Source organism: Solanum dulcamara, chromosome 1 (assembly GCF_947179165.1).
Source record: "Solanum dulcamara chromosome 1, daSolDulc1.2, whole genome shotgun sequence".
Lineage (NCBI taxonomy): Eukaryota > Viridiplantae > Streptophyta > Magnoliopsida > Solanales > Solanaceae > Solanum > Solanum dulcamara.
In genome coordinates, this window is record NC_077237.1 from 78,587,738 (window position 1) to 78,659,826 (window position 72,089).

The 72,089-nt window shown below is 32.8% G+C and overlaps 4 protein-coding genes across 5 annotated transcripts; 1 reads left to right on the plus strand and 3 right to left on the minus strand.

The window, feature by feature from the left end:
- Positions 1–15,604: 15,604 nt before the first annotated feature.
- On the plus strand, positions 15,605–17,822 carry LOC129872672 (AAA-ATPase At5g57480). The gene has a single exon (XM_055947624.1). The coding sequence runs from the start codon at positions 15,844–15,846 to the stop codon at positions 17,452–17,454; it is 1,611 nt and encodes a 536-aa protein (XP_055803599.1). The 5' UTR covers positions 15,605–15,843; the 3' UTR covers positions 17,455–17,822.
- A 10,001-nt stretch (positions 17,823–27,823) lies between these two features.
- On the minus strand, positions 27,824–31,263 carry LOC129872757 (probable cinnamyl alcohol dehydrogenase 1). 2 transcript variants are annotated; one of them, XM_055947741.1, is made up of 7 exons: positions 31,194–31,263; positions 29,681–29,779; positions 29,340–29,453; positions 28,963–29,193; positions 28,525–28,810; positions 28,298–28,448; positions 27,824–28,218 (listed from the first exon to the last, which is right to left on the minus strand). In XM_055947741.1, the coding sequence occupies exons 2-7, from the start codon at positions 29,767–29,769 to the stop codon at positions 28,022–28,024; spliced, it is 1,068 nt and encodes a 355-aa protein (XP_055803716.1). In that variant the 5' UTR covers positions 29,770–29,779; positions 31,194–31,263; the 3' UTR covers positions 27,824–28,021. The 2 variants fall into 2 exon arrangements, with proteins under 2 accessions (XP_055803716.1, XP_055803648.1); XM_055947673.1 differs by having other exon boundaries at positions 31,156–31,257.
- Positions 31,264–45,854: 14,591 nt separating this feature from the next.
- LOC129872950 (heavy metal-associated isoprenylated plant protein 30-like) lies at positions 45,855–47,327 on the minus strand. The gene is made up of 3 exons (XM_055947945.1): positions 47,234–47,327; positions 46,662–46,737; positions 45,855–46,216 (listed from the first exon to the last, which is right to left on the minus strand). Exons 1-3 carry the CDS (start codon positions 47,261–47,263, stop codon positions 45,894–45,896), a joined length of 429 nt encoding a protein of 142 aa, XP_055803920.1. The 5' UTR covers positions 47,264–47,327; the 3' UTR covers positions 45,855–45,893.
- Positions 47,328–53,726: 6,399 nt separating this feature from the next.
- Positions 53,727–58,341, minus strand: LOC129872866 (soluble inorganic pyrophosphatase PPA1). The gene is made up of 9 exons (XM_055947839.1): positions 58,170–58,341; positions 56,683–56,826; positions 56,558–56,586; positions 54,992–55,057; positions 54,692–54,799; positions 54,516–54,581; positions 54,316–54,436; positions 54,143–54,224; positions 53,727–54,023 (listed from the first exon to the last, which is right to left on the minus strand). Exons 2-9 carry the CDS (start codon positions 56,804–56,806, stop codon positions 53,981–53,983), a joined length of 639 nt encoding a protein of 212 aa, XP_055803814.1. The 5' UTR covers positions 56,807–56,826; positions 58,170–58,341; the 3' UTR covers positions 53,727–53,980.
- Between the last annotated feature and the right edge of the window lie 13,748 nt (positions 58,342–72,089).

Here is a 72,089-nt window from a genome sequence, read left to right on the forward strand (position 1 = left end):
AGAGTGGATTAAGTGATTAGACAAGACATGATGTAACTTCATATTTTAGAGAACATGACTCTACATAGGAAAGAGTGGAGATCGCGTATAAGGGTAGAAAATTAGTAGGGGTAGAGTGTTGTCTTGCCTTTTCGACGGCTTAGGCTTGTTAGTTCTGTCATAGTATTAGTTGTGTTCTTGAAGTTCTGCCATATGTTGTTTATTGTGTTTCGATTATCACATTATTTTATTGTTATTGTTGTATACCGGTATATGTACCCGCACATTGCGCAGTAAATATTAAAGAAGTTATTTGTGATATATAGGTCCTCAATATAAATTAAATAAAAGTGAAATAGCCTTTGAATATGATTTGACCAGCATCTACATTTATAAAAGCTTGTTGTTTACAATTTACTGTGGTTTATATGGCGTTACAAATAATTGATAATTATTTAGTTTTTGAAAATAATCCCTAATGAAAATTAATAATAATTGGTAATTATTTTTTTTTTTATAAATAATTCCTAATTAATGTTAATTTTCATATTCATATACTTTGCAATAAATGTTTGACCTAAAGTATAGTCAAACATATTCAAATGGATATAACTATACTCATATATTTTAATTTAAATTCAAATTCTGAGTTTATTTAAATATATGTTATTTTCGGATGGACAAACTAAAAAATCACATATAATAAAATTTAAGAATTTACATCAAACATATTAACACATCAACCAAGCTATATCAAAGACGCCGTATGAAATTTTGGAGATACAAATCAAACATTAAACGTGTACTTTATCTCTCCTATTTTATGGTGCTTTCATGTTGTACTTTTGATCTCTCCCATTATATACATATATAAAATAAATGATATAACATACATTCTATTTAAATTCGAAAATGGTTACGGACCAAGCAAGAATTGAAAATTAAGTAAAATTTCAATATGTCCTTAATACTTGTGCATACACTTCAAGCATGAAAAAAGTCCATCACGTTGTGCATTTGATTAATCAGCAATGTAAAATTTGAAAAATGACTGATGCTCGAAATCTCTTTCCATAGCATATATCAAATGGATCAAAAATTTGGCCTTTGATGAATTTCATACCTACACATCTTTCTACTGCTTCTTTGTTGTGTACAGGGGTGTTCATGGTTCGGTTTGGATCGGTTATTGATTAAAACCATAACCAAACCAATTTAATCGATTATTAAATGTCTAAAACCATAACCAAACCAAGTAAAATAATAAACACGGGTTTTGTTGTTGTCGGTTTGGTTCGATTTGGTTCGATTATTCGGTTTATGACTAGCCGAGACAATTCAAATATTCTCTCTTTACATTCTTCAAATTCTTACGAAGCTCTTTTTTCCTCACGGCCCATAGAGGTTTGAAACAGAAAAGGAAAGAACTTAAACATTCGAAACAAAAAAGAAAACAACTTAAAATCAATTTAAAATTTGAAAAATTTCTTACAACCCTTCTCAAAATTTGACAATCTTGTACTTGGGGTTGAGGAGTTGATGTTGCTCTTGAGCCTTCACTGTTAGTCTATGACTCTGAGTCCGTGACTTTGTGAGAAACCAACGTGAGTGGAACAGAAATGTAAAAGGAAAACAAATACTAGGATTTTAAAGTTTTAACTTTTACCTTATGTTGCTGACTGCTGCTTAAGTGTTTAGTGCTTATTAGGAATTTAGGATTTAGAATTGAGCTTGAGAGTTGGGCTAATGAACTTGGATTGTTGGACTTGGACTGTTGTTTAGTGCTTATTAGAATTTATAATTGGGCTTGAGAGTTGGCCTTGGATTGTTGGGCCTTAAAAATAAGTAGATTAATATTAAATTAATAATTAAAAGGTATAAAAATTTCTTTAATTATTTATGAAAAACTAATATTATACATATAAATAATTATAAATTTTATATATATAATTATCGGTTTGGTTCGGTTATTTATTCGATTATTTTTTCCTATAACTATAACCAAACCAAATATTATCGGTTATTCAAATTTAAAACTAAACCAAACCAAACCAAACCAAATGTCGATTTTTTTATTCGGTTTGGTTAAATTTTCGGTTTGGTTTTGATTTTAACCAAAACTGTGAACAGCCCTAGTTGGGTAAAAGAATTGTAGGAGTTGTATGCTTGTTTTCTTTGGTGAAAATCTTAAAGATGCTGAAACGTGAAAAGAAGTGATGAAGATTAGTTTATGAGTTTTTAGTATTCTCGGTAAATGTGTTTATTTATATATTTTGGAAGTGGTATTTTTTTGTTAATGTTAAATTTTTAAACCGTAATCGAACAGTTATAATTAATTTTATTGCCTACTATTTTTAAAACCGTAATTGAATTTTAAAAATTTTAAAAGTTGGGATAGCAATACATGAGACAAAATGGGTCACTGTAACGATCTAGCCCGTCGTTATTTAAAAATATTTGTGCGCGGTAAAGGTATACGAATCTCATTCATTATAAAGTTAGGATAAATATCTTGGTATGTGAGTGCATTAGTTGTGAATTAATGTCGTAATATGCTCTTATCTCAAGGTTGAGTTGAAAGTGTCTTTCCGATTTAGTTTTGAATTTGAGTTCAAATTAGTGTCAACCTCAAATGACAATATCTCTCAGCCTATAATGAATTAGGTAGGTCTTGATCTATCAAATTAAAGGTCTATGAGTCTTCTTTTCATTGCCACCAAAATTACCTCATTTGGAGTTTGGAGTAAAAAGTTATGCCCATTTTACTAAGCATTGTCTGTGCTGGGCCGTCAGAGCGGGATTTAAGCCTCTATGGTGGGATCCGACGGGCCAAAACTTAAAAGTGACGTATTTTTATTATCTTCTTCTTTCCCTAAGTGCCAAAATAGATGAGGGTTACCCTAGAAACCCCTAAAAGGCTGCTTTAGGCTTGGAGAGAAGGGAGAAAGGGAATTCTAACGCGAGGAAGGCTACAACCTATGAATTTAATGCCCGTTTCCATAGTTTCTCCTTCTAGAAGTCAAGAATCATGTTATGATCCTTCTACAACCGCTTGGCGCCTAGGTAGGCTAGGTTTTCTCAATTGAGTAATTATAAATTCATTTTCATTGCGTAATACAATGTATATTGACGGGAGATTTCATGCCTAAGACTTAGGGCACGGAGTCTGAATGGTTAAATGATTGCCAATTGTTGTTTAGAGTGGGGAATGTATGTTGTGGGTCATGGTTATTATGTGATTAGTGGAAAAAAACCAATTTTTGAATGTTAATCTTGCTGAAACTATTAGAAGGTCAATGATTCTTGTGAGATTAAGTATAGAAAATAGCTAGGTCATACCTGAATTCTGAGACTTGGGAATTATGGGCTATTGATGCATATAAGGATAGGCTTATATAATAATTATGTGTGGTTATGCTGATTATTCCATGTGAATTACTTGAGTAATGCGAGTGTAACGACTCGACTAGTCGTTAGTTAAAATTAGAAGAAAAAACAAGAATTTTATTCCACTGGGTCCCACCATCCCGCCAAAGCAGGATAGTCCCGCCTCAGCAGCGCCGCCAGAGTGGGAGGTCGTGGGACAGAACTTAAGTCACGAATTTCTTATTTTCTCCACTTCTTCCAAGTGAAAGTTAGAGGCGAGGATTTTTGCAAAACCCTCCAAAAAGGCTGTTTTTGACCTGTAGAGAAGAGATGAGGGAATCTCAGCATTCGAAAGACTTAAACCAGTGGAATTCAATCCGGTCTTGCCCGTAGAACAGCTAGAACCAATAAATTCAGCAGCATTATCTTTCTACGGTTGCTATGCGCCCAGGTAGGCTATGCTTCTCTTTTCTGAGTAGTAAATCTATACCTATTGTGTAGTATAGAAAGAAACTTAATGAGAAATTGTATAATTAAGTTGTGGTCATCACGGGTAGAAATTCGATTGTGTTAGAGTCTAATTTAAATGTGACCTGGTAAAAAGAAGTTGTAATGATTTGGAAAATGTGTTGGGTGTGATATTGTTGCATAGAGATGGTTATTTATAATGGACATAGTATTGTGTACAGGGATATAAAACTAAGTAGGGATTGATGATAAACCTTAAGGGTTTGGTAGTATGGGTGTTGGTTTGGTTCCCGGAGTTGTCTTAATATGTGTAATTGTGTTACTTATGACATGCCTAAATGTGTACCGATAAGGAAAACAAGTTAGTTCTTGTATAAATGATTAATTAATGGCTTGTTTGTGATGAACCTGTTCTGTTGATATAATGTGATATATTGTTTGTATTTTATAGTTAGTTTGTATAACTAGATCGGGTGTCACGTTCCAACATATATATGGATCGAGAATTATGTTCCAACACATATTTAGATCGGATGTCACGTTCCGACATGAATTTTGGATTGAGTGTCATATTTCGACATAAATATGTCTGGATTGGGTCCCCTGAGAGGGCTAAGTATGTGTATGTGTGAATGGTTCCATGAGAGGACATGACGATATCTGTAATTCCATGTAATATAAGGTTAGTGGCAATTGTGCCGTGGATTAAGGACTTATAAACGAACTCTTGAGTTGAGGTGTTGGTTGTAAAGAAGAGTGAGCTTGAACAATTTATTGGTGGGTAAGAGTATGGGTTGTACTAGGTCTTAATGTGACATATGTGTTATAAACGCATTCTATCCTTATAGGCTTAGAGGTTGAGGTTCTTGTTGATCGAGAGTCTTATCATTGAGACCTAAATGAGTAGGTGAGGTAGTAGTAGTGGTTACCTAAAATCGGGTTGAGTAGAAAGTGTGGGTATGAGAGGGCTAGGCCCTATGTCGTGAGATAGTTGGTCTAACACCAGTGATGGTTAGGTGAAATAATTGAGTGGCTAAGGTATCTAGGTGAAAATTGTTAGTTGATTGAGCAATTGTAAGGTAGGGATCATAACCCACAGGTCTTAAATTGTAACTAGGGTGGTAGTGGAGCTCTGAAGTTTGGAGTGGTGAACATCTTAGGTGGGAGTAAGGAGTGTACTTATTTGGTTGGGGAGGATAAAGTGATAAAGTTAATTATTATGATATCTCTTATTTTTCTGTTCATATATTATGCGGTGGGTATCAGATTGAATGATGATGTCTACCAATACGTGTTGGTTGTATTGATATTACTCTTGCTATGCCACTTGACATTGTCTGATTGCAAGGTCAGTTATGTCTCTTAGGTGAAGACGAAAACGATTCTCCAGCAGCTTCTATTTTTTCTTCCTCTTGATGAAAGTCGGGTCATTGGTCTTTTAGTTTATTTCTACTCTTAACAACTCTTGTACCTGCTTTAGACTAGTATCCATAGATTTTTTTTATATGTTATTCTTATACAAGTGTATTACTTCAGATTTTTATAAACTTTTGGCTTAATTACTTAGGTTGTTGATTTAAATTTTACAATGTTTTTATATAAGGGGTTAAGGGTTCTCCTACTTAGGTCATAGAGTAGGTGCCCACACAGTTCGGTGGATTAGATCGTGACAGCGAGTCATGAAATAAAGGGATAAATGTGAATGACTTAGAGTTGATAGATCTCATGCCATGAACCTATTCAATAGCCTGGTATGTAAGTTATGGTTTAGACTATATCATAAAGAGACTCTTAACAATAATTGAGTAATATTGTGATGTTTACCATGCATTTAATGGATATGGTTGAGTGAATGATATGCTGTTGTGATTGATCTATAATCCAAGACCGTGAAATTCATAATCTTGAATTTGTTCTACCAAAAGTGATGCCTTAAATATAGAAAGCTTGATGAGATAATGTTAATGAAAGGAAGATAGAATGAAGCTAATGAAATGACTAATTATGAACAATTGCATGCACTGAATCTATTACTTGATTGTGCAAGTATGTGAAATATTCGTTGTGGACATGTGATTGTCATTGTGATTGCGATATTGGATCGAGTGTCGCGCACCGACACATATATCGCTTGAGTATAGGTTCCATGAGAGAACCACTGTGTGACTATCATTTGTGAATTGATCTTGACTATATGGTTGATGATAGAGAAACTGATCCAAACATAATTGAACACGCCCATCCTGTGTAATAGTTGATATGAAAGGACCGAAGGTCCAAGTATAGCTATGTTGCCTGTTGTAATTGAGATTTACCTTATGAAACTATATATTGCTCCTTAAATGATAAATTGATAATGTGTTCCTGTGTATTCTTGTTCGGATTATGTTATGGGTGCTAGATGCCTCCGCATAGTAGTTATGAGGTTGTCGGTAAACAAATAGAAAGTAGTCAATGCGTTGTGAAGTGAGATTAATGACTTAATAGTTAGGCATTGTTGATGTCCTGTGGGCATATGAGTTAAAATGGAGATTGAGAGGTTATTCAGAGTTTCTATCTCCGGAAAGGCCGCCTTGGCGGGAGAAATCCCGCTGTGGCGAGGCCGCTAGAGTGAGATAAGTCCCGCCATGGCGGGCCAGTACGGACCAAAGAGGAGCTTAGGTCCCTTAAATGTTTACTTCTTCCATGTGAGATGTTAATTATCCTAGCTCCATGTGTTGGTGTGAAAACTAAATATAGTAGACAGATTAGACAAAGTTAGTAGTGACCCATAGTTTGAAAACTCTTCTGTGTGATAGAAGGGCTAGGCCTTGATCTATATTAGATTTGGCAGCAAACCAATTAGAAGGGATGAAAGTTAGGCATGAACTACTTTAATGAGGTTAATGGAAATGATAATAATTTGTGCATAAAGGTTTGGAGAGTATATTTTCTTAAGAGCATGTCTTCTTTTTGTTAATTTCTTTCTATTATGCGGTGGGTATCGGCTTGACCGATGATGCCTACCAGTACGTATTGTTTGTACTAATACTACTCTTGCTATGCCAGTTGACATAGTCCGGTTGCAGGGTCAATGATATTTCATAGGTGAAGACGAAGATGATTCTCCAATAGCTTCTACTCTTCCTTCCTTATGGTGGGAGTTGTGTCATTACCTTATTTATACTTTGTATCTTTAGAAGCTCTTGTACATGTTTAGACTAATATCATTGGAAGTGTTAGATTGTTCCTTGTAATAAACCATCAGAGTTTTAAGTTGATATAAAATGATTTTCATAGCTTTTTTTGGCCTATTATTGGTAATTGTTAAACTCCCGCATGATATTTGTAAGGGTTCTCCTATCTAGGTGTTCGAGTAGGTGCCCGCACGGTCCGATGAATTGGATCGTGACAGTCATGCATTTAGAAAACGTGGAGCTAGTCATTTACTGGATAATGGGAATGTAAAGATTTTATTTGTTGCATATTTTTTGAATTTAAATTTAAATTTTAAAAATTTCATGTAACCAATTTGAATTGTAAAATATAATTATTTTTTATTTTAATTATTATTCGTTTTAATTAGAAGTAATACAATTTGTGTAGAATTGTGGTTTTAATGATTTCTTGAGATAATTCTTATTTAAAATAAAATTTAAACAAACTAAAAAAATGATAATTTATTAATTAGGAACATGCATCTTTTAAAGAAAATTAAATTTGTATGGCATAATACATAAATTGGCCCCTAAACTGGCTTTAAATTTTAAATATGACCTTCAACAAGTAAGCCCTTTATATATCCATTTCTTAAACAACAAATCAAGCGAATCCAACCTGGCATAGCGCGTGATCGGGACACAATTCAGGCGCGTCAGGTGTAATTTTCGAGGCTCACAACAGTAAAAAAAAAAGCAAAAATGATAATTCTACCCTTAATGATTACCTTATATATATATATATATATATATATATATATATATTTCTTAGATGGTTATTTTGTTCTTTTTCGGGAGGGGATGGGATTGGGGCATGGGTGGGTGGTGCAAAACACCAAAAAAAAAAATCAAAACTTTTTTTTTCAAAACAAAATTAATTTTGACGGTGAAGGGGGTGAGGGGGATGGAAATGGGGATGGGGTGGTCCAATTTTTTTTTTTTAAAATCAAACTTTTATTTCAAGACAAAATTAATTTTTTGGGAGGGGTCGGGGTGATGCAATAAAAAATATTCAATTTTTTTTTCAAAATAATTTTTTTTTGGCGGGGGGGGGGGGGGGGGCAGAGTGGGTGAGCTGAGATGGGCTAGTGGTGAGGGGGGTGGGGGCATTGTTTCCTTTATTTTCTTTGTTTTTTTTTAATTATAAAATATGTGTAAATGTTGTAATTACGTGGCGGCCACTGAGTGGCTAAAAGATCCATGTAAGAGCGTTTGTACATCACGCACTAAGGTTGTTGGTTTCGCGTGTTTTTTTTATTTAAGAAATGGATAGGTAAAGTGTCTTAAGTTAGAGGTCATATTTAAAATTTGAAGGTTTAAGAGCCAATTTATGTATTATGCCAATTTGTATATATATTGTTTGTTATGAATATCTTTTTAATCCGTTTAAAAGTTCTGGTAATTAAAAGTATTTCATTACTGTAAAAATTATAACAATTATAGATAAATTAATTAATTTAATCACCATGAATAAACACTGACATTATAAGAGACAAACACTAAACTTATAATTGCTATTAAAAAAGGGTAAAAACCTGACTTACTGTTTTAAAACTTCCCTATTTACTTGGATACACATTTTTTTTTTTCAAAACAAAGATTAATTCATTTTTGAAACGTAAAATTTTGCCACTTTTTTGTTTGTTATAATTGATAAACTTCATATTTATTATTTAATTTGTTTGGCAATCAGTTTTAAAATATTTACTTGGATACTTATTAATTAACGTAAATTTTAAATGAAGTAGATTAGTTAGTGTGTAATTTTTTTAAAGAATTAATTTAAATTTTAAACTTTTCAATTTGTTTAAAAGTAGGTGTAATAGGAAGTTTTAAAACTCCCTATTTACTTGGACACGTTTTTCTTTTCAAATTAAAGATTAATTCAGCTTTTTTTTAGAGTTACTTGGATACACGTGTTTCTTTTCAAAATAAACATTAATTCAGGTTTTTTTTAGTGTTTGCAATTTTATTTTTATTTTTAGATTTTTAGATATTAAATTAATTTTAATAATTCAAAAATTCTCTTTTTTGTGGTGCTAACATGTAAGCGTTTTTTACCTCTCCTATTATATATATATAGATTTCTTATAGACCTTACAAGTTACAATGTTTTTTGTATTAACCGTTATACTATATTCATTTTTCTTCTTCTTATTATTCTATTTGATTTGATGCACTTGAATCGAGGGTGTTTTGAAAACAGTCTCTTTACCTTCATGAAGTAGTGGCAATGTATGCATATATTTTACCCTCTTCAGACCCCAATTAGTGAGATATCACTAAGTATGTTATTGTTGTAATTAATGATCTTAAAATATTGATCAAAATACACTATACAATTTTAAGAAAAAAAAGTAGATAGAACATAAGCCAAACAACCATTTCTAAACTACAAAGGGAAAACTATCTAAGCATATTAGTGGAAAGATTTTAGTAATAATTTTTTAATTCTACAATAAGAATTTAGGCTAAAAACGAAAAAGACTGCTAGCGGAGGTTAATCAGACCAACAGAAAAAAGAGAGAGTGGTCCTTTTTTTTGAGAAGCACAAAGTTCTTTATTTAAGAATGGATTGCTATAAGTTAATAAAATTATAATTGATTTTAAAGTATTAAATAATTAAAATTTTAATATAATTTAAATAAAAAAGATTTAAGAAATAAAATGTTGGTCAATTTTAAAATGCTAAATATTAAAAGTTCTTACATCTCATAAATAAATAAGAATATAATAGATATAAATTATAATTAATTTTAAATTCATAAATATTAGAGTAATAATTAAAATAATAATTATTTAATAAAAAAGTAAAAAAATAATAATTCTATCTATTGTAGAGTCTTTTAATAAAGAATAAAAGATTCAATAACATTTCTAAAAACCTTGGTAGTTTTAAAGTAATACATATAGATGAATATTCCTATAAATTAGATATTTATGGTATTTTGTATATTACTACAAAATATTACATTCCTTTGTTCTAATTTATAGGATACACTTTTATTTGTAGCTAGTTCCAAGAAAATGACATATTTTTCATGAGCAATTTTCATAAAGTACACTAGAATAGGAGCTAATTACTCAATGCATCGATAGTTTCAATAGTTATGTATCTTGTCTGAGTTACCTTTATATACATTGTATCTGACGAATGTATCTCGCCTCTCTCCTCTCTGACTCGCCTCTTCTCCTCTCTCGTCCCTCCACTTCTTTTTATCTGTATTTTACAATGTATCTGTATTTTCATAATGTATCTGAGTTTCACAATTTTATGTATTTATGTATTCAATATCAATTTCATATATTTATGTATATCGAATTAATTTTATTCAGTGTATTCAATATGAATATCTTCAATATATCCGACATCAAATATCTAGTGTAGATATATGTGATGTAAATAAGCATACACTAATATATTTATTCGTATATTCATATATAAATACATACGTTTGAAATTAAAATATACACTTTATTTATCTCTGTGTGATTTTCTTTAGAAAAAACTCTCATGTTGTTATCACTTTAGCACTAGCTCGGCCCACACCCAACAAAACTAATAGCTAATCCCCTTTCTTGTAACCCTAAATGTGTTTCTTATGGGATTTTTGTGACTATGTGACAATTTTAAATATATACAATCAATTAATAAGTTTACAACAAATATAATCATTTTTTTTTTTTGGTAAGTAAATGATTTTATTTAGCAAAGAGCGTTACAATTAGAAAATAGCAGACTTGGATATACAGCCTCAAAGTCTTACTCAAACACCTGCCTCACGTAATTCATCCCTATCTAACGATATCTATCATATTCAGGGGTATACATTAAGTTCTTATAGTCGACTCGCTAGCCTAGGATGCCGGGTTCCGTTGCCATGGACCTCTTGTATGACTTGTCGAACAATACTTTCCTGTGGTTTTTGTTTCTTTTGGAAGATTCTGCAGTTTCTCTTTTTCCATAGATAATATAGAGCTCCAGCAAGTGTCATTCTGTACACTTAATTCGTGCTACTCTTTCTTTTCTTATGCCTCAATGCCCATCTAATTTCCTCCTGCCAGTTCATACTCTGTCTGTGTATTCCTTACCATATTATTAATTTTGTTCATACATTTGCAGTATACGAACATTGGAAGAAAAGGTGGTCTATGTTTTCATCAACCAACTGACATAGTGGACATATTACTTCATCAGTTGAGCCCCATTTTGCCAATCTATCTTTGGTCAGCAGCCTCCTGTTTAAAGCAACATACAGTATAAACAACCACTTAGGTGTCCCATAGTTTGACCATACCAACTTTCTCGATTCCACTCAAGCCATATCTCCCCTCATCTTCTTATAGACTTCTTTCATAGAGTATTTATTTATATTCAGTATATCTTGTTCACAGTAGTCAGCTTCTAGAAAGTATTTATAGGCCTTCAATATCCTCTGCACCATCCAAGATGCTTGTTTAGCATGCACACCCTATATAGAATTATGCCTCCCATAATAGCTATGTATTCATATCACCCACAATTTGTTTTTTTTTCTTGCACAAGTTCCATAGTAGTTTCCCAAGGGTAGCTTTATTCCAAGTATATATATCTAGTACATTCAGTCCTCCATTAGACTTGGGACAGCAAAGTGTATATCCCAGGCAATCAGTGCTTTTTTTGATGTATCAACATTTCCTGTCCATAAAAACCTTTTGCAGATAGTTTCAATAGTTTTGTATGATCTTCTTAGGCAAAGCAAATACTTGGGACCAAAATATTTGTATAGCAAATACGACACTTTTGACAAGCTGTGTTCTGCCAGCATATGAGAGGAACCTAGTAGTCCAGCTTGTAATTCTCCCCAATATTTTACAATGAGTGGTTTGCATTGCACCAATGACAATCTTTTAGTACTTAGGGGAACTCCTAGCTTTGCATTAGCAAATTTCAGTTCCTGCAATATATGATCCTGTACATTTATCTTCACCCTTCCAAAGTATATGCTACTCTTATCTACATTTGCCACCAATCCAGATGCTTGGGAGAACATCTGAAAGCATTCATAAAGACATTTAGCAGACTTAACATCCCTTCTGCCAAATAGTAATAGGTCATCAGCGAAGCTTAGTTGAATTATTTTTTGTTTTTTTGCATTTGGGGTGGTAGTGAAAGGTTGGATTGGTATGTAACGTTTTCAGGATTCTTGTGAGGTATTCCATGGCCAGAACAAATAGAAATGGTGATAGGGGATCCTCCTGCCTGGCCCCTTTTTTTGCCTGAAAAGGCTTAGAGGTTTTCCCATTGATCATAATTGAATAAGTGACAGTGGGAACTCACTGCATTATCCAGATGACTACCACTGCTGGGAATTTGAGCTCCCATAAGATGCTTTCTAGAAAACTCCATTCCAGGGAATCATATGCCTTCTTCATATCTATCTTTACCATATATCTTGCTGAAATGCCTTTCCTTCCATATCCCATTACTAACTCATGATTCAATATAATATTATTACCAATGGCTCTTCCTGGGACAAAAGCTGATTGATTGTCATCCACAATTGAGTTCATCACCTTCTGCAATCTTCTAGTTAGTACTTTTGATATGATTTTATACATTGTCGTGCAACAAGATATTGGCCTATACTCCCCAATTCTAGTAGGGTGATCTACTTTGGGTGTTAGAGTAACAGATGTGCAATTAATAGGAGTGTACATTTTTCCTGTCTCAAAGAATTTCTGCACTGCATTTGTGATCTCATCTCCCACAACTGTCCAAGTCTTTTTGAAAAAATAGGCATTGAATCAATCATATCCAAGAGCCTTCATATCACTAATGTCCCTAAGGGATAGTGTAATCTCCTCTTTAGTTACTTCAGCTACTAACTGTATTTGTTGATCTCTATTTAGAGTCTGGCCATTTCTCATTATTTCTGCATTTACACTTGGCATACTGGATGCTGGTTTTCCCAATAAATCTTCATAGAATGTCTTAACTTCCCCTTCTATATCTTCATGTGAATATAGAATGATGCCTGCTGCAGTGGCTGCATTTATATTTATAGTCATGTTTTATTTATATAAAAAATAGCCAAAATCATAGAAAATATGCAATGACTATACAATATAGCTTGCTAAAAGTCATAGAAAGTATACATTGACTATACATATAGATTACTTATACATGAGCTATACACTGAATATAGTTTGACTATATATAAAATATATACTGACTATATAGCGAATGACCATTTTTTTTTTGCTGAATAGCCATCTACTGTAATTATCCCTAAAAAAATAGTATAATTACTCAACGCAAAAAAGAGTGGAAAGAGAGAGCGAGATATTATGTAGTTATTTTAAAGTATATGTAGTTATTTTAAAATATAGTGAGATATATACATGATAAGAATGTTTGTCTAATTAGTTAGTGTTTTTTGTTTGATGAATATTTAATGATACTATCAACATTTTACTCATATTGGATTTCACTTATTTCGTAAAAAGTCTACAAAGATGTACTTTTTTATTTAAAAATCCATTTACTTTAGGGATAATTTTTAAACATTATAAAGTCTTTTCATATTTTAAACTTCATTTAGTTAAATTATATCACATAAATTAGAAAAATGAGCATTAAATTATTTTTAAAAACCCAACAATGAATTTTTCAAAATGCTAATATACCTTTGTAGAGGGGAGCCAAGGATTTGAAGACTCTGAGTGCACTAATATTAGCTTAGTTTAGGCATTAGCGAACTTTCAATGATGATTAACAGATTGATCGTTAATGGCCTAAACAATACTGAAAATAGTAAATACAAATATATAGATCAAATACTAGCTCTAAACTAATACTTGAACTTTACTTTGTTATGATATAAGTTTAAGTCTTTAAGGTAATATCTAGATTTTAACTTCCTTAATCCAATCGAGTGTGATATAGCTCAATGGTTAATATTGAATTGTTGTATTGGATGGTCATGAATTCAAATTCTCTTCTTAGTAATTTTTAATGTTATAAATAAGCTCTTTAAATTCAAAACGTATAATAAAAACATTAGTAAAATGAAAATCAGGATCGATCGCCAATCGCATGAATGATGCTTTGACTTTTACTAACGGTCTAAATGCACTTCTTTACTCTTTATGAATGTATCGTTAATTATATTCGAGTTCCTACTAATTTTTTAAAAATATATACATATATATGCAAAGTGAAGAAGCTGATTCTAGTTTTCCATTATGACATGGAAGAAAGGTGGAAAAAAGGTGAGAAGTTACATTTTGAAAAAGAAAAAAAAGGATTATTTTGCTCACAAAAGTCCAACTCTACAACCCACCTATAATATTAGGTCCCATCTTTGATCTATTCAGAACCAACTCATACTAACCCATCCAAAACACCTTTTTGTTTTATTTTTTCAGACTCATCCACCACCCTCTATTCCCCCCCTTCTGTCTGTCAGTCACTGAGGGACCCCTTAATTTCTATTATCCTTAGTTTTAATTTTAAGTTTTTTTATTCCAAAAAGAATGTATAATATTTTTTTATATTCTCTCCGTCTTAAAAAATAATCCCTTTTCTTTTTTGGTAATAATTTAATTTCAACTTTTCACGTATCATATTTAAGGCCACAAGATTAAATGATATTTTGATATATTTGACATAACTTTAATTTAGAACCATAGGATAGAAAAATCTTTTTTATTTTCTTAAACTCTGAGGAAGTACTATTTAATAACTTTTTTTAGTTATAATATTATCATATTAATTTATATGATATAATTTAACTTGATGTAATATTTAAGAAGTAAATTTTTTTTCAAAAAAATTGTGATATAAAATAAGTCATGAATATTTGTGTGATAATTCTTTTTGGGACTAATTAAAAAAATGAGTCATATAAAATCTTAAAATTCAAAAATATTTCTTTATTTTTTAAATAAAAAATGAACAATATACTCTTCAATTTATTTAGCTTAAATATATAGGTCTCCTTAAAAATAGGTACATATATGCTTTACTATTTAACAAATGGTGAATATTTATCTTTTTCATTAATAAATTAAATTACTTAATCTCTTTTTCATTCAGATTTGATCCAAATCTATTTTATGATTGAGTAAAAGAGAGATTTAGTTTTATTTCATTTGATCGAGTTGGGTCGGATCTAAAGGAATAAAACAAATGAATGAGGTAATTTTTGAAGTAACATAACATTTTTGAAATTAAAATAAATTAGTTTTAATTAAATAAATATAGATCTATTATTAAAAATAATAAATATTCCTTATTTATTACATGTCAAAGTACATATGTAAAAAGTATTTTTTTTTTAACGAAGGAATATTCATTCTAAATAGTAAAATTTAGAGATATATTTACCTTTTTTCCATTTTTAAATTCAATATTCAATTAAAGTAAAAACTTAAATTTGGAAAAAGAAGAGAGAGAGGGGAGAGTACCTTATTTTTTTTTTTTTTGATTTTTCATAAAATGTGGATTAAATTTCTGATTAAAGATTAAGGGCCAGTCAATTCCACGTCGGTGTAGAGAGTATCTGATTACTTGTAGACAGTATTTATTTTTTCCTGATTGCCAGCCAACTCTCTTCCCAATTCCCATTTCAAAACAAAAAAGCTTACACCTTTTCAGACCTCCTTTTTGCCTCTTTCTTTAATTCTTTCAACAAAAAAAAATAAAATACAGAAACTCTCCATTAACCTTTTTCCCTATAAGTTAAAGCAAATTGAAGTAAACCACAGAAGAGAGTAGAAGAAACTTCAATCTCTTCTTCTCTATAACTTTTTCAAAACTCTATAGTGAAGAAGTTGCACACTAAAAAAGATGAGGGAGGTATGGACAACGTTGGCATCAATGATGGGTGTATGGGCATTCAGTCAAAGCCTCCTTCAAGTAGTTTTCCCACCGGAAATTCGTTTCGCCATGCTCAAAATCATACATCGCATCTGTAACTGGTTCTCCGCTTATTGTTACTATGATATCACGGAGATCGATGGAGTTAACACCAACGAGCTTTACAACGCTGTTCAGCTTTACCTGAGTAGTTACGCTTCTGTTACGGGAAATCGTTTGAGTTTAACCCGTGGATTGAATTCTAGCAGCATAACTTTTGGGTTGTCGAATAACGATTCTCTCATAGATGCATTTAATGGCGTTAAAGTTCATTGGGAACATGTTGTTACTCCGAGAAATTCACAGACATTTTCATGGCGGCCATTACCGGAGGAGAAAAGGGGTTTTCTACTCCGGGCTAAGAAGAAAGATAAATCAGTTGTGTTGGGTGCTTATCTGGATTTTGTTATGGAAAAAGCAAATGAAATCAGGAGGAAGAATCAGGATCGATTGCTGTATACAAATTCACGTGGAGGTTCACTTGATTCGAGAGGACATCCTTGGGAGTCGGTACCGTTTAAGCATCCGAGTACTTTTGAGACACTTGCTATGGATCCTCAGAAAAAGGCTGAAATTATGGCAGATCTTTTGGATTTTGCGAATGGGGAATCTTTTTATCAGAGAACTGGTAGGGCTTGGAAAAGGGGTTATCTTCTTTATGGACCACCAGGTACAGGCAAGTCAAGTATGATTGCTGCAATGGCTAATTTTCTTGGTTATGATATTTATGATCTTGAATTAACAGAAGTGCATACAAATTCTGAGTTGAGGAAGTTATTGATGAAAACAAGTTCTAAATCGATTATAGTTATTGAAGATATTGATTGTTCAATCAATTTGACTAATCGAAAAAGTAATAATAATACTTGTAGTAATAGTAGCAGGGATAATAACATGAGTTGCAGCAACTACAATGTTTCACTTCCAGGAAGTGGGGTTGGTTGTGGTGGTGGTGGTGGTGGTTCGAATAGTGAAGATGGTGGTGGAAATACTATAACTCTATCCGGTTTGTTAAATTTTACTGATGGTTTATGGTCGTGTTGTGGTAGTGAGAGGATATTCGTTTTCACAACGAATCACATTGAGAAGCTTGATCCAGCGTTGTTAAGGTCTGGACGAATGGACATGCACATCCACATGAGCTATTCGTCATTCGCTGCACTCAAGATTCTGTTGAAGAATTACTTGGGATACAACGAAGACGATGTAGAGAAGCAACTATTAGATCAATTGGAGCAAATGATTGAGCGAGCTGAAATGACACCGGCGGATATAAGTGAAGTGTTGATCAAGAACAGGAGGAATAAAGACAAAGCAGTTTGGGAATTGCTTGAAGCATTGAAGAAAAGGGCTGAGAGGAATGCTAATAACAACAATAATGGAATTAAATCAAGGGAAAACAACACTGTGGAAGATGAGGAGCAAGAGAAAAGGGCATTATTAGTAGAGAGTCCTAATAAAGAAGGTGGTGATGAATTGCAAGAAAAATGTGACAAGGAAAAAGGAGGTCATGATGTCAATGATGATGAAAAGGTACTTTAGTAATAATAATAATACTATAAGGTTAAAAAAAATATGAAAATTTTGATTCTTTAAATCTTTGTGGAGAGGGAAAAGATCAAAGAGACAAGGAAATTTGCTGTTTGAAGAGTACATAATTTACAATTCATGACATGGAAATTTTTGTCAAAGAAGGTAGGGACTTGAGGGTTGGGAAATGAAATGACTGTAAGACAATGGCATTGTTACTATTTTTCTATCTTACTACTGCTTTTGATATTTTGGAACTTGCAAAAATAAATGGGAACCAAAACTAAGTATGATTTGTTGATTTACATGTGGGGTGTTTAGTTATGTTAGTTCATCTTTGTCCCTCTGGAAATGGTTATATAGCATTATGAGTTTTCCTATTTTTGTCCACATGCAACTATTTTCTTGAATAATATTAAGTGGTAATAATGTGATAATGATCCTTCTGTGTGGATGCCATAATTTCTCAAATTTTGTTAGCTGGCTGGGATGTGAACCTCTTGAAGCACATGGGGCTTATGTACTTTTTGATTGAGGAATTTGGGAACTTAAGTTGCCAAACCTTTTACTATAAGTTTCATGTCAATCATTTTGAAAAGGACATGTTTCTTTTGAATTTTGCCAATGAAAGTTACTCTCTCTCAATCCAAAACAGTGATTTTTTAAGTAGGTGTAATGGAGTTATATTTGAAATATATACATATTTTTAGAAATTGAAGTTGTGTTTGAATATAGATTTTATTTGAGAAAAAAGTTTGAAGGGTTGTGAGTAAAAAAATTTCAACTGAGAAACTCGTCTTAAAAAATTGACTTAAAAATCATTCTAATATGTAACCAAACATTGTTTCCAAAAATACTTTTTGAGAAAAAGGAAAAAAAAAAGATTTATGTTCAAATGGGTCCTTAGTTTTTCTTTCGTGATATTTAATAAGTAAGCCAAAAATATTAATTTATTTTTTTAAAATATTTAATCTAGACAAACACCATGCGATGAGGGGTTGGAGGATAATAGGTGGTTAGGGTGACGGCAGAGTGTTGGAGGATAGAAGGAGGATGAGAGGAAACAATGAGTGTGGAAATGAGGAACTTTTTTTTTTATTTTTAAATAATATAATTTTCAAGAAAAAATTATCAATCAAATATGAAAAAATTAGAAATATTGTGCAAATTGTTGTCCTTCAAGCCAAACACAACCTAATTAGTCTAACTTACAATTTTAATTTTGTTTTAAATGATTCACATATTTAGGATTTATATATAATAATACAATAATAACAATTCTATAATACAAAAACTATTAAACATGTATTTGGAAAGCATTTTCCTATTGAAATGAGTACTCTTTTTTCAATCAAATCAAAAGCCTATTTAGGCCAAGGTTCTAAAAAAATAAGTGTTTTTTTAATTAAAAAAAGCTTATTTAATAAAAGCAAGATTTGTTTATTAAATTTTTCTTATTTGATACGTAGAAGTTCGTTTGGTAGAGTGTATAAGAATATTATTGAATATGGTATATTAGCAATATTTACATAAGTAATGCTGATATTAATTATACTTGTATTAGTTATAGTGAAATTATTTCTTACGTAGTGTTTGGTTTGATGTATTAAAAATAATATGCATCGCATAATTTCTAAAAAATTACTTTCTACAAAAAAAACCTCAACAAATATAGTTGAAAGGACGTGGGAAATGTTTTGAGGGATAATTAAGGTTTAATCATGATAATACATGTATTAAAACCCTTTGTATTGCTAATACCATGAATTTTCATTTATTAGTTATACACACCTTAATATCAAATAGAGTGCATAACTAATGTTTACATTAATTATACATTAATTACACAAAGCTAACGCATGCATTGTTTTTTCCAATGCAGTCTACCTAACAACCCCTTTTAAGTGTTACAGAATTTAGAATGAAATTCTTAAATCTTTCCTTACATGAATTACGTAAAGAAATATAATTACTTATTTGAAATTGATTATATACTACTAATATTTAGAACTTTAGAATTAATAAAATGTTTTTTTTTTGGCGAGATTTATGTTTTTGGGGTGGGTTAGTGTTTATGTTGAGTAAGTCAAAAAATGGGTGGGTAAATTTATTTAATTGGTGTCAGAGTTTAAAATTGGATCAGTATAACGCCCCCGTGAAATTTAAATAATTTTTTTTTAAAAAAAATTGGTGTTTACTATTAGTCAAAGGGTATAGTGAGCCAAAAATATAACTAAGGGATATTTTTAGCAAAATAGGTGAATGAAGAGTATCTTTAGATTTTTTGTGATAGTCTGGAGAGATTTTTTTCCCTTTTCCGTATTAAGAAATAGTCATTTAGTTATTTTTCTAATTTTTAAAATTTTAAAATCAACGAACTTTTTGGCGTAATAGATCCTTCATTATTTTAACTATGAAATATAACATATTGACAAAAGAAATAGCTAAAAAATTGAAACTAATATTTATGTTGATATGGTATTATGAGTATATATTTATAAATTGAACACAAGTCTTATATATTGTATATCAAATTTTCGAGCACTTAATTTCAATTTTCATTATGTTAAAGAGTATTTTTTAAAAATAAACTTTCAGTTTATGAAATAGATTCCTTTTGTTATTGTTTAACTTAGAATGATTAGGAGCTCTTTTTCTATTTTGCGTTGATGGAATGTCTCCTCCTATTTTTAGTTTCATATCAACATGTATTCGAGGTGGAAGAAACTGTTTGAGATATAATGTTCCACAAATATTATTGTTTTTTTTTCACTCATCAATATATTTGTTATTTTTGAAATTTATTAGACATTCTTCAACTAATATATAAATCTAAATAAACCACTATTAAGTGATTATTCAATTTTCTAATGTTAATAGAGGCGGATTCAGAATTTTGAATCTCTGGATGCTACTTTAAACAGTAATCTATGACAAAAACTCTAGCGAAACAAGATAATACTTAATATTTATCAGCAAATTTGCATACAAAATTCAGACTTGTTTTTTTTTGACAACCCTTTAAAAAGAGAGCCCTGGTCACTAAACTCCCGCTATGCTAAAACCATCTAGCCAAAGAATTTTCTTGGACTTGTTTTGTTGGTTTAGTTAAGATTTTACTTACAAGAGGTTTAAAGTTCTAATCTACTTATTCACAATTCTTTTTACAATAATTTTTACACCTCACAACAAAGCTTGAACTTGCATCCTTATGGTATTAAACCTGAGCTTTAATAACTAGCACCACAAGACTTATTATTTCTAAGAGTGCTGCATTTAATATTTAGATTTTCCTTATAAATATGTATATAAATATACATGTACATACAAATTTTCAACCAAGATCACTGAATGGTGTGGCACCCTCTTAGATCTACATAGATCCTCCCCTGCTAATGTATGTGAAGAAAGATATATATGAACCGTATGAATGAGACTTCGTGTCAATTACAAGCGAATTTGTAGGCATTTTATTTCTTCTAAATTTTACTTCTATCGATACTATTTATGTTGTTAAGGTACTTATTACATGTTTGTACATATAATGTGTTCAACTTAATACCAGTGCAGAGGTGTGAGAAGTTTGCCATGGATGGTTTCAAAAGAGGTAGGGGTAGGCCGAAGAAATATTGAGAAGAGGTGATTAGACAGGATATGACACAGTTACAGTTTATCGAGAACATAACCTTAGATAGGAGGGTGTGGAGGATCCATATTAGGGTAGAAGGCTAGTACATAGTCTCGTTATTCTTCCATATTAGTAGGCGCATTAGCACACTATAATTTCTCTGTGTCGCTTTCGTTATTTGCGTTATTCGTTATTTACTTTCCCATAATGCTTTGAACTTGTTAGCCTTATCTGACTTCTTTGACCTCTTTTTATGCTTATTTTGAGCCGAGGGTCTCTCGAAAACAGCCGTCTTACCTTGGTAGGAGTAAGGTCTGCGTACACTTTGCCCTCCCCAGACCCCATGTTGTGGAATTTCACTGGGTTGTTGTTGTTGTATATAAACTATTATAAGAAAACAAAAGTTAGTTTCTAATCATAATTTAGAAGAGTTATTTATTAATTTAAATATATTTATGATTTATAATGATAGTAAATAAATCACAGTGTCAAAATATATTAATTTTCGCGACATTATATTTCACATGAATAAACATATGTTGAACTTTAAAGAAAAGTATCAATGGTGTAATAAAACAGACAATAATATATTTAGATATAATATTTACTGATATCATTTAACTAGTTATAATATTTATTTTAATACCAATTGCTACCTTTTTTAGTAATTTATTCTTATAATAATTTTATTGATTAAGATGAGACACACTACATACACTAAACTAGTTTTATAAAACATAAAGAGATCATCTAATTAACATGCAAGTTTCATGTTTTTCTATACTCTCCATGCTTTAATTTATGCGGTATTTTCTTTTCCATTTTTGGAGAGTCACTTTAATTACTTTTTGAAGATAAATTAAATTAGATCAATTTAATATGTTCAAAATGAAATTTAAATATTTTAAAATTATATAAAAAATACTATAAATTGTATTTCTCTTCATACCGATATGACAATAAAATTTATTTAAATTATTAATCAAAATTACATAATTTAAATTTAAAAGATGAAAAGGATCACATAAAATACAAGCAGTAGTAGAATAAGAAAGTAAATCAGAATCCAGAAGAGTATCTTTTGATTTCAATGCATTAATGGGTTTTCTAGTTCTAAAGTTGACATGATTTTGCCTAAATAAAAAGATTTGGGCAGTCAATTTAAAATAATACATTAAGATACAACTATATAAGTTAAGGTAAAAATCTTGTGGAACTTATTAAAGTGCTGCTTAAAGATTTTGTTTAAGCGAAAATAATGGTAATCACTTTTGAAAATATATTAGTGTTTACAAAACCACGACTTTTTCCTAGTAAATTTGGTCCATACCTTGTTTGGAACTAAAAATAATAATTAATCTTTAACTAATGTACCACAATTATTATTATTTTTCATTTTGAAGTGAGTTGAGAGTTTTCTAATTAATATTTTTGTTCAATCTTATTTTTATTTTAGCGGGAGCTTAAGTGCACCGGGCTGCCTTTTTTTTTCTTTTTATTGTCTAGTTATTTTCGAAATTCAGTCTTGTGTTACATTTCACAAAACCTGAAATATTATCGCCTGTGACTATTTGGATTAACTAATTAAAAATAGTTGATAAGCATCGTTTGTTGAAAAATATATATAGGTATTGAAATTGATAATAAATAAATAGTGTGTTTGGTTCAAACAAATGTTGATAAGAATATTTCATGTTAAAATGATTGAAATATTCTGTAAGTTGTTTATAGGAAAATAAATTTAAAAGTATTTTGATGAAAAAAAATATATGAATAACCTAAATAGAATAGAGAGAAAATTTAAAGTGACATTTTTAGGAAGAATGATATTAGAGATAAAATTATAAAATATTTCATCTAATCAAAAGTACTCATAAATGGTAAAATTATCAACTTATGATTTTTAACTGATTTTAACTTATAAATATTTGACTTGTAGAAACTTTTTGGGTTACCAAACACAAATAAATCAAAAAATTCATTTTAACTAATTTTACAAACTTATAAACTTAGCAAATGCCCTCTTGATCATCTTTTATTTTTAATTTCTAGGTATACTGCATTATTTGTCTAAATACATGTAGGTTATTTGCATTTTTTCTCAAATTTTGTGATGTTCTTTAATTCTTATTTTTTTTGCAGACTTGAGATTCTCAAAAACTTATGTCCTACTAACTATAGACATAAGTTCAATTGCGGATAAAAATTAAAAATCAACACATTTAAAAAGTAAAAATTAAAAATCAACTCATTTAAAAGGAAAATATGCAATTTTAATTTGTGAATACTACGTGTTGCTTCAATAATGTATTTCAGTATTTTCAATCATTTAATAGCAGTGATAGTAACAGAGACAAGACTTTCAACAACAAAAAAAAAGTTCTATCATCTATTATATATACATAATTTTTTTCTAATTAGTTTTTTCATAAATCTAAATGTGATTAATTTTGGGATGTTCTTTTATTATAATTTCTTTCCTGTACCTAACTCCATATTTGCGGTTGAGTTAGTCTTCGTTGGGAAAAAGGACATAATTTCAGGTAAAATTAATGCGGTCTGATTTGGATTATAATTATTAAATAAATAAAACTAAGAGAAGAATAATTGGATGATGACAGTACGATTTAAAACTTGTAGGGGCCTAATGGATGTCCACTTTAGTGTAATTATTTTAATCAAATATTTTTTGTATTTGAATTTTTGTGCCACATGTTGGAGTCAGGTTTGGATTTTTCCTAGAATAAGTTGAGTTATATTGGCAAATATGATTTCGTTTTCATGCATATCTACAAAAATAAATAATAATGACTTCAATTATGACTAAAAATGTATCCCATGTTGTCTCCTTGTGCCAATTAGAGATAAGTTCAATCATCTTTTGGTTTACCAAATTGCGCTGTCAAGTCGAAGTCACCTTACAATAACTGATATATGTATACTTTTATAATGTAACTAGTGAAGGTTAGCAAGGTGCCCAATCAATATATATATATATTTTTTATATTATTTATGTCATATTATTTGTAAAGTTCATTGACGTTGAAAAAATATATGATAATTTTTAATGAGGTTTTATAGAGATGTTTGAAAGTAAAAGTGTATTTATAATTTATATTACGGTGGTCAAGAACATGTATGATGGAACTAGGATTAAGTGAGGACAATTAGTGAAGACTCAAAGCACTTCACAATAGTCGTGATGAGGTTGCACTAGGATCAACTCTTAGTCTGATTTATTTGCCTTAATGATGAATGAACTGAGACGATATATCCAAGGAGAGATGTCAAGGTGTATGTTGTTTGCTGATGACATAATTTTGATTGACGAGATTCGTGGTGGAGTTAACGATAGGGTGGAGATGTAGAGACATACCCTAGATTTAAATGATTCAAGTTGAGCAAGATCATGACAGATGTAAAGATATGACACATAGACCTAACTCAACCCCAAAAGCTATCTCATGAGGGGAGGATTGTCCAAGTTCATATAAGTAATCCAATTTTCCATCCCTCTATCGATGTGGGAATTCTTAACACTCCTCCGCACGCCTAGACTTCAATTGGAGCATGGACACTATAATATGGGGTCCCAACATCGGTGAACAAAGAATTGGGATGGGTCTGGCTCTGATATCATGTAAAGATATGACATCTAGACTTAACTCAACCCCAAAAGCTAGCTCATGAGGGGAGAATTGTCAAGTCCATATAAGGAATCCAATTTCCCATCCCTTTAGCGATGTGGAAATTCTTAACAACAGAGTACTTGGAGTGCAAGACCAGTAATGTAACTCACGAGGCAAATTTGAAAGTGAGGATTAATAAACAAGTCATCTCGAAGAAAAGAAGTTTCAAGTATCTTGGATATATAATCCAAGAAAATAGAAAGATCAACGATGATATTTCATACAATATTAAAGTAGGATGAATGAAATGGAGGCTCGCATCCGACGTTTTGTGTGATAAAAATTTGTCATCAAGATTTAAAAGTAGATTCCATAAAGTGATTGTCAAACCAGTTATGTTGTATATGTTAAGAATGAAGATATTTGGGACAATGAGAGTGACCCCAGTGTGGATAAGATGGGGGAGGCGAGACTCAGATCGATGGTTCAGACATGTGAAAAAGAGATACACTAATGCCCAGTGAGGAATTGCGAAAGATTGAAAATGATGGATATGGAGAGCGGTAGAAGAAGACCAAAGAAATATTGGAGAGAAGTGATTAGATAGGACATGACATCATCTACCGAAGAAGTATTGGGGCGAGGGATTAGATAGGACATGACGTACTTATAACTTATCAAGAACATGATGTTGACACCCAATTTTGGCCCTCCACAACACAAGTTAACTATCGAGCTTCTTCAATTTCAAACAATTTTAAAATAATTAGGTTTTATAAAATACAATTATTTTCAAGTATATTTGTCATTTTTATAATTTTTAAATAATTTATACGGTCTTATATAATTATTCATATAATTATAATTATTTATATAATTGACTTTTAGGAATATTCAAAATTGATCTTAAAAAGGTTTGAATTTTTATTAATTATTTCGTAAATTAGTAGCTTTTATTTTCGAATTGATTAGTTTATAATTAGGTTAATTATTTTATTTTTGTTAGAATTAAGAACTTGTTATTTAATTAGTGTTAATTCGTCCTATTTAAATGTTAGCCGAATCCCCTATTTAAATTCAACCTGACTAAATTCTTAATTCAATGAAAATGGTTAATTTCTTAATTCAATTGACTATAATTAAAATTTATATGGTCATTAGTTAAATTGCAATCCTAACCAATTGTTTCTGCCCAAAACCCAACCCAATTACCTACACCTATATTACAAAATCCATTTTAACCCACTAACTTTAAAGAGAAATTTACATAAATGTACTACATTAAGAAAATATTACATTTATAGTAATATTTTTTTTTTCATTGAACACTTATAATACAATTTTAATACATATTAGCAAGAATAATTTATAAAACTCATATAATACAATTTTAATACATATTAGCAAGAATAATTTATAAAACTCATATAATATAAATTTTATTCATGAATAATATATTTATCACATACTTTAATACACTTATAATACATTGTGTCAATTTATTATCAAACAAGTATAATATATATTTAAAACACTTATAATACATTTATATTGCATGCATAATTCACTTTTAATACATTACAGATATATCATAATATTGCCACATATTATTATAAATAATAATAAATAAATAAAATCGCTAAAATCAATAATTATTTATTAAAAAAAAATTCCTAGTAATTTTTCCTCATACTAACCTACCCAATCATACAACTACAACAAGCCAACACATGGCAATTCCATGTCACCCCCACGGACCCCACCTATAATTTCTACAACCTACAGCAATACTACATACAATACACTTTCACTAACTAAATGACCCAAGTTCTTAATATTCATACAATTAATTCCCAACATCGCGTACACCACCAGTACAAAACCCCTATACATATACCACCGATACAGTACATACGCCTCGTCTTCTCCCTCAAATATGATTAATCGTATATTTTTAAAAGACTTAATCACTTTCAATTTATTTCGAACTGTTTAAGTTAAGGTTTTTTTTTTGCCTTAAAAACTCAAAAAATGTTCTTTTACTTAATTATTTTCTCAAAATTAGTTAAATATTTTTTAAATCGTCGGACAACTGGATGTTAACAACCACTTTGAATGCTAACATCTTCTCAAAGTGAAAATTTGAACCCCTTACCCTTTTCTCTAAATTTTTAAGGTTAAATCTGTTTAAGTTTTCTTAATTTCTTTTAAAAATTAAGTGGCTTTTCTCCTTCATTTGTTTCAGCAGGGCTGTTTCATTGCTGTATTTCCTTTCCATACTTATTTTCATTATGCTTTACTTGAGCCAATAATCTATTAAAAACAATATCTCTATCTTCACAAAATATAATATGAATAGGTTGTATACACATCACTCTCTCCAAACCTCAAATATGAAATAATACTTAATATAAGTTTTTCTTTTTCTAATAGCTCCAATGTTGAAAGAATCTTTTTGGACTTTCATCTTTCATGTAGGACTACTTTCTTTAGGCCAAGTACTATATTCCAATCAGCGTCCCCCAAGTACTATATTCCAATCAGCGCCCCCCCCCCCCCCCAAAAAAAAAATGATTATGAATTTGATAAAGTTAGTAGTAATATATTTTAAATCCGAGTATTATATTTTGAAAGCTATTTATGCGTAGTGTCGATTTGTTTTTTGTTTTTTTTGGGTTGCATGTCTTGATATGATTTACCTTCATATTTTGCATAAAGTGAATTTTCAGTAGGTGAGGAATAAAATGATGTCTAATTGTTTAATATTGGGCAATTTACAAGCATATACAACACTCAATAATTATAAAGCGTACACAAATCTTATCCTGACTTTGTCGTGTAGAGATGATGTTTAAGATAGTAACAAGTTTGAAAAAAATGCAAGAATCAAAAGCTATATTAAAAATCTTGAAGAAAGAAAAGTACTAACAACAACACTCGTAATAGATTCAAGTATATAAGATATACTAGCATAATAATAATAATAATAATACCGGTAAGGAAATAAATAGGTGCTTCAGACTAGAACCTTCCTCTACCACCGGATGCCAAGTTAGCATCATTCATGCAATTATATTCTTGTTAGAGAGAAGATAAAAATGATTGGAATCATAAAGCCAACAACTGCAAGCATGACTTAGGATGGACATTAAAAATTGGATGAGTTATAGCAATACATAAAGAGACAGAATATGATAGGCACAACCCAACAACATCGATAACAGCATATCCAGTGTAATCTCAAATGCCACATGAATGTTCATGTGAGATTTTGTGACGCTTAATTAAATCAGTGCAAGAGAACATACTCTTCCTCCAGCGTTTACTTGAGACTGTTCCCTACATCAATTACAAAGCGATATTTGACGTCCTTCTTTATTAACCTTTCGAGTGCCTCATTGGCATATTGAATGGGGACTATCTCAATATCTGGATAAATTTTGTGGGAATCACAGAAATCCAGCATTTCTTGTGTCTGCTTTGTTCCACCAGTTAGACTCCCAACGATGCTCTTAATACCTGCCAGAAACGAGAGTCATTTTAGCCGAGTACAACATATAGAACACAAGCTTCAAATTGTGAGCAGATAAAATAATACCGAGGACTAAGTTTCCTGGAATAAATTTCACTTCGCTTGGGAAGCCAACCAGAACAAGAACACCAGCAGTCTTTAACAGCGATAAGTATGTGTCAAATGGAATATCTCCAGAAGCGGTGTTGATAATGAAGTCAAATGAATTACTCAGCGCCTGTAACAATGTAAAAGATCAATCACAACATCAGGTTATAGTATTTTCTATGATATCTTGATGACTGACATCATACCGTCATCTGCTGTTCATCCGATGAGATTACAAACTTGTCCGCTCCAAGAAGCTTTAACGCCTCTTCTCTCTTAGATATACTTGTACTGAATACTGTTACATTCAATCCAAAAGCCTTTCCAAACTTCACTGCTAAGTGACCTAGACCACCTAATCCAACCACACCTAGAGATTTTCCAGGTTGGTTCATGTTATGTCTTATCATCGGAGTATAAACAGTAATTCCAGCACATAGTAAAGGTGCTGCAGATGCAAGCGGGTAAGTTTCAGGTATTCTAAAGCAGTACCTGTACATATAAGCAACATATTTCAATCAGTATACTATATACTACCTATTTTTAAAGACCATTTGGTCCACATAGGGTATAGATCAGGGGACGTTGGAATGAGCTAGTGGGGTGAGAATAACACATAATTTGTCAGAGTTGGATATATTAACCTTTCATTAACGACAATGTAACTGGAGTATCCCCCTTTCGTAACTGTACCATCCATGTCTATACCATCAAAAGTGTATATCGCTCCTTTTGAGCAATGAACCTCTAATCTTTCAATACAATATTCACATTCCTTGCATGAATTAACATATGTTCCAACTCCAACATTGTTGCCAACTTTGAAGTGCTTAACATCGGCACCAACCTCTCTCACAGTTCCCGTAATTTCATGCCTGACAGTCATGAAAAGATTAAATGAGGCAATATAAAATATAAGGACAATAACTACTCAATGCCAATCTATGTGGAAATTTCACAATATGTAAATGAGAGAATATTTATCCTGGCATCAAATAATATCTGAAATCAAGCTTCGCACCCTGGCACTAGAGGATATTTTGAAGTTCCAAGTTTATTCCTGGTCCAGACAACGTCAGCGAAACAAATTCCACAAAATGCAATGTCTAGCAGAATGTCATCACTGCCGACTGCCCTGTGGTAAGTAAAATAAAATTTTAGCAGAAGATAACTAGCTGCAACTTAAAATAACTCGAGAAGTAGAATCAAATCAATGGTTCAACCATTTAAAGTTAGTCAATGATCATGTAATCCAAAGTGGAGAAATAGAACAGTCCTTGTCAGATGATGAAAACGCCACCAAAAGAAAAGAAAATGAAGCATCACAAAAGTGCATTCAATACTTGCACACTGTAAATGTACCTCCGGCTGAATTCATAAGGTGAAAGAACTCCTGACGGATCTCTCGCTGCCCAACCAAGGCAATTCTCGTTTGCACTTGCAGAAGCCATTATAATTATTCTGCATTAAGAATGCAATACAGAAGTAAGAATAATGTAATAGCAGAAAAGCTTAGCATTGTGTATTTGTGAAGTTTGTTACTCCTTTACCACAAGCTATATAACTTTACAGCTTTGTTGATAAACTTGAATGTCATTATAGCTTTTCTAGGACTGTCTGAGTATGTTAGGAAGAAATGGAATCATATATTCATCCATCAAGAACTCTCATGTACAAAAGATGAAAATATTATCGAAGATGAGAATTGTTGAGATGGACGCATGGGCATGTTGTTGTTGTTGATATCTAAGACATAGTGAGAGTTGCTTCGGTGGAGGACAAGATGGGGTAAGCAAGGCTGAAATGGTTCGAGCATGTGATGAGGAGATGCACATATGCTCCAGTGCAAAGGCATGAGAGGTTGGCTGTGGATGGTCTTAGGAAAGTTAGAGGTAGACTAAAGAAGTATTAAAGATAGGTGATTAGACAGGACATGGTGCAATTTCAACTTACCGAGGTCCGTCCTTAGGTAGGAGGTTGTAGAGGACATGGATTAGGGTAGAAGATTAGTAGGTAGGAGTGCATTATCTTGCCATTCATCCATACTAGTAGTTGTATTATTATTATAGTTTTTTGTCGTTGCTTTTGTACCTATCTATTGTTTCTTGAACTTTGACTATCATATTATTGTCAGTACTATTTGTTATTACATAACTTCTTTTTCTGACTGCTCTGGACGATTTTTCTTGAATTAAGGTTCTATCAGAAACAATGTTTCTCTATGTTTGAGATAGAAATAAGGTGCACGTACACTATTCTACCCTCCCAAATGGCCAGACCCCACTTCGTGGGACTACACTTGCACAGTGTAATACCCTCCCAAACGGCCAAACTTCTTTTTCTGACTGCTTTGGACTTTTTTCTTGATTTGAGGTTCTATCAGAAACAATTTAGCAATCTATGAGATAGAAATAATGTCTATGTACGCTCTATTCTACCCTCCCCTCCCAAACAGCCAGATCCCACTCCGTGCTACTACACTAATCCAGATTTGCGCCACTTTGGGGTAAAGCTGCTCACTAACAAAGATCCAAATCATTATTCAGAAGTAAATTTGACCAACTTACAGAGCTAAAACTCAGATTTAGGTTAATTTATTTTTCCAAAAAATATACAAAATTTACCTTCTAAATGCAAAAACCTTATAAGATTTGTTCTAATTGACTATGAAACTTTTAAAAATACAGAAAAAAAATTAAAAATTTGAGACATACAACAGATCGTTAAATTATTCTTCAATAAAAAGAGAATTTTGGTACAGTTGATTCCAAATACAGATTGTAAGTAATCATCAAGATATTAACAGTGTGACATTCATAATTAAAAATAGAATAAACCTGGAAGGGAAGACGAACAGGGAAGAGATAGAACTAACCAACAGCTCCCAATAAAAGTTACCGCAAATGGAAAATGAAAAAGTTAATCATCATACAATATAGTCAGGGACTTCTAATATAATAGGATACATGTTTGAATGAATTTATTTTAAATAATTATAAGTTGAAAACTGTAGTTAAAAAAAATAAGTAGGTTCAGCTTAATTTTTTTTTGATTTATAAGCTGTTTTCAATTTATAAGCTGCTTAAAATAAGTTAATTCAAACAAACTCAATTATGTATTGAAGCTTATTTTAAGCACAAAATGACTTTAAATTGGTCAGCTAAACATTCAAAAAAGTTGAATACAGATAAGCCAAATCAAACGGGCTCTAAATAAATTATCTTTTTTCTCAATAATTATTTATCCTAAAATTTAGGATTTTGAAATTAATTAAAATTATATTTATTAAATTTTTATTTATTTATAACATATAAAACTCTTAAAATTTACTTTACTTTTCAAATCAAACTATATGAACTTTGATTAACATTTTAAAGTGTATTTTTTCATCATAATTTGTAGTGGTTTTTGAATAGTTTTTGAATGTCCAAATTTTATTTTTAAAATATCGGATTTATGTAATTTAATTAGCATTGACTCTAAAAACCGTAACGTCACAACTAAAAAGGAATAGGGGATAGTATTTTGAAGGCAAATTATTTTTGGAGGACTTCAATCATTTCACTACAGCTAGAGGCGACAAATGATTGGATTGAATCGGAATTGAATAGATTGGATCGGATTTGGATGGATTGAATATGGATTGAGCCAAAATGGACTAGATTACAATCCACCCATATAAAATATGGGTAAATATGAATTTGGTCAAATATAGTTTGGATAAAATAGTTCTAATCCACTTTAATCTCCTAAAACCAAAAAACATTAAATCAAAGCAAAATTGTTAATGCTCTAACCCTACAACCCTCAAACTATCCCTAAATTGTTATTTTTTAAACAATTAATTTTTCATACAAAAACGAAATTTAATTTTTCTTCTACCCATCACCCCCACCCCTATCCCATCCCACACCCACCAACCCATCAACCAATTTTTTTTCCCACCCCAGCCTCCCTCTGACCACTTACGCCCACCTACTCAACATTTTTTTTTTAGAATTAAAATAATTTCTTAAAAAATCAATTGACCCTCTCTCCACTCTATCCCCATTGGACCCTCTACCCCACCCCACCCCAATTTTTTAAAAAATTTTAAAAAGTTAATTTTTTTGCCCCCCCGCATACCCCTACCCCCACCCCCATCCCCACCCCAATTTTTTTAAAAAAAATTGATTTTTTTGGCCCCCACCTGGACCCTCTACCCTCATGATAGAATTATTATTTTTCAGTCTAGAATTTGTTGACTTAACTTTTTCTATAAAAATTACTTGCTTAGATATCTTATGAGTTGTTTGATTTGATAACAATTTATGATGAAATTGATTAATGATTATGGAGAAATTAATTATGCTGGAATTAATTTGGATGAGATTCACTACTAAAAATTTGCTAACAACAACGGACGAAAAAGCAACGGACTGCGTCGCTCATACACGTCCATAGTTTTTAAATTTTATTTTTCTTTTTTTATAAAAAATGACGGACAATGACTCTATGTCCGTCGCTTTTTGGGCAGATTTTTACGCCAAATATATATGTAATTAATAAATAATTATTTAATATAAGTAGTGATGTCGTCCGTTGCTTTTAATAAAAAATAATTATTTATAAATTAATTATTTATGACGCCGTCCGTCGCTTTTAATTAATTTTAATTTATAAATATATATTTTTAAAAAGCGACGGACAGCGTCGGTGTATCCGTCGCTTCAAGTCAAAATGTTTGGTCAAATATTTTAATTTTGCGACGTACAGGGTCGCCTAGTCTAGTCGCTTTTAAAAATATATTTGACCAATATTTTGACTAAAATAGTAACGGACTAAGCGACATAGTTCATCGCTTTTATTAAAATATTTGATATCTAGTGACGGGAAAAGACTCACTTTTCCCCTTTCTTTTTCTGTCTTCTTCTCTCTTGAAAATTCCACCCACCACGACTCAACCTCCCCCGCCTGTCGCGTTGCTCTTCGTTGTCCCTCTCCGAGGTGCTATCGTTGTCGCCTACCTCACTGCCAACCCCTAGCCTTTTCACATCAAATTAAGGCTAGGATCTAGTATATTTATGTTAGTTTTCTTAATTTGAGTAATTTTTGATTTGTTTGGTAGTTTATTGTATTTAGTTTGTTGAATTTATATTATTAACATGTTAGTTTGCATATTTAATTGTGGATGAAGTACTAATTTTAATTTTAGGGTTTAAATTTGAATTGGGATTTTTTTGAATTAGATGTTAATTGGATATTTTTGAGTTGGAATTGAAGTGATTGTGAAGTTAGAAGTTAGAACTAGTTGAATTTTTGAACTTAGATACTTGAATTGTGATGTTTTTGAATTAGATGTGAATTGGGTATTTTTGAGTTGGAATTGAAGTGATTGTGAAGTTAGAAGTTAGAACTAAGAAGTAATTAGAAGTTAGAACTAGTTGAATTTTTGAATTTGGATACTTGAATGTTTGAAAGTTGAACTTAGAAAAATATTAAATTTTATGATTTTTGAAGTTTAGAACAAATTAGAAATTAGATATTCAATGTCATGAACTTATTAGGATCTTTGAAGTTGAACTTAGAATTTTTTTTGGTTTGTATAAATTTTGAACTTTAGACTTTAATTAGCACTAATTAAAACCTAGAACCAAACATGTTGTCATGAACTTGAACTTTAGATACTTGAATTTTAGGATTTTGAGATTCAAGACTATATCCGAACTTTATACTTCAACTTAGAAAAGTTCAACTTGAATGTCATAAGCTTAGACTTTAGAACTAATTAATTAGAACTTTATGTTATCATGAACTTGAACTTTAGATACTTGAATATTTGGATTTTAGAACTTTAATTCATATATACTTGAAACTTGGAATTTTTTACTTTAACTTAAAAATATCCGACTTGAATATCATGAATTAGAACTTAATTAGAACTTGTAATTACAACTTAATTATAACTTGACTTAATTATAACTTAAACTTAATTATAACTTGATTAGAACTTGAACTTAATTAATTTTATCATTAATTATAACTTGAACTTAATTATAACTTGAATTAATTAGAACTTAAACTTAGGTTGTGAACTTAATTATAACTTGAATTAATTAGAACTTGAACTTAATTATTACTTGAATTAATTATAACTTGAATTAATTAGAACTTGAACTTAATTATAGGTTGAATTAATTAAAACTTGAATTAATTATAACTTGGATTAATTAGAACTTGTATTTCAGAGAACCAGTTCAGATTTATGCCGGGACGCTTAACTACAGAAGTCATCCATCTTATGAGGAGACTGGTGGAGCAGTATAGGGAGAGGAAGAGGGACTTGCATATGATATTCATCGATTTAGAAAAGGCTTACGATAAAGTTCCACGAGAGATATTATGGAGATGTTTAGAGGCTAAAGGTGTACCTGTGGCGTGCATTAGGGTGGTCAAGAACATTTATGAGGGAGCCAAAACTAGGGTAAGGACAGTAGGAGGAGACTCAGAACACTTTCAAGTTGTGATGGGGTTGCATCAAGGATCAACCCTTAGTCTATTTTTATTTTCCTTAGTGATGGATGGATTGACGCGACAAATTCAAGGTGAGGTACCATGGTGTATGCTTTTTGCGGAAGACATAGTCCTGATCAATGAGACCCGTAGTGGAGTTAACGCTAGGCTGGAGGATTGGAGATATACCTTGGAGTTTAAAGGGTTTATGCTGCGTAGGACCAAGGCAGAGTACTTAGAGTGCAAGTTTAGTGAGACACCTCAGGAGGTTGGCGCGAAAGTTAGGCTTGGTGACCAGGCCATCCAAAAGAAAAGTAGTTTCAAGTACTTTGGGTCTATCATGCAAGGCAGCGGGGAGATTGACGAGGATGTCACACATCGTATTGGGGCAGGGTGGATGAAATGGAGGTTCGCTTCCAGTGTATTATGTGACAAGAAGGTGCCATCAAAACTTAAGGGCAAGTTCTACAAAATGATGATTAGACCGGATATGTTATATGGGGCAAAGTGTTAGCCAGTTAAGGTCTCTCACGTTCAAAAGATGAAAGTAGTCGAGATGAGAATATTGAGATGGATGTGTGGGCATACCAGGAGTGACAAAATTAGAAATGAGGCTATTTGGGATAAGATAGGAGTGGCCTCGGTGGAAGACAAGATGCGGGAAATGCGATTGAGATGGTTTGGGCATGTGAAGAGGAGAGACACAGATGCCCCAGTGCGGAGGTGTAAGAGGTTGGCCATAGATGATTTTAGAAGAGGTAGGGGTAGGCCGAAGAAATATTGGGGAGAGGTGATTAGACAGGACATGGCGCAGTTACAGCATAACGAGGACATGACCTTAGATAGGAGGGTGTGGTGGACCCATATTAAGGTAGAAGGCTAGTACATAATCTCGTTATTCTCCCGTATTAGTAGGCGCATTAGCGCACTATAATTTCTTGTGCTCTAACTTCTGTTATTATCTCTTTATTACTTTCTATACTTTGATTACTCTATTTTATTTGTGTCGCTTTCGTTATTTGCGTTATTCATTATTTGTTTTCCCATATTGCTTTGAACGTTTTAGCTTTATCTGACCTCTTTTTATGCTTCTTTTGAGTCGAGGGTCTTTCAAAAACAGTCGTCCTATCTTGGTAGGAGTAAGGTTTGCGTACACTTTACCCTCCCCAGACTCCACATTGTGGGATTTCACTGGGTTGTTCTTATTGTTGTTGTTGTCTTTATTAGAACTTGAACTTAGGTTGTGAACTTAATTATAATTTGAATTAATTAGAACTTGAACATAGGTTGTGAACTTTAGAAATCTCGATGTATTATAGTTTTGATGAACTAATTAAGCATACATAATTTTGTTGATGGATCATCGTTTGTGGATGTATAACATGCATTATAAATTTGGTGGTGGTTTGAAACCTGAATTTATTGATGGTGTAAGAAGCTTTATTACTCGTGCAATGACACTTGATATTTTTAAGAGAAATGAATTGGTTAGGTGTCCATGTCGTGAATGTATATGTTTGAATTTTTTTAAGCTAGATACAATTATGGTTAATTTGTATTGTAATAGATTTAAGCCTAGATATTTTGTATGAGTTTATCATAGAGAAATAGATGGATTGAATAATATATTTTATAATTTATTGCCCGTGGATAAATATAATGTGTTTGCACCACATGATCAAATTAAGGTTGAACATAATAGGGTTCCACATGATAAAGTTAATGAAATGGTCAATGATGCTTTCGGGGTTCATGGTAGGATGGAACCCAAGCAATATTTTGATGAAGCTCCTAATGAAGAAGAAGACGTTTCTATCAACAATTAAATATGCTAGTTGTCCACTATGTGAAGGGAGTCCGCATTCTACTTTTTCAATTTCAGTTAGATTAATGAATATTAAATCATATTGGAGTGTTCCTCATGCGGCTATGGACTCAATGGTTGATCTTTCGTGCGAACTAGTTAATCTGGAGTTTAATATAAGAACGTTTATCAAGCAAAGAGATTGGTTTCCATACTATGATTGTCGTATGATAGAATTCATTATTGTGTTAATGGATGCATGTTGTTCTATAAGAGTGATATTGAATTAGAAAATTATAAGTTTTGTGGACATGCTCGTTATAAGAGGACTCTTGCTGGAAAGATGGTCCCAATTAAAGTGATGCATTATTTACCTCTTATTCCTAAATTAAAGAGGTTGTACACATTGATGAGGTCTAACCCATATTAGAGATGACATCGTGAATCTAGAAGGCCACCAGGTGTCTTGTCTCATCTATCTGAGGAGAAGCATGGAAGCATTTTGATAACATGTATCTTGATTTTGCTAGCGAACCAAAAAATGTTAGATTGGGGTTGTGTGCAGATGGATTCACACCATTCTCTAATTCTGCCTCGCTTTATTCTTGCTGGCCTATATTCCTTACTCCGTACAACCTTCCTCATGAAATGTGCATGACAAGTCCACACATCTTTCTAAGCTATGTTATTCGGGGTCCTAGTAATCCAAAAAGTTTGATTGATGTCTATCTACAACCATTGACAGATGAGCTAAAATAATTGTGGTTTGAAAGCATAGTGACTTATGATATATCAACTAAGCAGAACTTTCTTATGCATGCTTCTTTATTGTGGACTATTAATGATTTTCTTGCATACGATATGTCGTCTGATTGGATGACAAATGGAAATCTAGCTTGTCCACATTGTATGGAAAATAGTAAGGCATTCACTTTAAGGCATGACAGAAAAAATACGTGGTTTGTAAGGTTTGATGATAACTTTTATTTTTAAATAAAGTATACGTACCTATATAATGTTAATGAGATGGAAGATTCGTTCCAGGTCACGTCGGAAGAGTCCACTAGAATTTGGACTGAAAAAGTTGTAGGAGGGACGCATACGGGCAGGATCTACTGTCACGCACCGAGCCTACACCCTGGATGTGGCCAACACTCAGAAATGATTATTGGTCCCAAGCAAACCCTTGACCTGGATAACTCGCTAAGCGTAAGACTTAACTCATAAAAAGAATATTTAGATGGGCATAATAAGTGTGCAAACTTAGGAATATCAGTTTAAAACTCATTACTCAAATATATGTAAGATATAGCTCAAATGTTTTCAAAAACATAACTCAATTGAATACAACTGAATAAACTCAAACTCTGTCTGTCTAGTCTACGAAGCCTCTAAAACTGACTCTGAAATGGGTATCGGGACAGGCCCACGCCTACCTCAAGCTGATAAATAAATACCGAAAGATAAACACTCAAGAGCGCCTCTGAATGTAAAGAAGTCTCACCAAAATGCTGAATGGAATCTGACCTTCAATGGTACTCCTATTGAGGATCTCTATCATTTGTGTCTTCATCATAAAATGATGTAGGCCAAATGGTGTCAGAACATGAAATGTACGAGTATGTAAAATAGCTGAAAAGGGAACTTACTCAAAGATACTCAACTCAACTCAAATGGCTCAACTCTAAAAACGTCTCAACTAAATAAGGCATGCAATATGTGTAAAAAATGCTTTAAAATATTTGAATAAGTAAATGCAACTCTGTATATAAAAATATAATATATTTCTCTTGGGGAGTTTCTCTGATCGACAACCATCACTTATGAGCTACGTGATGATACAATAAACTGATGTCGTTGCCACAACCGTCCTATACCTTGCTAGGGTAAGGGACATAAACTAATCTCTAGATCCAATGAAAGTCCTCTTTTGGGACAATGAGGAGTCGCTCGAATGAACGGTACGATCATATTCTATGTTGGCTGCGTAGTTTATGGGGTTCGATTTGGTTTATACTTTTATCCAAATCGGTGCTCAATACTACTCCCAAAAATATAGTTATTATGCTCATATCTCAAGGAGTACATTTACTCTATTAACTCATTTAGTCTCTTTTGGACTTAGCTCAAACCTCAAATCTTCTCAAATCATCTCATCTCTTTAAAAATAGATATAATCTCAACTCAATGAATACATATATTAAAAGTAAAATTTGACTTCTCAACTTAACCGCAAAATAGATGTTTAAAATGCTCAACTCATTTATACTCAATAATTCTCATGCTCCAAATAATGATTAAGAGACTTCTCAACTCATACTCAAAATGATAAATAAAAGACTCCTCAACTCATTCTCAAAATAATAAATAAAAGACTTCTGAACTCATGCTCAAAATAATAAATGAAAGACTTCTCAAACTCAACTCATACTCAAACTCTTTTTCAATTAAGTAATGAAAATAGTTACTCATCTTTTAACTCAAACCTTGCATAAAATAAGAAATGCAAAACTTCAACTAGGGTTCATGTGAATGCAAATATGAATTCATAATCTCAAAAACTCAACTCATGAAACTCATCAAGGTATATTTAAATATATACAAGAACACAATGAAATTTATATAGATAACTCAAGAATTCGCATTATTGGAATTAAAAACTCAATCTTGACTATATAGAGATGTAGGGCACGAGGACGAACTTTTTACTTCGTTATGATAGCCTTACATACCTTAATTGCTACAAATACCAAAGAAAAGAATGATCTTAGAAGAAGAAGAACCACAAAACCCTTCTTGAACATTGGATTTGAGTTCTTGAGAAGATTTCTTGATATATGAATTTCATGAGTAGGAGATACTAATTTTTGTTAAGATGAAGAAAATATCAAATTTCATGGACAAATCTTACCTTGGATGATGGGTGAACCTTGGAGAAAGATAGTTTCTTGAGAACTTCTCTTTCTAGGGTAAATTTTTGAACTAGGAAGGTGAATTACGTCTTTGGGGGTTCTTAAAAAGCCTCAGGCCCATGCTAGCACGCAGAAAACTCTTCAGGCGCGCGGCCAACATGTCGGAAAAGAAGTTGTCATTGCCTCGGTATGCTAGCGCACGAAATATGCCTCGGGCGCGTAGCTGGCACGCAGCAAGACAGTGCCAAGTAAAATAGGCATAATTTTTTACTCCAAGCTTCAATTATTGCAAACTTGATGGAGTTGGAGAGAAGACACATAGTCCTTTAATTTGATAAGTCATGAGCCACATAATTCATTATATGCTGAGAGATATGATCGTTTGAAGTTGATCCTTTTATGAAATCATGCAAAAAACTTAGCCGATAGAAATGCTTTGAACTTGACTTGGTGTTTGAGGTTCCTTGTGACCCTAAACCACATTCAATATGCTTCAAATACCTAAGAAAAGGATCTTAACATTTATGAACAATTTAGAATTCATCGGATTTGGGCCTATATGCATACGAAGAATGGTTCAGATCTTCGCTTAAAATTTTTTGGGGTGTTACATTTATGGGATGGGCTCTCAAAACGGTGTTTTAAGACTCCAATCAGGTCTATAAGGTAATGGGTCACCACGCCAAGACGAGGCAATTAACGGTATTCAGATAGCTCAGATATCGAGGCAAATCTTAGAACTTACACGTGCATTGATAGCATCTTAGGCAAGAAAAATTGCTGAACAAAAAAGCACGAACGAAACTGTCGAGCAAATTAAAGAACAAGTGTTCAACCTTACTCGTAGGCCATCCCGTTCTTCAAGAGCGTCCACATATAGCAATGACTCAGAGGATGAATACATAACCCCCACTACTTACTTACCATGACTCCCTTAGCATTTGAATGTTTTGTTACGTTTCGGATATTCGAATAACTTTGAAAGACTTTTATAAGTCTTAAAACTACTATTTTTACATTTCTGAATGTTTTATTAAGTTGTGGATGATATATTTTATGTGTTGTGCTTGTTGTTGATTGGGTTGTTGGGTTGTGTATTGAATTGAATTGAAATGAATATATTAGGTCGGTGGGCAACAAAAATTGCAGTTTCTGCTTCCAAAAAAATGTACAAAAAAGCGACCCTTTTGACCGTTGTTTTTCTATATATTTTTAAAAAAAATTCAAAAAAAGCGACGGACAAGTTTGCCTAGTCCGTCGCTTTTCTGAAAATATAAAAATTGACAAAAATGCGGACTGCATCGCTATGTAATTCATGCTGGAGAATAAAATGATGCAGTCTGTCGCATTTGTCAAAAATAATTTTTAAAAAATTACACAGAAAAGAAACAGACTGTGTCGTATTTGGTGAAGGAGTCCGTCGCTCTTTGAAAAGCGTCGAGACAAAAAGTGACGAAAATAATTGCATCATTTTTCTATCGATTTTGACCAAAAAAGCGACTCACTCCATCGTTTTTTGACAGTTTTTTATTAGTGATTATTTATCATGTTATTATTTCTTAGTGAATGTTTGTTGATAAGTTTTATCAAAATTAAAGCCCTAAATGAAGAGATAAATAGTTAGCTTAAATTGCTATAAAATGAAAAATATTGTTATATTGAGTAATAATTTTAAGGCATCTAAAAAATGTAATAAGTGTCTAAAATCGTCATGCGGTGGAAAATTTCCAGTAAAAATAGAGTGAACTAATCATTTTTGGATTTTTTTAATGTTCATCAGTCATTAGCTAAAATGTAATGAAAAAATAATTAGTTTTAAATTATTATTGTAATGATCTTGAAGGTCATTTTTAATACTTTTCGCAAAATGATAGTTTTACCCCTTCCGATAGTTGTCCCAAGTCATATTTGATCAATATCCAAAGTCGATTTCATGAAATTCGTTGAAAAAATGAGATTTTTGGTAAGTTTTGAATTTTAGAGGTTTAAGTTGTTTAAAAGTGGTATTTGAGGTCATTCGGAGTTTCGAGTCTTGAAATGGGATTCCGTCGAGTCCATCAGCTCTGGAATGTTGAATTTGGTTTACAGAGTTGACAGAATCAGATTTAGGGTTATAACATGGAATTGAGGCGTTGAGTTGGAAATCTTTGAATTTTTGGCCATAAAGTTGACTTTGGTCAACATTTGGTAGTCGGATGCTCAGAAGTAAATTTTGTCGACTCCGTTGGATTTGAAGAATGATTTTAGCCCTAGAGAGAGTTCTTGTGTATTTTGTGGAAGCTCCGAGGGCGTTTTGATCTTTTTAAGGCTTAGAGATAGTTTGATTGAGACTTATTGAGTTCCAGGTTGAGGGGCCTCAAATTTAAATTTCGATGGTTTCATTGAATCTGAAACGTCGAATTTAATACGATTGCATATATGGTTTGTGTTTAGGATTTCGAACGTATCCCGAAGGTCATTTTAGAGACTTTTGTGACTTGATAAATTTTTGGGTTGCTAATAGCTCGAGCCTTCGCTAAAAGCGAAGGGGGCGTCGCTTTAGCGACGTCCACTTAAGCATGGTACCCACCACTCTAGCGAACAGGGGCACTTACGCAGGGTTCGCTTAAGTGAACCTCTGCGAAAGCGAACCCCGAGTCTCTTAAGCGATATTTGAGAGGGCTTTAGTCGGGTTTTGAGCCTTTTTACTCTATTTTTGAGTTCTTTAGCATGGGATAGGCGAATTGAAAGTGGATTTTTGCGTGGAATCAATTGGGTAAGTTATTTTAACTTGTATCATTCATAACCCAATGATTAATCCTTGATTTTAACATCGAATCAATGATTTTAATTTCAAAAATTGGAGGTTTTGTTTAAGAACTTGAGTATTGGTAAAATGGTGATTTCAAATTGATTTTAACTCCGTTTTTGGATTGGTTTTCACTAGTAGATGCCTAATATTTTGAAGAACAATTTCATCTAAAAATTTCCAGATTTAGACCGTATTTTCGAAATTGAATATTTGATCCATTTTGATTCTTTTTCTCGAATTTCATGTTTTTGGTGTCTTTGGACTCGAATTTTGATTGTGAATCATTAGTTGACTAGATTGTGGTGTTTTAGAGCACAATCGGAAAGGAAAGTCTCACGTTGATTGATTGATCGTGATTTTGGCTAAGGCAAATGAATTTTTAAAATTTTGTAAATCTTGTAGATTACTTGAACTTGCTTTCGATTAGGTGTTGGGGTGAAATGGAAATAGGGTTTGTGATGATAATTACATGAATTGTGCTAAATGAAAGATCGGGGTAATCAAAAGGACTTATATACTATGATTTAATCGAATATATGAACTCATTGACTTGAAATTGATATGAAACTTGATAAAACACTATGATAGCCTAAGTGTGATTATGAATTGATGAAATTGTCACTTGCTCATCGTTGAATTTGAGAATTGACTTAGATATACTTGATCACTGATTGATTCTAAATGTGATGAAAGGGGCATTGAGATAGAGACTTGATGACTTATATAATGTAAATGATGTAATTATTGATGTTGATATATTATTGATAGTGTGACGTGAAATTCATTGATATGAATTGCATTGTGGCTGCGAACACTATCATTTCTCTCATTTTGTGTGAACATGCTTATTTGCGTTGATTCTAGAACACAGTGATAAGACTCGATTGAGACTTATGTCGATGAGAAATAATTCTGGCGGATTCATATTGAAAGGAAAATAGGGATCGGGCCACACTACCGTGGCGGGAGTACTTTATGATAGAGATAGGATCAGGCCACATGTTCGTGGTGGATACATGGTCCTTATGAGGCCCCTATGGATTCCAGTTTGTTATACAGCGGATGGGTGTCATTAGGATAGACATGCATCATCATTCATGACATTACATTGTATCACATTGCATCTTATTTGTCATCGTAAAATTGTGTATATACCCTGTGTTCTGAGATTGATTTATTGAGGCTGATATGACTTATTCGATGATTATTGAGTATTGATGATCTATTTGCGATATGAACTATGTAGAGTAGATTGGGATGATTTTCTGTGCAAGTTGTAGTTAAAATGAGTTTTAGTATCTGCTAGATTTATCTGGTTTTATTAGTTTGCTTGTTGAGTACCGTGTTGGTTGGTACTCACTCCTTACTTCTACACTTGTGTAGGTTCTGAACTCGAACAGTGAGTATTCACTTTTCTGATCAACTTAGGCTTTCGAGAGATTGAGAGAGGTAGCTATTGACATCCGTTTGACTATCTTATTCCTATATTTTATGCTTTGCTCTACTTGAGAGTCAAAGACATATTTGAGACTTGTATTTACATTCCAGTTTTGCTTTAGCGGCTTGTATTTACATTCTACTTTTGCTTTTGGTTTATTTATGTACCTATTTAAACTGTTTCCTCTTTAATTTTTGTAAATATTGAATTTTAGGCTGACTTGTCTGGTAGAAAAAGACAAGTGTCATCACACCCGAATTCGGATACGACAATAGCAATCTTTTTGCCATTATCTTCTTCCTTATAATGTGATAGAGAGCCGCTTCTTCATCTATCTTTTTTTCTAGAGTTTGAACTCCAATATTTTCCCCAAGTTTTCAAACTCCAAGAGTTTCCTTTTTATCATTTTCGAGTTATATTCCACAAGTTCATAAATATAGTAATCCTTTTAGTTATTCAATTGAATATCTAAGTCCACGACTTGTGATGGAAGAGCACTAGTCAATGGATGTCTATTTTTATTTTGGCATAATACATAAATATGCCTTTTAGTTTTGTCTTATTTCATATTTATGCCCTCCAATTTTGGGTGTGCATAAGTAGACATTTAAACTTGTATAAAATTAAATAAGTACTGGACATACGTGTCCTACGTGACACAGTACACGTAGGATACAAAATTTCCATGTAGGATGTCATGTAGGACAAATGTGTCTATTTGTTCAAATTTTTGATAGTTAAAGTGTCTACTTGTGCACTAGTAAAATTAGAGGACTTAGTTGTCAGCTGAAGTCAAGTTAAGGGTCATATTTATGTATTATGTCTTTTGTTTCGGAGAAGGGCCTAAAATGCCCCTCAACTATTTGAATTGGTACAAAATTACCCTCCATCCACCTTTCCGTCTCAAAACACCCTTGACGTCAATCTTTTGGCTCAATAATACCCTCGATATTAACCATTTAGTTCATATTTGCCCTTATTTTTATCAGCTTCCCTAAAGTATAATTATTAAATATTTATTTATTATGTTATCTAATCTGATTGGTCCAAATTTAAATTCTTCTTAAATAAATAATAAAAACTACATATGATCCATATTTTGACACGATATGCTTGAAAATAATATTCAAAAAATTATTAATTTCATGATATCTTCCTATTTGGCCGATTTTAAATCAATTCATGATTTATTATAACCCCCTCATAATTAGGGATCCAACTAAAATCAATACTTGCCCGTCTAATTGTCCTTTTAAATTTTTTATTATGTTGATTAATATAAAATCTTCTATCAATTATCCACATATATTGTTCATTTCCTCTTTTTTTTTTCTTTTTTAAAATTTATTATTCATAATTAAAATATCAAGTGCTCAAACTTGAAATGAAATTATATGTTCATATTCATTTAATTTGTATCATTATCATGATGGGGATATGAGAAAAAATAATTTCATTCTTTTATTTTGAATATTGGATGCACACAATATACGTACATAACTGCATAATTAAATCATCTTCTATTGAACTAATTATTTCTATATGAATTTTTCTGCTATTTTCCTCTCTTTTTTCCCCTTGTTTTGTCATAAGTTAAAAAAATAATTAAAATAATGGACAAGACCCAAAAAAGAAAGTGGCGTAGAGAGTAGAGGACTAACTTTTTTATTTATTTTTAATTTACTATGAAATCCAAAATTAGGCCAATCATATGAGCTCATATATTAAGTAATTTTAAATTATTTTAATGAAAAAGCCTAAAATATCCTTAAACTATGAGATTTGGTACAATATTTCCCTTCATCCACCTTATGAGTGTGGACCGTTAAAAATAAGGGTATTTTTGAGTCAAAATGTTGACGTTAGGGGTATTTTGGAGCCAAAAGATAGATGGAGGTAGTTTTTTACCAATTCAAATAGTTGAGGGGCATTTGAGGCCCTTCTCCGCTTTTGTTTTACTATGTATACTTAAACATATATAATATATTAGCATTTGGTTATGTCCTTTTGTAATCACGTATAACATACAAAAAAAAACTAGGATTATACAGAGAAAGCCTAGTCTTACATTATTTTTATTGCAATCAACAATACGATTAAGATTATAATAATAATTAACATACATATTGTTTTATACATCACATGAGAGAACAAGAATAGACATTATCATCATTAAACAAGTTACTAACTTTGTCATCTCCTCTATGAGTTATAGGCAGAGTACCATGCTTGTCACTGGCATTATAACCATGTCTCCAATAATTGTAACTCTCTTTGTACTCTGTTGTTGTATCTTTGAAATAATTATTTGATGATGTGAAATATAGAGGTGGATTTGGATATGGCCAGAATTCTGCCCTCTTTCCTGCTCTTCTCACTGCTTTTAGCACCTTTTTTCGATCGACGTATCCCATTACTGTCACCTTTTCCATCTCTACCTCTATCTCTATCGAGTCCACCCCTGTTATATATGCGCTTATTATTGTACATTTAAGAAAATTATAGATTTGTCACGGAATATTTGATATATAATTGTATACGGAATAAATTATTGTGAAATACATGTACATGTGTTTCATAATTTTGTCACAAATTTGTGAGGGAAATGAGGCCGTCACAAATTTGTGAGGGGCATGTGAATCATAATACTTAGTCCAATTAATTTATAGATTTGTCACGGAATAGTTGTGAGTTGTGACAGAATTTCCTAAAAAGATTATGGCATACTATGTAGAATGTATCAAAATTCTATTTAATTTTGTGATCTTAAACATGTTATGTGAGAAGTTAGAATTAAAGAATTGTAAAAAAATAGACATTTTTTCTTTTTATCAAACGGATAAAAAAAAATAAAATTAATTAAAACGGAGAGACTATATATATATATATATTGAATTTGTGCATACCTCTAAGCTTAAGGATAGCGTCTTTGACAATTCTTTCGCAACCAGGGCAACACATCCTTACTTTGAGTTCCACAGTCTGTAAAATAAATCAAGATTTAACAATTCTCACAATTATCCTTTGATTTGTAAATTGTACTTCCTCTATCCGACTCAAATTATCTAACGTTATTCAACAATATTTAAGGTTCTTAGCATTGAATTTATTATACTAGGTCCAGATGAATTCATACTATGTAAGTATAGTCATTTGATCAACATATTAATTCTCTTTAGAGTTTAAGTTATAAAAATCATGTAAAGAACTTTTCCTATAATTATTAGCTTTCATAAACGGTAATATTTTGTAATCTTAAAATAAGACATGTTATTAGCTACTAATGTTTCCATTATTGTGCGTAGTTTTTTTTTTTTTTTGATACATTCTAACATGCATCTTTACAATAAAGTTGGATAGGAAAATCAGGTGAACTCATTTCCAGGTTGAACTGATGAAAAGGTAGAGAAAACGAAAGGAAAAGGAAAAGAATAAAGGAAGAAGAAAGACCAAATTAAAAGGGTATTGAAAGTGAAACCTGCAAAGAAAGTGGTCGACCCCTAGGCATGTTGTTGTTGTTGATGACTTTATTATGGTTGTCTTTAATTGATGAAGATGATATTTGTAAAGCAGAGAGATCCAACAGTACCAAATAGTTTCTGAATTAGACTTCCCATTGCTTGACTATTTATATTGACAATGACATAGGTAACTCATAAAAAGGACCAACAAGAATTGTGATAAAATGATAAGTACTTTTTCATCTTTAATTAGAGATTTTGGGTTCGAGTTCCTGGGTACAGAGTTACATTTGTTAGGGAGCGTTTCACCTCCCAATGCAGGACTTTCCGACATGAATTCAAATTTAGTCGGACTCCAATATGGATACCGAATACCGGATGAAAAATCAAAAAAAAAAACCTAGTCATGTTAGGTAATGGAGACTTAGTCAAGTAAATTATATAAAGGTATTTTTTCTTGGGTTCCAGTCCTGGTAATGGAGAAAATCATGTTAGGAGCGCTGTAATGTGCAATCTAAATTTAATCAGGTTTCAACATAAACAACGGAGATGGGATGAGAAATCCCCCAAAAAGGATATGCAATTTGTAAGGTATGTTTCCTCCAAATTTCTCTGTAATGCGTAATACAAATTTAATTGAGTTCCAATATAGTTAACGGACACCAGATGAGACACCAATAAAAAAAGAAGACATAGTCAAGTAAATAATATAAAAGTATGTTTTTTCACTACACCAAAAATAATTTTTAGCGACAATTAATTAACGACAATAGTTTAATTACTGCTAAATATGTTTTTTAAAGGCAACTACTAATGACGATTACATTTTAGCACTCTTTGTAAATGCCCTTAAGTCTGTAGTGACACTGAATCCAATGAAAATTAAATAATGTTGGTAAAAAATTAGCACCCTTTATAAATGTGCATATTTATTGCCGTTAAAAATTATTTTTATTATAGTATCTGATGAGATAATCAGACATTTAACATGATATATATTTACCATAGTCAGGCATAGTCTATTGTATGAGTTTCACTATCACTCATTATCATAAAGAATTTTCATATTTGGCTTTTTAAAAAAATCAGTTTCACGCGTAATTACGTGTTGAAGAAATAGTTAATTAAACTAAGAGTATACTTTTGCTAACCAAAGAATTAAGGCATCTCTCCCCTAAGTTCCAATCTCTTGATTAGCACATCAATTAAGCAAACAAACGTTGTGCAGTTGCCTGAAAAATGGCAATCCTCTTCACTTTTTAGTAATTTTCCAATTGATTATTGGCATGTGGGTGTTAATCTGCTATGTTTCTTTACATAATATTCTACTTTTCTAAATGAAGAGAATGGCATCTATAAACTTGAAGCATGGGGTCAAGCCAAATGGCTGCTGACACTGAAAAGTAAAAAGGAATACCAAGACCTAGAAAATGGAATAGGCTAAGCAAAGTACAAATTAGACTTTATCGACTTATTTCATATCGTATTTCTTTTTTTCTTTATTTTCATATTTGATGTCTGATATACGCATTAAAGTTTCAACTTATTTAGATCAACATTATGTAGGGTCCATTTGAAAGAAAAAAGTATTCTAACCAAAAAAAAAAATAGTTACAATTTGAATTTGAAACCTCTAAATAAAAATAGAGGAATAATCGTATTCATTCTAACACGACCATTATCGATAAGTACAAAAGGTCTTTTGATGCAAAGGAAATTAAACAAATATTCCAAATATCTCCTTTTCGTTTTGATCTGATCATCATCTTGTGTAAGCTTTTTTTAATTATGATACCAAGCATGCACCATGATAAACCAGTAATACATTATCAAAGGTTCTATTCCCCACCTCTCTATTTTTCTCCCTCCACACACACTGTTTTGTCTTTGATTCCTTTTAAAAGGGATAATATTCTTTTATATTTAAAAATTGTTAGAAATACATTATATTATGGATGTCTATTAAGTATTTTGAAACTTCCTGAATAAGTTTACAATCAAGTAAGTAGTTTATATATACAACTTGCAATCAACTCCTGAAAAGCGTGGTAGTAATTTCTCCTAGTTTGCATTTTGCAATCATGTTGGTAGCTTCCAAGTAACTTAAGCAGACAACTTTTTAAAAAGTTTTACAACAGCTTTCTAAAAGGTTAAATTTCACATATGATCACCTAATTATCACTTGTTTCCACAAAAATCACTTGACTATCTATTCTAACATAAAAATCACTAAACTTTGAGATCTAACTAAAAAGTCACAAAGCCGGTAAATGCTAAACTTTGTGATGCTAACTCTTCTTTTTTTGAAAAAAATAACTAATAAATAAAAATTCAACTAAAAAGTTCTGATACGGTCCGATCCAAAACTCAAACTCATATGAAGAAAGTAAAATATTAAAAGAATGGAATATAACATCGTTTTCCCTTTTAATTAAGTAAAACTTTTTGAACGGGTTAATCAGAATTCGGAGCTGTGAAGGATCTGTGCCCTACACAAAAAGAAACTTAGTAACTTTTTAGTTAGTATCTCAAAGTTTAGTCACTTATCTGTTAGAAAAGAAAGTTAAGTGATTTTTGTAACAAAAAGTGCTAATTACGTGATTAAATTTCCCCCTTCTTAAAAAAAACAACTAGCAACAACTTTTTTTTTTACAGGTAAGTGTAATGAACCTGAAGGTCATTTTTGGTAATTTTTGCAAAATAACTATTTTATTTCTCTCAGTAATTGTTCTGAGTCATGATCGATCAATTCTAGAAGATATTTTTGCGAAATTCTTTGAAAAATTGAGTTTTTGGAAGTTTTGAGACTTTAATGGTTTAAAGTGTTCAAAAGTGATTTTTGGTACCAATCGGAGCTACGAGTTTCGGAATGAAATTTCGTCAATTCTATCAGCTCCAGAATGTGAAATTTGATCTAGGAGAGTTGAAGGAATTAGATTTGGAGTTGTAACGTGGATTTGAGGATTATACCAAAGGAAAAATGGTTTCGGCGATTGATATTTATGCCGAAGAAAAATGGTTCTTGTGGATACATGATCTATGTATGGCCCACATGGGTTCCGACCTGTTAGTCAGCGAACATGTATCATAAAGACAAATATGCATCACTATACGTGGCATTGCATTACACTACATTGCATCATACATCTTTTGTCATTGGTGGATTGTGTTTACTCCTGATATTCTCGTGGCTTATACTATTGATTAGTGTGATTTGACTGAGATTTAAGTTATACTGTTGATATATATGTATACTTGTAATGTTAGAACTGTTAGACTGGACTGATTTTCTATACAGGTTATAGTTTGAGGGGTTTGGTTGGTATGATAAGAGTACTTGTATTCTATTTAGATTTACTTCGTCTTAGTTGTTTGCTTGCTGGGTACCGTGTTGTTGGTACTCACTCATTGCTAATTACATTTGTGTAGGTTTCGAGCCCGTATAGTGATCCAGTTTTCTTTCTTTCATCCGAGGCTTATTAGAGGAGACTTGAGAGGTAGTTGTTCAATGCCGGCGATCTCCCTTGTTCCTCTTTACTTTTACTTTGTTCTATTCTAGTGACAAAGACTTTGAAACTTGTATTTATTTCTATTATTGTTATATTAAAGGCTTGTACATGTGACAACCAGTTCTTTGGTGATATTGTAGTTGATTATGACTTCCGCTTTTATATACTATCTATCTATTGTAAACTGTTTCCGCATTATTTTTTAAAATTATTTAGTTTAGGCTGACTTATCTGGTGGGAATAGATAAGTGCCATCACACTTGATTTGGAATTGTGATAGGAATCTTGATTAATTCATTTGTGCATCAGTTGAAAGTGAAATAATATATAATCTACCTGTCTATCTCAATTTGTTTTATTTTACTTTCTTGGTAAGCTTTATTTTATGTTGCGTTATCAACATGAAATTTTGCTCAGACAAATATTTTCGAAAGACTAAAGGTATGGATTTTTTTTCTATAAATCTTAATAAACATGAATTTTACAGTCTTATATATATCGACAAAAACTATCTAACTTGGGTGGTAGATGATGAAATTCATCTTAAGACGATGAATCTAGCAAATGTCATTAAAGATTAAAATCAGGCATCAAAACAAGATTCATTACCTTGATGAATGCTTAAAAATGACATATGTCGCTGTCAAATTGTAGAATAACTTGAAAGACATATATAATAATAACCTGAAGATGATCGTGATGTCACAAATACATTATGACTGGATTCATTTAAGGATACAAATTTTAAATCGATTAGTGAGTACAATTCTTTCATGTATAAAATATGTAAAAAAAATAAAAAAATCACTGATCATGATATGCAGGAGAAAACAGTCTCCATTTTTCCTCTCTTAATTATGCTCTTATAGCAGCAACCAGCAATACCAAAAAATGAGATTCAGAAATTATTGTGAACTAATTTTACATCTTATCGTGGCTAGCCAACTTAATGAACTTTATGAAAAATTATGAAAATCGATCAACCTATCAATTCTATTTCATTTTCTGAAATGAATGAGAAAGACTTTCACCAATCTATGAATGAAAAAGGTTGTAGCCCCAGTTGTGCTCATAATTGTGATCCGGAAGAAATTCTAATAATGATGGTTGTCTTGCACCAAATAATATAAAAAGAAGAATGAAAAGTATGAAGCAATGCAAAAACAAAAATCCAAAAAAAAATTCTATCAATGTGGAGAAAAAGGGAGTAGGTCAAGTACCCATTGTACGCCAAAGCACGTGGTTAAGCTCTATCAAGAATCTCTAAAGATGATAGATTATAAATTGGAGCAAGTTTTATTTATGAAGATAATGTCGAGCTCATGTATCTAGATGTAGCAGATTTATTTCAATATCCTACTAAAAAAATAGATCATCTGATTAGTGAAAAACATAAATATTTTCATTTTGCTATTTGCATTAGCTAGTATGGTCATGTTTTCATGGTCCTGTAAATTAAGTTTATGCAATGTCTCGTTTCGTAATAAATTTACTATAATGTTCACATTATCTATATCTTTCCATCGTGAAGAATATGAAAATTTCTCAAATTTTATTTTGATCAATTATAAAGATATTTGTGTGATTGACAATTGAACAATATATCTTTTTTTAACCCCTTTTAGGAGCTCCCACCTTTTTCGTTTCTTTGGTGACTTGAACTCACAATCTTCAGGGTGAAAGTGAGGGGTGTATACCATCTGAGCAACTCCCTCTTATTAATGGAACAACACACCATATGCAAATATGAGAATTATTATTCTTACTTGTTTAAAGAAAAGCAAATGTTTCTACAATTTTTGATAATTTAAAATTGATCGAAGGCACCAAAAAAATTATTATATTTTTGCCTAGTGGAAGTGAAGTTGTTATAGTATATGTTGTTCTCATCCAAATTCTCAAGATACTTGTTAAGTTTTATAGATTTCGTCAAAATAAATATCATATTGAGATAATAAACGAAATGAATATTGAAATTTTTGGTATTATCAAGAATGTATCAAATCAAAAATACATTTTAAAGAAATTGTTAACTTGTCTTCTGTATAGCTGAAGCACACTCTATCGAAAATCAAAAAATTGTTGATTCAAATACTTTTGTATTTTTGTCATGATTGAATGAGTTATTTTGAATCAATAATGATAAAACAAATTATTGAAATTTAAATGGACATCCAATAAAGAACCTAAAGATTCTTACAAGTGAAGAATTTTCATGTGCTAGTTGTCAAGGCAAGTTGATTACTAAATCACCAATGAAGGTTGACACTAAATCTCCTATTTTTTAGAACGTATACAGGAGGATACATGTAGACCTATTCATCCATCTAGTGAATTATTTAGTGATGCTAATAGATGTATCTTCAAGATCGTCTCATGTATATCTATTATCATCTGGTAACCTGACATTTGCAAAATTATTAGCACAGATAATAAAATTAAAAGCATAACTTTCAAATCAACTCATTAAGTCCATTCGCCTTGATAATACTGGAGAATTCACATTCCAACAAACTGCTTTTATTTATACTCAAAATAACCTTACAGAGTCATTTATTAAACTCATACAATTAATAGCAAAATCACTATTTATGAAAATAAAATTCCTCACAACCATTTGGTATCATGTTATCATATATGCATCATCACTTATTCGAATCTACTCATTATAGAAATCAGATATTGCTTATTATCTATAAATTTTTGAATGTGTTTTATATGTGCTACCATCACAGTTCACTTAAATGAACCCCTAAAGAAGGTTAGGAACATTATATAAACAATATAGGTTAAACATATTCCATCTATATTCCATGGTCTTTGCGTTCAGCATCCCCAACCATAGAACTCCAAATAATTTAGGTGTGCACTGAATAAACATTGCCAAGTACAAAGGGTAATTAAGTATTCCGCCTTTTCTTGAAGTAATAAAGATAACATATTTTTCAACGAGTATATTTTCGAAGCTTTTGATCACTCTACCAGTATATAGTGATAGAAATACAGAAAAGAACAAATACCAACGGTGAATTAATGTCAACATAATTAAAACAGTACAACTATAAAGCAGTAAGGGGTAAACCCTTGCTAAGTCATAAGATCATACAACCCAACAAATTCAAGAAAGAAAGAGAAAATAACAGTACAAAGAACCTCAGCAAATGAATGTGATGGTAAATCACTAAGATAACTTGTGTGTCTTCATTTCCCATTGTACCAAAAGATATTCTGTTAAATTTTCCTGAGGAGAATCCATTACTTCCTCAAGCTATGTAATATGTATTCAGCATACAGATCCCTGCACAAACGTAACGACAATGCAACAGATAAGTTATTATTTTAATACATGAGAATGTGAATGTACAATAATAAGCATATGGTATAGAAACAGGAAAAACATCAAGAGCTACATCATACATGGAGTACTGAATGGCGTCGACAGCAGATCTTGGAGGCAGAAAATCATCAACAGCAACGTCTTTGTTTTCATTCTTCTTGTCTGAAGACGGGTTAAGAAATTACTCATATGAAACTTCCTACAGATTCATCATCTACGGGAATTGTTAATTAAAGATTAATTAGAAGGATACAGTCTTCAAAAAAGCGGCGAATTTCAGCCAGGCGATGAGGGGGGAGCTGCTTTATATCAGTGTAGTGGCGATATTCTGGATCATCAGCACACACTGCTATGATCTTGTCATCTTTTTCTCCCTGAATTGATGAAGAAAAAATAGTCATTAAAAGTCTCGTTTGCAAAGAGGAAATAATTGTTTGGGACAAAATGCAGAACCTGATCAATCATAGGCATCAGACCTATCGCCCTAGCTCGAAGGAAACAACCTGGGAGGACAGGTTCCTGTTGAAAAAGTTAAAGCCGATTTCTGTTACACTCAGTCCCTATTGGGACAGTCACTAATGCAATAGAACCTTCACAATTTTGCCTGTCTTGTACATTCATTTACCTACCTGCATGAGGACTAATACATCCATTGGGTCATTATCTTCACACAGTGTTCGGGGAATGAAGCCATAGTTCTGAGGATAAACCACTGAAGAGTATAGGATGCGATCAACCTGGTCATACGTGGAAAAGGCTTATAGATTGAAGGGTGATTCACAATGCTGCTATCAGGAAAACAACTATTCGACCAAAGCCAAGGTGAGGAAGTAATAGTACCCGCACTCTTTAAATTAAGCATAGAGTGAAATACTCATCTCCTCAGAGCATCGCTTAAAGTTGTCTTAATTTAGATCATTGCATCATACCTTAATAAGACCGGTTTTCTTGTCCAGCTCATATTTGACTTTGCTTCCTTTTGAAATCTCAATGACCTGCATGAACGCATTGTGGAGATCACAATAACACCAAATTAGAGTTTCCATACAAACAGATAATATAGTAATAAACCCTTTCTCATTTTGCTAGGTCTATTTAAATGAACGACTTAATGGTCCCAATAAACCAGAATCCCCTACAATCAAGAAAAGCGAAGAAAAGGATTGAAGAGGCTGTCAACTGTCATTTTTCTCTGGATGGCAAAGATATGGAAACATATAAGCAGCTTATGTGTAGGAGATGGTAGGAGAACCAGATTCTTGTAGGATGCATGTATTGGTCATACTAATCTAATAATTGCATACAGTGATCTTTCAGTTCTTTACAGTTTTTCATCTGATACCATTGCCCCATTGGAATGGAGTGTCTCAACTATAGAAGACCATTATTTGGATTGTGACATTTCAAGGTTAGCTCTCCTTATATGAGATCTGGAAAAGATGACTTTAATAAGTAATAACTGATGAAGCAGATCAATCGTTCTGGATGAGGCAACAGAATGGTGCTTTTTCGGTAGGCTCTTGCCACAGTGAGTTAAACAAGATTCTGGACAATACTCTCAACTTGCCTTAGAAGATGATATGGAAAAATGAAAGCTCCTAAAAGAGTTGCCTGCTTTATGTGGTTGTTAGCTTACTGTGCTTGTCTGGCACAAAGCAATTTACAGAGAAGGGGAATGAGCATTTGCGGCAGATACTACTTATGCAACAAGGAGGAAGAGTTCAGAAGCCATCTCAATTTGCATTCCACAGTGGCAAGGCAACTACGGAATCTAGTTTCCTATCTTTCAACTTGTCTTTTGTCATGCTTTCACTTTGAGAAACCAGTTGATTGTTTGGGGCAAGAGGGATCAGGAAACCAGCAAGAAGTCGGTGGGTGACAGTGCCAGCTTTATCAATTGGGTTTTGTGGACTGAAAGAAATGCCAGGTGTTTTGAAGGGAAAGTTGTATCTGTACAAGTGTTAAAAGTATAAATGTCTTTGGATTCTTGGTGCGACTTACAAGATGTAAAGGATGAAAACGGTATGTTAGACTTCGTCAATTCACTACAGGAATCGACTTCAGAAAAGTTAGGTGCCCCTCTTTTTGTTTTTGCGCAGAGGATTTTCTGACTTCTACTTACAGAGCACTTTTTTGTGTGTTTTGTTATTTATTTAAATAATATACTTAGTTACCAGTTCAAAATAAAATAAAATCAAGGAGTTTGGAGGTGCACATATATCAAGATGAATTGGAAGGATAATTGTGCTAATTCCTTCCATAGATGATATTCATGCTCTCATCATGTTATCAAACGAGTGATACCAAAATTTCCAGTTAAAGCCAGATATGGAAGATTACAATATGGAAGTCACAATTCTAGTTGTTTTCCCAACTTAAAAGAAGAAGAAGAAATGCCTAGGCTGGGGATTCTAATTAGCTGCACATTGGTTGAACTTACATTTGAGACTTGGAGAAATGAAACAGGGACAGACATAAGAATTTACTATACTTACAACATTGAAAACACTTGGAGCTTCGGGTCCTACAAATAAAAGAAGCAAATGGGAAATGATCAGATCTGACTGCTGCTAAATTTGTGAAATTCTGAATGATGAAAAATGTAGCACTAGCTAGATACCTATCTCGAGGTCGTGCCAAGGATGGGCAGCAACAGACCTCCTGGATAAAGATGACAAGATCCTCTCATTCAAACGAGGGGCACGTCTTTGTGGAGACAGATCATCACCATTTTCATTGCTCATTTTTACAATTTCTGGTCAACCTGAAAGAAAGAAAATGTACAGCGGCTCTTTAGGTTCATTTCATGAAAATGTAGTAGGAAATAGTATGTTAACATTGCCGGATCTAGAGTAAGTTCTGTGGGTTCAATTGAACCCTTTACTTTTCGCTCGAACTAGGTATGCATATGTAACTACGACAAGATCATACTCATTTAGAACCCACCGTCTTTATATTCTGAATTCCTCATGAATATTAGACACGTTGTGGTCTGGTGCAGATATAATGTGAAGTCTCGGATGCGTATTCTAATTAAAAAGTACATTGACCTTGAGGGAAATACTAATATCAAGGGCTACTATCTCAATAAGAAATCTCAAAAATATAAGATCGAAGAAGTAAATGAATTTAGGTGTAGTTGAAAGTAGAAAGTTCCTATAAGCGCTTCGTGCTTCTTCTTTTTTTCGCGTAGAAATTTGGGAATTAGGGGTGCATGGAGGAAAACATTTTCTCATATTTGCTTGGTCATAAATTTTGAAAAATATTTTCTCCGAGAAAATAAATTTCTTAAAAATGAGGAAACTGACTTCCCCAGTGAAAGTAAGAAAAACAATTCCATAAATGACATCCCACAACACTGACTATGTGGTGCTGTAGAATTAGATTTTGAGTCTAACCCACACCCAAATGATAGCTCAAACAGAGAAAGATTTCCCAAGGCTTATTAAGAGACCGTCCATCTTATTAACAACTGATGTGGGCTTATTTTATTCTTTTAACACCCCATCTCACGCTTAGGGCTAGACATCTGGTGCAAATGAGTCCCACTCTTATAACATGTAAAATTAGGTCTTGCACTTAATTCACGCCTCAAAAGCTAGTTCAAACTCACACCCTAACTCAAAGGAAAGAAGATTACTCAAGTCTCATGAGGAGCCATCTCATTAATGTGCAACTTTTTCATTTTTTACACCTCGCCACCCCCAACACAGCTCATTTTTCACCCCCAATCCCCGTAAACATTCTCCGTGTAAAAACATCTTCCTTCCTACCAAACACACTCTAGATCGAAACAAATTTTCCAGAGCGGTGCAGGTAAGAAAAGGTAAAAGAAGAAATTGTGCTTAGATGATCAAGCAAAACTGGAATAGAAATGGTGAAATATGTGACGATTTAACAGAGAAACTGGTATCAAACTAATATTACAAACCAGATCACCGGACGGATCAACCAATTGAATCCATTAATTTTAGCTCAAACTATATCACATTTATTTTTTTTAAAATGTATACAGATCATTACTACTGAAGTGACGATCAGGAATGATCTCAAAACTAAATCGAAGCATAAAACTAGGATATTGCGATTGAGATGGATGGAGCTTACCTTGGATTGAACGAATGAAGACGAGAGAGAGAGAGAGAGAGAGAAAGGGTCAATGAAAAAGGTTATGACATTACAAAAGAGTTTATATATAAGTAAGTGGGAATAGAGAGGTGGTGGTGGAGAATATATTAATGTCCGATTCTTTTTCCTTGAACCTTTCAACATTAATTCAATGCCCTCTTTTTACCCATTATCCCTCCGTTCATTTTTCCATCACCCTGTTTGGTGCGTGTGAAATGTGAATTAAGTCGTTTAGTATAAGGCATAAGAAATAGTAGTTTTACCAAAAAAAAAAAAAATAAGAAATAGTAGTTTTATAATTAGGATTATTTTATCTTATGTATGTATGATTGGAGGTATTAGCTAATTATGAGATTAGTTATTCTAGTGATGAATAAGTTATTCATATACATGGTGAGATAATTTATATTGAGATAACTTATTTTTGAGATAATTAATCTCAGGATAACTTACTACAGACCAAACGACAGTGACAATTTGCATTCTACATGTATTTCATCACGTAGGAGTTAGAACTTGTGTCTATTTATTTAATTTTTACTCTCTTCTTTTTGTATTGCTCGGCTCATATTGATATGACATATTCTTTACGAAAATTTTAATTAGAAATGTATTTTATTAAAGTAGCTTTGTTAATGATACTTACAACTCTAAATTTTACTTTTATATAATTATTTAATGTTTAAGGTAATATATTAAAAATATTCTCTTAATTTATTAAAATGAATAAATAAAATAAAATATTTATTTTTAATATTGAAGTAAAACAAAATGAAATAAAAAGAGTATTTACATGTACGGATAAACCAATATGCATACAGGTTTTAGGGAAACGCACCAAGGTTACCGATAAGAATTCGATGGAGTGGTAAGTACCCTTCCATTCTTAATCAAAAGGTTTTAGGTTCGAGTTTTCTTGGGTACGAAATCATCTTTTTAGGTAACGTTTTTATCCCTTAATGTGGAATTTGTCGATGCGAATTCGAATTTAGTCGAGCTGCAATATAAATAATGAACATCGGATGAAAAAAAAAACCGCACCAAGGTTTCAAAGGGAAAAATGTTTTGAATGGTCCATATATCAGGTGATACTTTTAATTTGGACATGTCTCTTAAGAAATTTAATTCAATGTTGGGAGTAGAAAGTAATACTTATTATGAAAAGTAGTAGCGGATGTCCACTTGTGGACCCACTAAAGCAAGTTGCACCCAATTTGTACTCTTTATTTGGCTATAAATAGCCAAAGTTTTGCAATGAAAAAAAATGATATACACAGATACGTTTTCACTCCTATACTCCTCCTTCTTTCTCTTATTCTCCTTTTCTTCTTATTTTGCTAAGTTAGTTTATTTTATAATCGTTATCAACACGAGACTCTATCGCTTTTAGCTATATTTTTAAGAAGGTAACAAAAGAGGTAATAATTTTATTTTCTTAAAATGTCTAATATTTTTAAACTTGAATTTATTGCTATTGACATATCTGGAAAATGCTACTCATCATGGGTACTAGATGCCGAAATACATCTAGAATCAATGGATCTGGCAAACACCATCAAAGATGACAATACGGCATCTAGTCAAAACCGTGCCAAAGCCATGATATTTCTCCGCCACCATCTTGACGAGGGATTAAAATTACAGTACCTTACATTAAAAGATCCCCTTAAATTGTGGAAGAATCTAAAAGAAAGTTATGACCACTTGAAGTTGGTCATCCTTTCACAGGCACGTCATGATTGGCTAAATTTGAGATTAATAGATTTTAAAAATATAACCGAATATAATTCTGTCTTGTTTAGAATTATAGCTCATTTAAATTTATGCAGTGAATAAATCACCGAGCAAGATAAACTTAAAAAAACATACTTCATATTTCCACTTGCGAATATGCTCCCGCAGTAGCAATATCGCGAAAAGGGTTTTAAAAAATATTCTGAATTACTTTTTCACCTTTTGATTGTTGAACGTCACAATGAACTATTAATAAAAAATCAAGATAGTCGTCCCGTTGGTTCTTTGTCACTCCCTGAAGTGAATCAGACAAATTATAATCAACGAGAAAGAGGTCATGGCCCCAGTTGTGGTCGTGGTCATGTTCGAAGAAGAAATTATAATCATGATGCTTGGATGGAACCGAAAAATGATTAGCAGTACAAAAATAAGAGTGAAAAACCAGAAGCTTTACTAAAGAAAAATTCAAAAAGTATATGTCATAGATGTGGAGATATGGGACACTGGTTGCAAATTTGCTTGTCATCAAAACGTCTAATGCAGCTATATCAGACATCCTTGAAGAGGGCAGAAAATAATCTAGAGACAAACTTTATTTCTGAAGATAATATTGAGTATATGCATCTAGATATAGCTGATTTCTTTAATTTTTCAAAAGATAATATGAATATTGATAAGCCTAATAATATTTAAATAATTTTCTTTTTATTTGTGTGTACTAAATGTTATTTCTAGTCCATATAAATAAATAAAATTTGTGAGCCATGTATTAATTATAATATTTACTTTATTTCTTTTTGAAGAAAAATATAGATATGCCTCAAATTTTGTTTGGATCAATCATCAATTACGAGGATATTTGTGTAATTGATAATGAAATAACTTATGCCATTTTTAAAGACGAGAAATATTTTTTCAACTTGCTTAGAAGAAAAACAAATGTTACTACAATTTCTGGTAATTCAAAAATGATTAAAGGCTCCGGAAGAACTACTATATTTCTGCCTAAGGGGACAAAGATTGTTATAGAAGATGCATTATTCTCTTCTAAATCTCCAAGAAACTTGTTAAGTTTTAAAGATATCCGCAAAAATGGATATCATGTTGAGACACTATATGAAATGAATATTGAATACCTTGGTATTACTTTCTGTATTTTAATTACTCTATTTTATCTGTGTTGCTTTCGTGATTTGCGTTATTCGTTATTTGTTTTCCCATATCGCTTTGAACTTCTTAGCCTTATCTGGCCTCTTTTTATGCTTCTTTTAAGCCGGGAATCTCTCAGAAACAGTCGCCCTACCTTGGTAAGAGTAAGGTCTGCGTACACTTTACCTTCCCCAGACACCACGTTGTGGATTTCACTGGGTTGTTATTGTTGTTGTAACCAAAGTGTCTCAGGTCAGAAATATATTTTGGAAAAATTATCAACTTTGTCGTCTAGCCTATATTATGCAAAAATTAGTACAATTGAATCACATTTGATCGTAAATCAGAAGTTTACTGATCGAAATACATTTGTGCTATGGCATGATCGAATAGGTCATCCAAGATCAATAATGATGAGACAAATTTTTAAAAATTCAACTAGACATCCGTTAAAGAACCAGAAGATTCTTACGAATGATGAATTTTCATGTGCTGCTTGTTATCAAGGCAATTGATTGCTAGACCATCAACACCGAAGGTTGGCATCAAATCTTCTGGATTTTTAGAGCGTATACATGGAGATATATATGGACTTATTCATCCATCTAGTGGATTGTTTAGATATTTTATAGTCCTAATAGATGCATCTTCTAGATGGTCTCATGTGTGCCTCTTATCATCTCGCAACCTAACGTTTGCGAAGATGTTAGCACAAATAAAAAGATTAAGGGCGCAATTTTCAAATTATTCAATTAAGACTATTCACCTTGATAATGCAGGATAATTTACATCCCAAGCTTTTGATGATTATTGTTTATCAATTGGGATAAAAATTGAACATTCTGTTGCTCATGTTCATACTCAAAATGGCCTTGCAGAGTCATTTATTAAGCGTCTTTAATTGATAGCTAGACCTCTACTAATGAAAATAAAATTTCCAATTACTGTTTGGGGTCATGTTATCTTACATAAAGCAACACTTGTACGTCTCAGACCGACACATTATAATAAATACTCTTCGTCACAACTAGTATTTGGTCATGAGCCAAATATAACCCATCAATGAATTTGTGATTGTGCGGTATACATGCATGTAGCACCACCACAACGTACAAAGATAGCTCCTCAACGAAGGTTGGGAATATATGTTGAGTTTGACTCACCCACCATAATTCGCTATCTTGAACCGTTGATAGGAGACTTATTTACTGTTTGATTTGCAGATTATCGGTTTGATGAAACAATTTTCCCGTCATTAAAGGGAGAGAAAAAGGATCTCGCAAGAGAAACTGCGTGAAAGGTTTCATCATTATCTCATTTTTATCCATGTACCCGCACATGTGAGCTGGAGGTCCAGAAAATCATCCACTTACAGAACATAGCAAATCAAATGCCAGATGTATTTACTAATTTGAAACGGATCACTAAGTCACATATCCCTGCAGTGAATGTGTCTATCTAGATTGATGTCCCTAAAGGATCATCTACTAGCATCATAGCTTATGAATCTCAAACACGCCTGAAGCGTGGTAGACCATTGGGTTCAAAAGATAAAAATTCTAGAAAGAGAAGCGTAAGGAATAACAAAAATGATACTACAAAAGAAATCCTCGAAGTAATCATGATATTCCTGAAGAAATCAGTGAACCCGAGACTCAAGTGAATGAAGAACTTTCAATAAGTTCTATCGGTGATGAGATAAATTTAGATCGATCAAAAATTACAATGGATAATATTTTTGCATATAATGTTGCAATTAAGCTCATACAACATAGTGAAAGTCTTGATCCTAATTTTGTCAAATAATGTCGACATAGATATGATTGGCCAGAATGGCAAAAGGCAATTTAATCAGAATTAGACTCACTTGCTAATCGTGAGTTTTTTGGACCTGTAGTCTAAACCCCTAAAGGTATAAAACCAGTTGGCTATAAATGGGTTTTTATGCGAAAACAAAATGAGAAAAATAAAATTATAAGATACAAGACACGCCTTGTTGCACAAGGATTCTCTCAAAGATCCGGGGTCAACTATGAAGAAACATACTAACCTGTTATGGATGCAATAACTTTTCGATATCTCATCAGTTTAGCTGGACAAAAAAATCTTGAAATACATCTAATTGATGTAGTTACAGCTTACCTTTATGGTTCACTTGATAATGAAATTTATATGAAAATCCAGAAGGATTAAAATTGCCTAAAGCATGTACTAAATCTTGAGAGATGTACTCAATGAAACTGCAAAGATCATTATATGGTCTAAAACAATCAGGATGTATGTGGTATAATTACCTTAGTCAGTACTTGATAAATGAATATTATATAAATGATGTCATTTGTCCATGTATTTTTATTAAGAAAACGGAATCAGAGTTTGTTATATTCGTCATTTATGTTGATGACATAAATCTCATTGGAACCCCTGAAGAGGTCCAAAAGGAGATTGAATATCTAAAGAAAGAATTTGAGATGAAAGACCTTGTAAAGAAAAAACTGTCTAGGTTTGCAAATTGAACATTTAGCAGACAAGGTCTTTGTCTACCGATCTGCCTACACTGAGAAAATCTTAAAACGATTTTACATGGACAAAGCACATCCATTAAGTACTCCAATGGTTGTTCGATCACTTGAACTGGAAAAAGATCTATTTCGACCTTTAGAAGATGATGGAGAACTTCTTGGTCCTGAAGTATCATATCTCAGTGCTATTGGTGCACTTATTTACCTTGCTAATATAACTAGGCCTGATATAACATTTTCTGTTAATTTGCTGGCAAGGTATAGTTGTAACACCCGAATTTATTTTTTTTGCCAAAACTCGAGCCGTTCTTCTTATGCGTGTAGGATCAAACTCGATGACTTATAGTTTCATTTATGAGTTAGGATCAATTCCTACATATTTGAAGTGTATTATATATGTTTTAGGATCATAAAGGATCTCTAACACCAAACCAAGTCTAAGTAGTTTCTATCGATTAAGTTTCCGAATGAGTTTGTATAAGGATCAACTTCAAACGATCATATATTTCGGTATACTAAGAGTTATATGTCCTATGACCTATCAAATTAAAGATTTTTGAGTCTTCTTTCCAACGCCACTAAGATTGTATTTTTTGGAATTTGAAGTCAAAAGTTATGACAATTTTACGACAGAGTATCACTACAAGAATATCAGGCCTGGACTATCACTGCAGGAATTTCAGACCTGGCACTCCAGTGGCGCCCGACGCCACTACAGCGCCAGAAACTAGCCTCATTAGTTTGGCCCTTGGCGCGACGCGCCACTAAAGCACTTGTAGGGTTTTTAAGCCTATTTTTCCAGATTTCAGAAATTTCAGGCTAGGCGCCGCAGTGGCGCGACGTGCCACTATAGCGCCAGAAGGGTTTTAGCCCACTTTTCCAGATTTTTCATGAAGGAAAATTTGGATATTTTTCCTAAACATATATACACAACTTGGTCACATTTTGGGATAATATTTTTTAGTCTTTTGCCCCTCTAAAGAACCCTAACCTTCACCCTTTTCTCTCTCAAATCATCTCCAACAAGATTTGAGCTTAAAAATTCAAGGATTCAAGCTTCCCAATGAAGACCTAACAACAAGGTTTCTTCAAAATCTACTCTAAGGTATGTAAGGCTAATCTAAAATATGGATTGAGTTCTTTCATATGCCCCATAGATGTGTTAGATGAAGGTGGTGAAAGACTTGAACCTTCTATGAAGGTTTTCTTGAAATTTTCCTAAACTCTAGAATATTTTTATATACTAGTAATTGATTGATGATTTTCATGATTTAAATTTTTGAATAATTATCTTTCATATTTATTTCACAAATCGTAGTTACATATTGACAACAATGAATTTTTGTATATAAATTAATATGTATTGATGGTGTCCTTGAGTTGAGTTTTATTGGGAGAATGGATTCATGTATTCATTCACATGAACCCAAGATGAGACTTTTTTTGTCATAATTATCTCGAGGTTGAGATTGATGGTTTTTGTGTGTATATGTATCGATTGGAATGAAAAGAATAAATTGGGATAGTTATGGATGTGAATGGCATAAAAAAGAAACGAAACATTGGTAAAAATAGAATGTCATTTTTATTTCTATAAATGAAATATATAATTAAATAAGAATTTTGGATCAATATCTTTGATAATGATGTGAATGATGATGTTTGATGATGATGTGAATGATGGTTATTTACCATATGTAGAATGATTGATGAAAAGGTATGTTGATGACGATGTTTGAGGTGAAATGGATTGGAGTCTAATGTGACTACATGGTATGTGATTTGCATAATTTGATTTGATTGAAGTCAAATGAGTATAAATTATTATTTAAGGAGTTTTAAATAAATGATTTGTGAATATTTTTGCATAAACTATTTATACACTATTTTGAGTTTAAAGAATGATTATTTCTTCTTTGATTTAAAAAGAGTTTAAGTATGAGTTGAGTTTGAGAAGTATCTAAATTATCATTTTTGAATATGAATATTTTGAGTATAAATGAGTTGATTTGAAAAAAGGTCCAATGAGGCCAGATTTGATTGAGTTTTAAAAAGAGTCGAATGAGACTAAATGAGTATTTTGAGTACTTTACTCACTTGATAGATATGTGCATATTGAGTCTTGAGAGGAGTATTGAGCACCGAATTGGGTAAGAGTATAGTCCATACTTGAATCCCATAAATGTAACACCCCTCAAAAAATTTTCCTAAGATTCGGACCCTTCTTGTATATGGGTAGGGTCGAACTTGAGTATTGAGGAGCGTATGCATGAGTTAAGATGAGTCCCTGAGTAATAGAAGAGTGTTGGAGGTGATGTGGGGTCACAAAGGACCCTAGGACCAAGCTAAGTCCAAAAGGTCCGTCGTGGCTAAGTTTTTGGAGGAGTTCGTTAAAGGGGTCGACTTCTAACGATCCTATCTTTTGAAGGACGACAATTTGGGTGGCCCACTACCTATTAAATTAAAGGTCTTCGAGTCTTCTTTCCAATACCACCAAGAACGTAAATTTTGGAGTTCGGAGTCAAAAGATATAATGACCCTAAGACGAACTAGCACGGCAGGGATTTCAGGCCTGGATGAAATTTTTGGAAAAATGGGCTTGGCGCCCCAGTGGCACGATGCGCCACTATCGCGCCAGAAACATGCCTCAGTAGTTTGGTCCCTGATGCGATGCGCCACTACGAGATATGTAGGGTTTTTCAAGCCAAATTCCAGAACCCAGAAAATATGGCCTTGGCGCTGTAAGGGCGCGACGCGCCATTATCGCGCCAAGAATATGCCTAAGTAGTTTGGCCTTTGGCATGACGCACCACTATCGCGCCAGGAGCATTTTTGCCTATTTTTTTTAGAACTTTTGAGAAGGGGCAATTTGGGAATTGTCCCAAATTATATATGTATCATCCTTGACCATTTTGGGAACATATTTTTAGCCCTCTCTCTCTCTATCTCTAAAAGCCCTAGGAGTCTCTCTCTCTCCCTCTTCTTCTTCTTCTCTATTTCTAACAAGGAATTGCTTCCAAGAGTTTCAAGATTCGAGTTTCCATTGAAGACCCATCATCAAGGTTAGAGGTACATGAGAATAGAGTTTCTTGGTATAGTTTGTGTTTGAATGAGTTTTGTCTCCTATTAAATTGACTTTATTTGTGTTGATGTTGTTGAGCTTATAAGTTCCTAAAAACCTTTATGTTAGTATGAGTTGATGGAGATGACTTGTTAATATATTTTGTTGATCTCTTTAACCATGTGATTATGTTGCATAAGTCAATTTCCTTAAATGCGCTATTCTATGTGAATTGTTGGGCTAAAGCCATAGAGTTGTGATGAGTCTTGATGAGATGTCATAAATGTTTATCTCAATGAGGCTTGATTGAGTTGATTGGAGGATAGAATTGACGAGTGGACAAGGTCCTAAATGAGACTTGCCATTATGACTTAATTGAGTTGAAATGAGGATAGAGTTGATGAGTGGGCAATGTTCCACGTGAAACTAGCCGTGAGGGCTTGTTTAAGATGATTGGAGGGAGTTTTATAAGCATGGAGTCAAGAGAGGAGTATCGAGCACCGAAGCGGGTGAGAGTACAGTCCATACTCGAACCCCAGAAACTACGCTGCCAACGTAGTAAGGGATGGAACCATTAAAGTCGGATGCTTCCCATGGGATCGAACCGTTAAAGTTGGATGTTTCCCATTTTTATTGTCCTGAAATGATAGGACTTGACTAATCGATGATATCCATGATTAGGGAGGCGTTCATACCCTGGCAAGGTATGGACTAACGTGGCAACAACGTCTGATTGTTGTACTATCACTGGCTCATAGGTGATGGTTGTCGGATAAGAGAAACTCCCATTTAGGTCTTGATAGTGCTCCGAGTCAGTTGAGTTGAGTGGCTTGTGATGTGGTCCCATCTAAACTATTCTTGTTAGACTTAGGACACTTGAGTGAGTTGTCAGGTATATATGAGTTGAGATCCTGAGTTGATATTGATGTTTTCTTGATGTTTGTTTCATTCGGCCATTTTACATACTAGTACATTCCACGTACTGACGCCATTTGGCCTGCATCGTTTCATGATGCAGAGACAGGTGCCAGAGATCATCAACCGGTGCTCCATTGAAGATCCACACCCACTCCCAACTAGCGGTAAGTCCTCCTAGTTCTGGAGGATGTTAAGCCCTTTTTGTATAGTTTTGCTGTCATTTACTTTGTTTTGATTATTGGTAGCCATGGGCTTATCATGGGCACCTTCTAGATTGTAGATAGAGGCTTCATAGTGTTACGCCCCTCACTTTTAATCTTGGAATGTCTCCTAAGTTCCTTAGACACTATCATGAGAGCCGGATAAGCTATGGCACTATCAAACGATTCTAAGGAAGGGAGGGATGTTATATCCCACACTTTTGGGCATTCGGAAAGAAAGAAAAAAATTGATTTGCAAGGAATGACGTTGTGATTTATTTTGTTTATTCTAGTTTGTACCGGGGGATGTTCATGGAAAAAAATTGATGTGGGAATACGGAGGAAGGCCGAGGGAAAAATTGGAATTTTGGAGAGTAGTTTGTGAGTTGCAAAAAGAGAGAAGACTTGTAGCTTTTGGGCTTAAATAATAAGTGCAATAAGTAGTTGGGCTCTCATAATAATAATAGTATATTGAGGCCCAACAAAAGAAAAGGCCCAAGCCTTGTAAAGATAGCCCATTATTTAAGTAGCCTTTATATATATATATTGATGACTTTTAAGTCAACTTTATCCATTAAGTCCTCTTTATCATCAAGAAGCTACAAGAAAAATCTAGAGAAAAGAAAGGGGAGAAACTTGAAGCTAGAGAGAGAGGGAGCTCGGATTTGGGAGAAACAAAGGTGAATCTCCGATTTTGTTCCGTGAATTAATTACCTAGAGTGCGTCACGATTTTATGAAGGTGTTATTAATGAATATTTATGGTTTGGAGCAGCCCAAAACGTTACCAAATAGCCCCGAAGTTTCAGCTGCGCTAAGGAGGTTTCCGAGGTGAAATTTTGGCTAGTTTTGGCCAATTTCAGGTAAGGTAAGGTTTCTCCTTTAAATTTGGACTTTATGGGGTTGTTTTGAAATGTATTAGGTACCTTTTATACTGCTGAAAGTATAAAAAAATCGTGGATATGCTCAGCGGAAGAAACTATCTAAATTGAAGTAGTCGTAGTTAAATTATAGTCGAAGTGAGGCATTGTATGTTTGGAGGCGGCTTCTGGTTGTGTGGTGTGTGTTTCAGGGCCTAAAAGTGTTCTAAAGTAGGTGGGGGAGCTTATGGTTTCAGCCACATGACCCCCGCTTCGTACGGTTAAGGGATTTGCAAAAGGGAAACTAGAAACTCTATTTTTGTATCGTAGTTTGGGGCTAGTTGTTTGGAGCTTGTATTGTGTAAGGTTGAAGTGATTTGATTGTAAATATGTTGCTGGTTTTGGTTGTTGGTATGGTTGTTGATATTGTGGCCAAGTTGAAATCTCGGGGATGTGGAAGTTACAGGGGAAATGCTGCCCGATTTTCGATAGCATCGGAGCTAGTAACAAGCTAGTCTAGGGTAATGGATAAGGAAATGACTCCTATGAGTACTTGGTTGGAGAGTGGGATATTGGAAAGTGAAAGGCTATTAATCTTAGTATTACTTTTATGTTAAATAGTTTCGAGAGACGACGAGGCGAACGTGGTCAAGATTAATCCCGAAAAAGGTATGTGAAGCTATCATTTTCTTCTTTTGGCATGTCTTGGCTTTAAGTGATTGATATACGAAATGTGGGGATAATTCCATTCGTAGAACTCCAAGTATGACTCATAAGTCTTATTCACTTCTCGATGGTAGAATTCCTATACTAGTTGAGTTATTGCCTCTCAAGGCTTCTATACGATGAAGAGTAGTAAGTATGTGAAGTTTTCTTCTTTCTCTTGGCATGTTTTGGCATAAGTAAGTAAAGCTATCCTTCTTTTCTCTTGATATGTCTTTGACATAAGTTATGATGTTATGATGACATGTTTATGGTACCGAGTCCCTTGATGGGCCAAGTATGATATATGTTATTATCTAAGGATCGGGCCTAATATTCCTCGACATATATTACTATCTAAGGATCGGGTCGTACGTTCCTCGGCACATATGTATACGATAACTATATGAGGGAAAGTAGTGAGTATGTAAAGCCGTCCCTTCTTTCTTTCGGCATGGCTTAGAATTAAGTAAGGATTAATATGAGTCTTGGGGGTAATTCTATTCATAAGTCTTGAGGGTGATTTATGATTTCTTTTCTAAGAGATTCTCCGGTAGTTAATGTCCTTGATTTTTATAAGTTATTTTGTATCGTCTTGATTTATTCCTATGGTTTTTTTTAAGGCTCTTTTGATATGATCAATAGTAATATTTGAGGAATGAGTGATATGACTATCGTCTTGATTTTCAAATGACAATTCGTCGTTACTACTTCATTGAGTCTTGGATAATGTTTTAAATTGCATATGGTTACTCACTACTCTACTCGTGTATACTGTAACCCTTCTATCACCAAGTCCCGGGCCGGGTATGTAATCGTGCGCAGTTCACTGCATTATCCACCGAGTCCCTCACTAAAAGGTCGGGTACGCTATATGAGGAAATGATAATGCAATGACATGAATGACTCACCGAGTCCCTCACTAGAGGGACGGGTACGTATGTATATATATAGGATGATGATGTGATGTGATTAGGTGATGATGGCATCAGACCCTATGATAGTCCTACAGTTATGATTCACCGAGCCCCTGAAAGGGCTGGCTATATTGTATAGTATGAGCATGCATGTTCTTATATTTAACAAGGTACAGATATAGTGTTTTCTTACATGACGTATTTACCTCCCTGGCTCCCTTTATCTCAGATATGCTTCTAGTTATGCTTTATATACTCAGTACATATGTCGTATTGACCCCCTTTCTTCGGGGGGCTGTGTTCATGTCTGCAGGTATATATACACATTTGGGGAATCCATCAGCATAGGAGTTCCACTCGGCAGTCTAGAAGCGCTCTAATATGCCATAGCCTAGTTTTGATATTAACCCTCGATGTATACATTTATTTGTTTATGGGTACGGCGGGGGCCATGTCCCGCCTTATGTTACTGTTCGTACTCTTAGAGGTCTGTAGACATGTATGTGGGTTGTATATGTATGTGATAACAATTGTGCCTTTTTGTTACGATAGTCTCCTCGGCTTATATATTGTCTTGCCTGTTGGCACGCTACGACTCAAATAAGAGACAGGTTTACTTACAGTTAGCAAGGGTACACGCGGGTGTCCAGTTCGAGCACCCATCACGGCCTACGGAGTTGGGTTGTGATAAAAGTGGTATCAGAGCGGTCTTTCCTTAGAATATCTACAGACCGTGTCTAGTAGAGTCTTATTTATCGGTGTGTTGTACACCACATCTATAAATAGGAGGCTACAGGATATTTAGGATGTTACCTTTCTTTCATATGTAAGATCGTGCGATAGATCTGAGTCATAGAAAAACTCCTTATACTAACCTTGAATAGAACAGAAGGACGACAACAATGGAAGGAAGTGACTGACGATATTAGAAGTCACAAGGCACGCAGGTAAGCAAAGGCATGAAAGATATCTATTGGGTAAGGTATTGACGTAGAATTGAGATGTAAAGTTGTAAATTGAAGGGAAGAGTAGACAAGAAAGTATAGCTGAGAAAGTTCCAGTGGATGTACGAGGTAAGTCCATTTTTATACTGCTATTGATATTGGGCGCCCAGTGTGGCTGCGATATGATATGATATGAATATATGTGTTGGCCCTATGAGGCATTGCTGGCATTTTCTACGTGCAGGTGTGAGATAGTAAGAAATATAGAAGAAACTCTGCCCAAATTTTCCTAGAAATAAAAAGAGAATGAGATACAGGGCTGTAGTATGTCTTGAAAGGTCGTGCCCACATTAATGATGAGATTTGGCTAAACCACGAGTATGGCTGACCTCGAGGAATAAGTTAATTACTGAATTAATGGAAATAGAAACTAGGAGGTCAATATTGATATGGTAAATCGAAGTTGGAAAAGACTTGTGACTCTAAGGAGATGATTTAGAAAAGACTGATAGATCTGAATAGAATGATATATTAAGGCACCGACTGAATTGGCACACAAGGATAAACTATGACAAGTTATAGTTAAAAGAAGTAACAAATAATGAAGATGAGAGTACAATGGACAAAGGATTGTGACGGATGTGAAGTATTAATAAGACAACTTGTGAGACATTAAGGATAAAACTAACTAAGAAGGGTAAGTAACCCATAGTAAGAATCGTGAAGAAGGTTAAACAGTGTTATACTATGGGCTTGAATGCGAACAGGATACTATGTGAATATAACGAAGATCGTTATGAGAGTAAGGAAAGCCTAGAAAAGAAGTAATTGAAGGATATGATGTGATTTATGAAGAATAGAAGGGCAAATAGTAAACGAATAAGAAGGATTTGC

Bases quoted from the DNA above. Each gene is read 5' to 3' on its own strand.
- LOC129872672 (XM_055947624.1), top strand. From the start codon at position 15,844: ATGAGGGAGGTATGGACAACGTTGGCATCAATGATGGGTGTATGGGCA.
- LOC129872757 (XM_055947741.1), bottom strand. From the start codon at position 29,769: ATGGCTTCTGCAAGTGCAAACGAGAATTGCCTTGGTTGGGCAGCGAGA. The intron at 28,811-28,962 runs GTTAATATATCC...TTATATGTACAG, and splicing joins TACATTGTCGTTAATGAAAG to GTACTGCTTTAGAATACCTG. The intron at 28,219-28,297 runs GTATTATTTTAT...CGTTTCTGGCAG, and splicing joins TCCAGGAAACTTAGTCCTCG to GTATTAAGAGCATCGTTGGG.
- LOC129872950 (XM_055947945.1), bottom strand. From the start codon at position 47,263: ATGCCTAGGGGTCGACCACTTTCTTTGCAG. The intron at 46,738-47,233 runs GTTTCACTTTCA...TTTATTTTACAG, and splicing joins GTCGACCACTTTCTTTGCAG to ACTGTGGAACTCAAAGTAAG. The intron at 46,217-46,661 runs GTATGCACAAAT...CATATATAACAG, and splicing joins CGCTATCCTTAAGCTTAGAG to GGGTGGACTCGATAGAGATA.
- LOC129872866 (XM_055947839.1), bottom strand. From the start codon at position 56,806: ATGAGCAATGAAAATGGTGATGATCTGTCTCCACAAAGACGTGCCCCT. The intron at 54,800-54,991 runs GTATGATGCAAT...ACGTATGACCAG, and splicing joins AGAAAACCGGTCTTATTAAG to GTTGATCGCATCCTATACTC. The intron at 54,582-54,691 runs GTAGGTAAATGA...CTTTTTCAACAG, and splicing joins ATGTATTAGTCCTCATGCAG to GAACCTGTCCTCCCAGGTTG.